Source organism: Esox lucius, chromosome 10 (assembly GCF_011004845.1).
Source record: "Esox lucius isolate fEsoLuc1 chromosome 10, fEsoLuc1.pri, whole genome shotgun sequence".
NCBI lineage: Eukaryota > Metazoa > Chordata > Actinopteri > Esociformes > Esocidae > Esox > Esox lucius.
In genome coordinates, this window is record NC_047578.1 from 837254 (window position 1) to 909342 (window position 72089).

The following is a 72089-nucleotide window of genomic DNA, read 5'->3' on the forward strand; positions in this document are numbered from 1 at the left end:
TCGCTGCTATAACCTGATAAATGTCCTCACTGGGGATTTTCATTGGAAAAGTTTTAGCCTAGTCAAATAGAAATGGGTCCAAGGTAAGCTGCATGTGTGTGTAATAAGGAACTGAAACAGACAAACAGTAATGATGACATAAAACCCTCCCATATTTACAGACAAACACACACACACTCTAGCTTTATTCAAAACTGTTCCTGTATGTTAAGTTGCACCTTATCAAAGTGAATAAATTAAAAGCCTTTTTATAGACATTCAGTAAAATTGCCTGGGAGACAGGATCCTGTCCCAACACTTCAGAGACACTTAAGAGATTGATGTTGCTAATAGCATAGCAACCTTGTTCACTGAGCCTATTCATAAATAAAGAAGCTGAAAATGCATTGCTACGTAATAACTGTAGGAAATCCACAGTATCACATTAATATTCTCCTGGTCTGCTGGCTATTGCTGCTGCTTTCATCTCCAGAGCTCAAACACACATGTACAAACTTAATGTCTTTTATGGGGTCATTCCTATAGTTTGGAACACAGCCTCTACATAGTTTGGAATGTACTGCCACTACATAAGAATGGGGATACTAGAGACTTTGATGGTTATCGTCCTGTATCTAAACTGTATTGAATAGCTCAAGCCTTAAGGTTGCACACTGTCTTATTAAAACTGCATTTTGAAAAGACATCAGACTGGTTTTAGATCGGGCACTTGTTACTGCAAATGCTACTGTAACTACATTACAAATTAATGGCATTACCAAAGGCTTGGATGACTATGTTGAAATCATACTGTGTATTTCATGGTGCTGAGGTAATTAACCCAGTTATGAATTATTGGGTCGTAATTCCTCCAAGTTTATTGCTGGCCAGATCCCCAGACTGTCTTGTTTCCTGATAAATGAAAAAGAGTCCATGTGTTCTGTTTTGGAGGATTTACTCCTCCTTACTTTACTTTGGCCTTGCCCAGTCAATTATTTTGTCGTGCTTTGAGTTGGGAAATAAAAACCCTTATCGTACTCCCTACAACACTGTGACAAGATGTTCGTACGAGAGCCTGTTCATTGTCTTCAGGTTTCCAAATGTAAGAGGATACTCCGGGTATTGACACATTTGCCATAATGCATTTACTGGAATTGTGATCAATCATATGAAATCTTTTTCCAGCTGAAAGTCACTCTGTACAAACCAATCATTGGTTTAGAACAGCCTTTTCTGAAACTTTCTTGTGCCAGGGACCCATGAAATTTCAAACTTTTCCTCTGGGGACCACTTGTGTTAGAAACGATGTGTTGGTTGGTGACTACTGACAGTATTACTAAACAAAACAAACCCTAGTCCATCACTAATATCAGTGTTTGTTGTTAGCTTGACTCATTCCTTTGGCAGCTAGAAGAGGGTCAGATAGATTGTCTTTGTGGCTTTTGAAAGTTTACTTTGCCTAAGTCATTTGCATTTTTTGCCATAATTTCTGTAATCACCTGCATCAATGTATCATGTCTAATGGGAAGTGTTTTGGATGCTTTGTGGATGTTAACCTGTTTCTAAAAACATATAAAACATTGTTTGTCTCCCACTGCAAATACAGATATGTCATTGGGTCATTACCATTAGGTTCCTCAGATTCTTCTTTTAAAATTCAGATTCCCAACATATGTTCCTGTCAGGTCGATACAGCAGGAGAGTGAGCTGAATGGCTAAAAGGTACTGTCATTTAAAAATGAAACAAACCCTCTTTATCATTTGGAAAGATCAAAAGACCAATCCAAGGCCCTCAGAAGAAATATTACTGATACCCTAGCCATCTCTGCACTGGACTGGGGGCCATATTCAGGACCTGACAGGGAATAGATCCCTCTAGCCATCTCTGCACTGGACTGGGGGCCATATTCAGGACCTGGCAAGGAATAGTTCCCTCTAGCCATCTGTGTTTAGTGTCAGGCGTCCCCTGCGTTGCCTCTGATTGGGGACCCTATTTAAATTGCCCTTGTTTTCCTTGTATTGTCGATTATTGTTTGTCCATAGCACGCTGTGTGTTTGTGCTTTTCCCTTTTTTGTTTTTTGACTGTTGGCTCAATAAATCTGCCCTTTTGGTTTTTTGAACCACAACCCTGCCTGCGTTTATTTCTGCCACCCACCAAACTGTGACACAAATTGCATGACTCAACTGTCACAAATAGACTGTGCAAACTTAGAAGGTCAGGAAGTAAGAAGCTTCTCCTCTAAAGAAAATTGACCAAATTCAAGGGTCATTTTCTAGGATTGAAAGAAACTTGGGGCTCAAGGTGAAGATGTTTGGCAGCAATTGCAGACGCCAAATTTTATGAAAACAAAATACTTCTTTTGAACAGAAGAAACTCATACCAAACGTAAAGTATGGAGGCGGTGCCATTATGGTTTGGGGCTGCTTTGCTGCAGTCCCCCAGCCTTAGTTTGGGCTTTCTGCTTTATCTAAATGTAATTATCTGTATAAGTCTATGGGACCTGGTGCATCAAGTTATTTACAACTGTGAACGGTTCTTTTTTAGAATTATGAATATGAATACAATTTCAAAACACAGATCTTCATTAAAATATTTTAGTCTACAGGGTGACAAGAAACACTTACCTTTAATGTCATCTAACTTTCAGTCAATTCTATAATTTATCAAACCTATAATCTATCATGTTTAAAATTTAAAAAATCTTCAAAAGATGGAAACATTACTGAGCTTTACGTGTAGTAGGCAAGAGAAATTGGAGACACCACGTGTAAAATAAACACGACAAGTTTTTCAGAATGCTTGTTTGCTTTTTCAGATCTTTAACTTTAACTACATCCTGCAGAACTTCTTTCCTCCAAATACACACCCCCCCCACACACACACGCGTAGAGAGTATTATGCAAATATTTCATTTGATGTCATACAATAATGATGATGACAACAACAGTAAAATTATATAAATGTGCAGCCTTGTCCTTGTGTTGTACCAGATCTAAGAGAGAACCGTGACTGTGTTCCATCACATCTGAGAGGAAACCGTGACTGTGTGAGTACTGGGAGAACATTAACAACATGCATTCAGATTTGAGGGTTTTCAGTCATCCAATTCTAACTTCACAGTCTCCTGTCAGTGACTGATAAAAGTTAATGTTTAACTCTTTGTTTCTATTATACTCTATTCTGTTGCATGTATTCTGTTTCATTCTATTTAGAATTTTATTCTGTCCAGTAATATTTGTACTGTTATATTCTGTTATTTTTTGTGTTAATCCTTCCTGTTCTGTTTGGTTTAATCTTTATATTATGTTTTATTGTTCTATCTAGCTTTATTCTGTGTTATTCTTCTTTATTTAGTCATTTTAATTGGTTTGTATTCAGTTTTATTAGAAGCTAGTCCCACCTGTTTTATTCATTTCTGTTCTGTTCTATTGGTTTCTATTCATCTTTAGTGTGCCTAGTTTTTTTCTATCCTGTTTTACTTTACTATGTTCTATTGTCACGTCCAGCAGGCCGGTCATGACAGTGGGCATCAACATCCTCTCACCCTTTTTTGGAGCACAGACACCTGTCTGTTTTTATGACCCTCACCTGTGTTCCTTATACATTTCCTTATTTATATTCCTCCTTCCTTGTTGTATGTTGTAAGTCATTATTTGTTTCTCATATAATTTTAGCATTGTTTCTGTTGTTTCTGTTTTCATGAATAATCATTTATTAAAGTCTTCTATTCTCCCTGCATCCTGACTCAACCCTGCAGCCTTACAGTTCTGTTCATTTTGTTATATTATTTTCTGTTATAATTTATTGTGTTATACTATGTTTTATTCTGTTATTATACTCTGCTTTTTATTAAATATTTTCTATTTGTTCCATCATATTCTCTTCTGTTATACTCTATTCTAATATTTTCAATTCTGCTCTATTCTGTTCTGTTCTGATCTAGTCTATCAGATTACATATTTTTTTATTCCACGAAATTCCATTCTGTTCTACTCTGTTACATGACATTATATTCTGTTCTACTCTGTAGTATTTTATTGAACATTTCTACTATTTTCTATTCTAGGCTTTTCTCCTGCCTCTGGTGTCAACATGAAGTCAATGGTTGTGGTGCTGTTTTTGCTGTCCTGTGGTGTTTGCGCACTGAGGGCCGCTGATGACAAACAGTCTCAGAAGCTGGTGCAGAATCCAAACCCAGTGATAATAAAGAATCCAAAAGATACGGAGAAGCCATCTCACCCCATAGTGCACAAACCAAAAGATACGGAGAAGCCATCTCACCCCATAGTGCACAAACCAAAAGATACGGAGAAGCCATCTCACCCCATAGTGCACAAACCAAAAGATACGGAGAAGCCTTTTCACCCCATAGTGCACAAACCAAAGGCTACGAGGAAGCCTTTTCACCCCATAGTGCACAAACCAAAGGCTACGAGGAAGCCTTTTCACTGCATAGTGCACAAACAAAAGGCTACAAGGAAGCCTTTTCACCCCATAGTGCACAAACCAAAGGCTAATTGGAAGCCTTTTCACCCCATAGTGCACAAACCAAAGGCTACAGTGAAGCCTTTGAAACCCATAGAGCACAAACCAAAGGCTACAGTGAAGCCTTTGAAACCCATAGAGCAGAAGACCACCAAGAAAATTAAGTAATGTCTGAAGACCAACAATAATGGTAAGAGAAGTTTGTTTTCCTTGATATCTATGTGTTATCCACACCCATGAACCCACACAGGTTTTTATTCTGAAAACCAGGAATATCATGACACAGCTCCATGTTCTGCACCCCTAACCTTTGACCTTTTTGTCCCTTCACCAGGCAGGATTTCAGCTACCTAGAGAGAGAAGCAAATGGATATTGGCCTTTCAGCTGTCATTTAAAATGTTGTGTGAAGTACATTGCCTTTCACATTGTACACTGTTCTGTTTTAACCAATCATATAGCGATATTCTAGCCATGGGAGGAAATTCTAAAGACCATACAGCTTATTATTATTAAAGAGTATGATTGCATTCTGGGGACTTTCCCATACGCATTTACATGTATTTGTATGACTAATAAAGAACTACAGAATAAAGTCTATATCCTTAGTCCTTTTTGAGTCATTTGCCAGTTTTTTTGTGTGCAGGAAACAATGCCTTGCTTACTACGTTTACAGTTTCACAAAATCAACACTCCATGGATTTATGACATGTCAGGTTTCTTGGGGTTCTTGTACCATTCACCATTTACAGATGCTTTACCATTTGGTATTGCTTTCCTTTTGTTATTTTAATTAGTGGACTGTTATGATATTGTTTGAATCAGACAGGGGCGAAAATCTGATGTCAACAATTACATAAAATGTTCTCAAGAGCAATTCTTGAGGGGGACACCAAAAGTGGTGCTGTAATACTTTCTTTTGGGCCATCGGTTTGCGCCCTACTATAGCTATCCAAATTCAGCTATTGTTGTATATAGTGGAGCAAAAAAGTATTAAGTCAGCCACCAACTGTGCAAGTTCTCCCACTTAAAAAGATGAGAGAGGCCTGTAATTCTCATCATTGGTACACTTCAACTATGAGAGACAAAATGAGAAAGAAAATGCCAGAAAATCACATTTTAGGATTTGTTTATGAATTTATTGGTAAATTCCTCTGTAAAACAAGTATTTCATCACCTACAAACAAGCAAGATTTTTGGCTCTCACAGACCTGTAACTTCTTCTTTAAGAGGCTCCTCTGTCCTCCACTCGTTACCTGTATTAATGGCACCTGTTTGAACTTGTTATCAGTATAAAAGACACCTGTCCACAACCTCAAACAGTCACACTCCAAACTCCACTATGGCCAAGACCAAAGAGCTGTCAAAGGACACCAGAAACAAATTTGTAGACCTGCACCAGGCTGGGAAGACTGAATCTGCAATAGGTAAGCAGGTTGGTGTGAAGAAATCAACTGTGGGAGCAATTATAAGAAAATGGAAGACATACAAGACCACTGATAATCACCCTCCATCCGGGAGGGATAAAGTGTGACCTGTTATTCAATGCAGCCAAAATTATGGCTGGTGACGGTTATAAATGTTTTATTGTACTTAGTGGTAGAAGAAATGTCAGTAACACTTTATTCAAAGGTGTTTTGGAAATTTTTAACTGATGTATTCTTGGTCCTATACATGTATGAATGAGTTACTAGTTAAAGATGCTAAAAGGGGTCTGGTGTTTGAATAGGAGACATCCTTGACCGGCACGGGTGGATTAGAGGGGTACTCGTAAATCTGTATAACCCTTTAGTGTCTATGTTGATTAACCAGACATTGTGTCTCCTCAAGAGTTGAGAAGGATAAGGTGGGGGGGACAGCCCGACCTTTGGGTCAATGTTACACAAGACAGATGGCAGCATCTTACCACACCCCTTCTAACATTTGAAATAAATACGGATTGTTCATGTATGGAGTCAGAGACTCCTCAGACGATTGTGTGTAAGCGGTTGACGCGTCTCTCTTATTTGCAAATAATAATAAAACTGTTAAATTGTGCCAAGAGTATTTCGTCTCTGTACTTCCTTATTAATGAGTTTGATGGAATTACCATCAAAACTATGGAGCTCATCCTCGGTTACTGATCCTGGGGTCTCGTCCTTAAATCATAGCGGGTTATCCGTGCACGGCCCAATTCCTCCCCCGCTCGTGGACTGGCTGCGAAAAGGCTGAGAGTCAGGGCGCCCAGCTTGAATGATTTTTGGGATTCCTCAGTACAGGTACCCAGGCTTAAATTTTGAACTCAGGAGGTACGTGCACATTTCAGTCTTAAGGTAAAACTGTTAACAGTACGGTGGTTGGACCTCTGTGTAAAACACTGGTGTGAGGTATATCTTGCGTAAGGGCTGACGAGCTTATCAACACATGCTGGGCACGTTGATTGAGGTACCAGGGTGAAAGCTGGCGGCTTGGTAGCCCCATTTGGGTTCGCCCTGGATCCGGCGTTTTCGCCTCGCTTTGGTTTGATGGGTCTGTGAAGCAATACGTCTGCAAATGTTTCTTTGAGTGTTAATAGATTTTCCAGTGGCTGGCGTTATCATTCGGTGACGGATGCGCGGCCTGCCGGGCTGATTGGAGGTAGATGGACGTGGTAACGTATGGAAGTAGCAGGAGGCGTGATGTGAAGTTGTTTGGAAGGCGTATGCTACGGTGTGTAGAAAGTGTTGACTGATGGAAGCTTTGGGAAAGTTTTGTGGGGTGTATTGATCTGTGTTGTAGCCCTTTTCGTTCAGGTTGTCCCCTCTGACCGCCCCCACCCCCCCCGCTAGGACTCCTTGGAGGTTTGCGTGGTCCCACCATTTCCCTACAATTGACGTAGCCAACCCCCGCTGGAGGCCGAACTGGCCACCGTTTGGTTTTGTTCTATGGACCTTTTCGTTGTGAACGTGGAAATGCTGTGGGCCGTCTGGAGGCCGTTTCTGCTCTGCTTGGGAGGTGTTGAGCGTGTCTACGCGAATCAAGAAAAGTTCTAGAAGTGGGGAGTTTGCAGCAATTGAGGCCAATGAAGAGTTGGGGTTGAGGAAGAGACTTTGACCACTCCGTTTGAATTAATGACGCTACCACTAGGCATTCGACTGGACATTGGAATTGGGAAGATGCCTGTGCGAATCAAGACAACGGCTGTACAGACGTATTGTTCCCGCAAGAATCGAGACAGTTTCGGCTTCTCTTTGACCTCGCCGTGAGTAATCCCACAGGAACACGCAGGAACGCTGAACCGCCTGGGGGAGGGTTGGTTTTTGCATGTCGGATTTGATGGTTTTGTGGAAGTTGATATATGGATTTGAAAATGTATGGTGGCTAGAAGTTATTTTTGGAGTATTGCAGTCATGGCGGCTGTAGTTAGAATATTGTCGTTTTGTTCCATGTCCTGACTACCATTCCCAGAGTGACTTTTTTTTCCCAGAGTTCAATTTGCGGCATCGGCAGCTCGCAGTGGCATTTCCAGTGGCAGTTTGAGATGCCACGGCATCTTCCTCGTAAGCAGTGGCATTTTTAGTGGCAGGTTGAGATGCCACGGCATCTTCCCCTTTAGCAGTGGCATTTTTAGTGGCATGTTGAGATGCCACGGCATCTTCCCCTTTAGCAGTGGCATTTTAGTGGCAGGTTGAGATGCCAACGATTTTTCCTGAGATGCCATGGCATCTTTCGTCGTTTATATGGTATTTCCGGTGGCAGCCTGAGATGCCACAAATTTACTAGACCGATTATGGGATAGAACAGTGGCAAACAAGGGCTGTGTCCGAAATCACCCATTACTCAACATATACAACCAAACCAGTAGCCTGTCGTACTGTAGAGGAAAGAGCATATCCGACTGCAACTGCTGGTGTTTGTAGCATTTACTAGTGAGATACCTTAGTTTATAAATGTTAACATTTGCCAATATTACACTTGGTAGCATTTTCATGACCCTATTTCTTCATTTTTTTTTCAACGTTTCTTTGATTATTTATAATATTTTATTTGTATTACAGTCTGTTATGTTGCAGTGCTAAGGAAAGAAATTGGTGGTAGCCTATTTTTTTTATTTTATTTAAAATGCAATGACAAAATACTTTTCTCACTCAAATAAAAGACTGCAGTTTAAAACATGATTACATTAGGGGAACAATATTTAGGCTATAGGCTTACACTTGGCAAAGCACCGGCCAATGTTTGTGGCAATTGCCACTGTCCCCCTGTGGCAGCTGTCCCTTTCTGATTGTAAATTAAACAAGATGTTGTAACAGATGACCTATCCAAAATCATTGACTTGAAACCCTCAACATTTACAGCTTACTATACTAGGTGATATTTATATGTATCAGTACATACATTAAAACCATGTACAAAGGTCTTGGTATGAATTACTAGGCTGTATTCAGGAACAAAACTCTTTAATATAACATAATATAAAAATATAAAAACAATCATTGCATTGCATTGCATCATCTTCCGCTTATCCGGGGCCGGGTCGCGGGGGCAGCAGTCTAAGCAGGGATGCCCAGACTTCCCTCTCCCCAGACACTTCCTCCAGCTCTTCCGGGGGGACACCGAGGCGTTCCCAGGCCAGCCGGGAGACATAGTCCCTCCAGCGTGTCCTAGGTCTTCCCCGGGGTCTCTTCCCGGTGGGACGGGACCGGAACACCTTCCCAGGAAGGCGTTCCGGAGGCATCCGAAACAGATGCCCAAGCCACCTCAGCTGACCCCTCTCGATGTGGAGGAGCAGCGGCTCTACTCTGAGCTCCTCCCGGGTGACCGAGCTTCTCACCCTATCTCTAAGGGATCGCCCAGCCACCCTGCGGAGAAAGCTCATTTCGGCCGCCTGTATCCGGGATCTTGTCCTTTCGGTCATGACCCAAAGCTCATGACCATAGGTGAGAGTAGGAACGTAGATTGACCGGTAAATCGAGAGCTTCGCCTTGCGGCTCAGCTCTTTCTTCACCATGACAGACCGATACATCGACCGCATTACTGCAGAAGCTGCACCGATCCGTCTGTCAATCTCCCGTTCCATCCTTCCCTCACTCGTGAACAGGACCCCTAGATACTTAAACTCCTCCACTTGAGGCAGGCACTCTCCACCAACCTGAAGTGGGCAAGCCACCCTTTTCCGACTGAGGACCATGGCCTCGGATTTGGAGGTACTGATTTTCATCCCCACCGCTTCACACTCGCTGCAAACCGTCCCAGTGCATGCTGAAGGTCCTGGTTAGAAGGGGCCAACATGACAACATCATCTGCAAAGAGCAGAGACGAAATCGTGTGGTCCCCAAACCTGACACCCTCCTAGAAATTCTGTCCATAAAAATTACGAACAGAACCGGTGACAAAGGGCAGCCCTGCCGGAGTCCAACATGCACTGGGAACAAGTCTGACTTACTGCCGGCAATGCAGACCAAGCTCCTGCTTCGGATGTACAGGGACCTGACAGCCCTTAGCAAAGGACCCAGGACCCCATATTCCCCAAGCACCCTCCACAAGATGCCACGAGGGACACAGTCGAATGCCTTCTCCAAATCCACAAAACACATGTGGATTGGTTGGGCAAACTCCCATGAACCCTCCAACACCCCGTAGAAGGTATAGAGCTGGTCCAGTGTTCCACGGCCCGGACGAAAACCACACTGTTCCTCCTGAATCCGAGGTTCTACTATCGGCCGTATTCTCCTCTCCAGAACCCTGGCATAGACTTTCCCGGGGAGGCTGAGAAGTGTGATCCCCCTATAGTTGGAACACACCCTCCAGTCCCCCTTCTTAAAAAGAGGGACCACCACCCCGGTCTGCCATCCCAGAGGCACTGTCCCCGACCGCCACGCGATGTTGCACAGGCGTGTCAACCAAGACAGCCCCACAACATCCAGAGACTTGAGGTGCTCAGGGCAGATCTCATCCACCCCCGGTGCCTTGCCACCGAGGAGTTTCTTGACCACCTCTGTGACTTCAGCCCGGGTGATGGACGAGTCCACCTCTGAGCCCTCATCCTCTGCTTCCTCAATGGAAGACATGTCAGCGGGATTGAGGAGATCCTCGAAGTACTCCTTCCACCGCCCGACGACATCCTCAGTTGAGGTCAACAGCTGCCCACCTCTACTGTAAACAGTGTTGGTAGGGCACTGTTTCCCTCTCCTGAGGCGCCGGACGGTTTGCCAGAATCTCTTCGAGGCCAGCCGATAGTCCTTCTCCATGGCCTCACCGAACTCCTCCCAGGCCCGAGTTTTTGCCTCCACAACCACCCGGGCTGCAGCCCGCTTGGCCTGTCGGTACCCGTCAGCTGCCTCAGGAGTCCCACAAGCCAACCAGGCCTGATAGGACTCCTTCTTCAGCTTGACGGCATCCCTTACTTCCGGTGTCCACCACCGGTTCCGGAGACCTTATGGCCACAGCTTTGAGCGGCCGCTTTGACAATGGAGGTGGAGAACATGGTCCACTCGGACTCAATATCTCCAACCTCCCTCAGGATCCAGTCGAAGCTCTGCCGGAGGTGGGAGTTAAAGATCTCTCTGACAGGAGACTCGGCCAGACGTTCCCAGCAGACCCTTACAGTACGCTTGGGCCTGCCGAGTCTGTCCAGCTTCCTCCCCCACCATCGGATCCAACTCACCACCAGGTGGTGATCAGTTGACAGCTCCGCCCCTCTCTTCACCCGAGTGTCCAAGACATACGGCCGCAGGTCAGATGAGACGACAACAAAGTCGATCATCGACCTGCGGCCTAGGGTGTCCTGGTGCCACGTGCACTGATGGACACCCTTATGCTTGAACATGTTGTTCGTTATGGACAAACTGTGACTAGCACAGAAGTCCAATAACTGAACACCACTCGGGTTCAGATCAGGGGGGCCGTTCCTCCCAATCACGCCCCTCCAGGTGTCACTGTCGTTGCCCACGTGGGCGTTGAAGTCCCCCAGTAGAACAATAGAGTCCCCAGTCGGAGCACTTTCCAGCACCCCTCCCAGAGACTCCAAGAAGGTTGGGTACTCTGCACTGCGGTTCGGCCCGTAGGCACAAACAACAGTGAGAGACCTATCCCCGACCCGTACGCGCAGGGAAACGACCCTCTCCTTCACCGGGGTAAACTCCAACACATGGCGGCAGAGCTGGGGAGCTATAAGCAAACCCACACCAGCCCGCCGCCTCTCACAATGGGCAACTCCAGAGTGGTGAAGAGTCCATCCTCTCTCAAGGAGTGTGGTTCCAGAGCCCAAGCCGTGCGTAGAGGTGATCCCGACTACCTCTAATCGGAACCTCTCAACCTCACGCACTAACTCAGGCTCCTTCCCCGCCAGCAAGGTGACATTCCACGTCCCTAGAGCCAGTTTCCGTGTCCAGAGATCGGGTTGTCTAGGCCCCTGCCTTCGACTGCCGCCCGATCCTCTTCGCACCGGCCCCTTATGGTCCCTCCTGTGGGTGGTGAGCCCACGGGAGGGCGGCCCCACGTCGCCTGTTCGGGCTGAGCCCGGCCGGGCCCCATGGGGGAAGGCCCGGCCACCAGGCGCTCGCATACGAGCCCCAACCCTGGGCCTGGCTCCAGGGTGGGGCCCCGGCTGCGCCATAACGGCGACGTCACGGTACTCAAAATGTTATTCTTCATTAAGGGGGTTTTGAACCGCTCTTAGTCTGACCCGTCGCCTAAGACCCGTTTGCCTTGGGAGACCATACCAGGGGCATATAGCCCCAGACAACATAGCTCCTAGGGTCACTCGGGTACTCAAACCCCTCCACCACGTTAAGGTGGCAGTTCCTGGAGGAAAAAAAAACTTGTATATTGTATTCATTCATTAAACACAGACTGATATTTTTCAAATGTATATTTCTTTTAATTGTGATTATTATAACTGACAACTAATGAAAATCCCAAATTCAGTATCTCTGAAAATTAGAAAATTGCGTAAGACCAATACAAAAAATTTATTTTTTTGAAATGTTGGCCAACTGAAAACTCAATACTTAGTTGGGGCTCTTTTTGCCTGAATTACTGCAGCAATGTGTCACGGTCGTGGTGGGAGAAGGACACAGGCGCAGAGTAAAGGTAACTTAAATAATCCATGTTTTAATAAGGAAGGATTCAAACAAACAAACCGCAGCAACCAGTGACCTGGGTCGTCTAAAACGGGACAAAAACCAAAATAAACACCCTGGCTGAAACAGGGAACTTAAATAGGGTCCCCAATTGGAGGCAACGACCGATACCTGCCTCTGATTGGGGAGACCAAAAGGATTGGAGGTGGCTAGATGCCACCTCCTGTCCTGTCCTGTCCTGGCTATGCCCCGAGCCCAGCGCAGAGATGGCTAGGGGCACAGCCAGGACGTGACACAATGCGGCGTGACATGGAGTCGATCAGTCTGTAGCGCTGCTCAGGTGTTATGAGAGCCCAGGTTGCTCTGATAGTGGCCTTCAGCTCTTCTGCATTGTTGGGTCTGGCGTATCGCATCTTCCTCTTCACAATACCCCATAGATTTTCTATAGGGTTAAGGTCAGGCATGTTTGCTGGCCAATTAAGAACAGGGATACCATGGTTCTTAAACCGGGTACTGGTAGCTTTGGCACTGTGTGCAGGTGCCAAGTCCTGTTGGAAAATGAAATCTGCATCTCCATAAAGTTGGTCAGCAGTAGGAAGCATGAAGTGCTCTAAAACTTCCTGGTAGACGGCTGCGTTGACCTTGGACCTAAGAAAACACAGTGGACCTACACCAGCAGATGACATGGCACCCCAAACCATCACTGACTGTGGAAAATTTACACTGGATTTCAAGCAACGTGGATTATGTGCTTCTCCTCTCTTCCTCCAGACTCTGGGATCTTGATTTCCAAAGGAAATACAAAATTTACAGAGAACATAACTCAGCAGTAGCCCAGTCCTTTTTGTCTTTAGCCGAGGCGAGACGGTTCTGACGCTGTGTTTTGTTCAAGAGTGGCTTGACACAAGAAATGCGATAGCTGAAACCCATGTCTTTCTTATGTCTGTGCGTGGTAGTTCTTGAAGCACTGACTCCAGCTGCAGTCCACTCTTTGTGAATCTCTCCCACATTTTTGAATGGGTTTTGTTTCACAATCCTCTCCAGGGTGCGGTTATCCCTATTGCTTGTACACTTTTTTTCTACCACATCTTTTCCTTCACTTCCCCTCTCTATTAATGTGCTTGGACATTTTTCTATTGAATTTAATTTAGCAAACTGTATTCAGATGATCCAACCTGTGGCCCTTTGCTGCATGTCTTCCCCTCTCTCACTGGGCCCCTTTCCTGTCTATCTTCGGCTGTCACTAGAAATAAAATAAAAATTCTATAGTTGATTCCCCCGCTAGCCGCAGCTACAGGCTTCATATTCGGCCTGAGCTCCACCGACGGTCCACATCTTTTATCTGGGAGATGGGCTACTGCCAGCATGGCAGTAGCCAGTTGGAGCTGGCCAGTCGGAGCTTCACACTCGCTCTTCAGAAAGCTATAGTCGTCCTGCTGATCTCTGCTGATCAGGGTCTGAAAAATAATTATGTCAAGTTAAAAAAAATAAAGGGGGCACCATCCTAAATATTGTTCCCCTAATGTAATCATGTTTTAAACTGCAGTCTTTTATTTGAGTAAAGTATTTTGTCATTGCATTTTAAATAAAAAAAAAAAAATTAGGCTACCACCAATTTCTTTCCTTAGCACTGCAACATAACAGACTGTAATACAAATAAAATATTATAAATAATCAAAGAAACGTTGAAAAAAAAATGAAGAAATAGGGTCATGAAAATGCTACCAAGTGTAATATTGGCAAATGTTAACATTTATAAACTATAAGGTATCTCACTAGCAAATGCTACTAACACCAGCAGTTGCAGTCGGATATGCTCTTTCCTCTACAGTACGACAGGCTACTGGTTTGGTTGTATATGTTGAGCAGTGGGTGATTTCGGACACAGCCCTTGTTTGCCACCGTTCTATCCCATAATCGGTCTAGTAAATTTGTGGCATCTCAGGCTGCCACCGGAAATACCATATAAACGACGAAAGATGCCATGGCATCTCAGGAAAAATTGTTGGCATCTCAACCTGCCACTAAAATGCCACTGCTAACGGGGAAGATGCCGTGGCATCTCAACCTGCCACCGGAAATGCCACTGCCGCAAATTGAGCTAGCCCCTGCTGCATTGGAAATTGGTATATGATGCTTCTCTGATTTGGTTAAATATGGTCTTGTGGTTTCGTATTGAGGGGTTGAAATTGTGTTTTCTCCTTGTATGGAGTAGAATACAGACCGTGGCGATCGACTTTAATATTAAAGTTAACACGCTGTTTTCCGTAAAGACTGGATTCGCAGCCAATATATTCATAGCCTGCAAAAGATGGTAAAATGACCACGGCCCGTTTATTCCCCGAATAAATAACCCATAGGATCCTATTTTAAATGTCCAGTTGGATCTGGTTAATTAATGTAGTTTCACTTTGTTTGTATTTACAATGATACCTGGGATAATACTCGTGTTCTCGGACCTACGCCTGATGCTCGTTACTGGCTGGTAAACTGACACATGGGGTTGATTGATGTGTCTGCGTTTAGCGTTCAGGCTTGGGCTATCACGGGTTCACTCACTGATTGTTCCTTGATTTTAGTGACTTCATGTATCTGTTTTCTGTTGATTTGCATTTATTTTGAGAGTTTTCCCCCCTACTCTTGCTGTTGATAAGATATGCGATTTTTTTTTTGCGAACAGCAACGATATTAGCTGGGTAGAGTTATGACTCTGAACTTTTAGTTAACGTAGGAGATCGGCTAGGTTGTAGGCATGACGTATTTTACTCCAGGCAGTCTGAAGCATAGACATATGGTCTGAAGACCATGTCACGTTTGGTAATTTCCCCTACATTAGTATGATTAGTTTTGGGACGGAACATTAAGTGAAAGCTACATACATTTTCCTCTCAATGGTTTTAATGTTTAACTTTATGATTTTGAAATCTACTTGTAGTAAGAGTGGAGACCTTAAGTCATCCAACATTGTTAATTTCTAGAACAATTTTGATGTCTTTGCATGGCATATGCGTGAAAGTAGCGATTTTGGCTGACTGCCCCTATTTTGATTGACATGGACATACATCTACAGTTGAGTAAATTCCCTAGACTTTAGGAGGTGAATTGAGTCATGATGTTTGTTTATCTCAACTTAGTTTGGCCGTTGCCCGTGGAAATACTAATTTTGATATGCTAATTTGGGAGTTATTTCAATATGCTTACTTCACACGAGCGACCGTTGTTTTTTATTTCCTTTTTGGATGTTTTTTTTTATTTGTGGGTGTATCATTTTCACGTTTGTTTTGGTTGCATATTCAGTTTGCGACGTTTTACTGGATAGATTCCTCCCAACTTTTTTTTTTTATGTCTGTCCTGTAATGGTTTTGCTTTCACTAAGTCATTTTCCGTTGACTCTGTCGTGAAAGCAGGGGGGGATTGTATGAAATGATTATTTATGTTGAAAAATAGTTGAACTTAGAGTTCAAAGCGTATTAAATAGGTATTTAGAGTTACATGAAGAATTTTTGTTTTTCTGTTTCCATAATTATAACATTGGAACATCCCTTAAAGTGTCCGTTCACAGTGGTTTTCTAATTGGGTTTTTGAAACGTTTGTTTTATACAAAATCTAACATGGTTGAGTGGAATACATCTTACCATTTTGAAATTGTTTAGCAAAAATAACTAATTTGATGGGAGTGTTACTATTATATATCAAACAAAATAAATGCCTGTGGTATAAGTGTCCATACCAATATTTATACCAAACAAAATAAATACTTTGTCCCCGCAAAGTCACTGACACTCGTGCACATTGTATTTTCGGATGTTGTGAATGAGACGGCCAAGACTGCTGTATCTGTGCTTTCTTCCAAGCCAGTATTCCCACTCAATTACTCTCAGGTGTTCTTTTAAGAGCTTTGTGGTACGATTACCTCGATGGCGCCATACATCCATCTTGAAGGTCTGCCATGCTCGCTCTAAATGCTGAGTATGGGCTCTGGTGGTGGGATCTACAATGTGCCTCTTGTGGCACACTGTGTGATGATCATACCCTTCGGTGCCAAGCTGGTCCAATTCTGCCATGGCTGTACTGAAGAAAATCCAGGTTCGCACCATTTTCTGTATACAATCAGCCTCACTAACTGAAGCTGAATTTCAAGATTCTGAATGTAGTTGTTGAAAGCATGCAGCCTTTAATGTAAACCTAAAACGTACGGTATAGAATGGACAGGGCATTATGTTTCTTTTGTGTGAACATTTGCTCTCATTCAGCAATACGAAGCAATGGGGACTGATGGCACTTCCATCGATTAGAACTCCTTCTAGGTAAGATTAAAATACTCCACGTTCTAAGTTTTGTAGTTTTGAGCAGGGGGACCTTGCGGGCACTGCAGGATTTCCATCCTTCACGGCGTAGTGTGTTACCAATTGTTTCCTCGGTGACTGTGGTCCCAGTTGCCTTGAGATCATTGACAAGATCCTCCCGTGTAGTTCTGGGCAGATTCCTCACTGTTCTCATGATCATTGGAACTCCACGAGGTGAGATCTTGCATGGAGCCCCAGACCGAGATTGACAGTTCTTTTGTGTTTTTCCCATTTGCGAATAATCGCACCAACTGTTGTCACCTTCTCACCAAGCTGATTGGCGATGGTCTTGTAGCCCAATCCAGCCTTGTGTAGGTCTACAATCTTTTCCCTGACATCCTTGGACAGCTCTTTGGTCTTGGCCATGGTGAAGAGTTTGGAATCTGATTGATTGATTGCTTCTGTGGACAGGTGTCTTTCATACAGGTAACATGCTGAGATTAGGACCACTCCCTTTAAGAGTGTGCTCCTAATCTCGGCTCATTACCTGTATAAAAGACACCTGGAAGCCAGAAATGTTTCTGATTGAGAGAGGATCAAATACTTATTTCAGCGCCAGATGTAATTAAGGGTTTAGGCCCCAGGAACAAGAGGGTGGAGAAGCTGTCCTCTTTTGTTGAATGGTGCCGTTCTGCCATGACCATATTGAAAATAAGATATCACAAATGAAAATAGACAGAGTGCTGTTGCCCATTGCTGGTCATAAGTAACTTTACTCAACGTCGCTGCTCCACCTTTTGGTCTTCTGTTGTGCATTTGTTCAAGCATAGTGCTAGAAACGCTAAAGTTGTGTGTCGATTCCCATTGGGCCCGTGTTAATATTTGGACACAAAATACCTTTGAAAGTTTTGGGATTACAGCTAAGTAACTAAATGAACTAAATAGCATAGGACTTACTTGTGGTCTTTGGTTATGAATTTGTTATGTTGTGTGGTAATGCTCTGTTATTCTATTTTGGTTTTTGTCACACAGGTCTTTGACATTTGTTGCCTTTACTTTTTGGACTATTTATGTTCAAATATTCTAAATGCCAAACTGCCAACTGTAGAATTTTGTAGCCATGCCTTTTATTATTCTCAAATTGTGGAATAAAGCAGGGAATGAAAGAGTTTTTGTTGTGTCATTATGATATGTGCTGAATGTTTCACTTTACTGAATACAGACAATGACCACTTTATAATGTTATAATAATGCCTTATGGTGTCTTATGTTTGTGTGATTAGACATTTCATCACTTTACTTGAAGCAATCAAAGATTACTTTATAGTGGATTATAAGTATGCTATAACACATAATGAAAAAGATTATGATGCACTCATAGTGATTTGCTGCTCATTACCCCCTTCATTTAGATGAATCACAGAGTAGATAAATGCTGTATGATCCTTGAGGTAAGATCTCCCAGTAATTGTGAAGCACTACGTGTCTGTACATTATAAGTAATTATTATTTTACATTTAATGCGTTATGAGTACTGGTATACAACATCACAAGCTTTCAGGACTCTTTACAAGTGTCTATAACTATGCTTATACTGCATTATTACTGTATTATATTGCATTACGAGTACATGTATATTGCTGCGGGGGTGTCCACAATATATTGTAAAGAGACATCTAACAATGGTGCTCTTCATCAAAATGTACATACAGGTGTTGTTGATGAAGACCAACAGGTTCTATGATTGAAAGGTCATGTGACAGGCCCTCCAGAGAGAACAGACTGTATCATGGAGGGTAATGAAAAGCAGGATGACCATCGTTTTTTGCAAAGAGTAACGGTTTGAGTTAAAGATCCTGTATCATTTTTGTGATGCAGGATGTGAAGCACAACCAAGTCCAAAGGGCAACTGGCAAAGAAATAAATACAACTAAATTGTCAAAGCTGGTAACGGAATTAGTTAAACCAGTTTAATGTTTGTTTATTGTAGAGTACTGCTACAGTCCACGTACACATGACTGACCATTCAACAACCAGACCCACGACATAGAAACCCTGAACTGAAACCCTGAATTAAAAGCCAGATGTTATGACACACTTTCTGTTCTGCAAGTCATCCCTCTTGATCAGCTCTGATACAACTAACAAGATTTAATAAATGACTAACTGCTAATGCAAACAATCTAAAGTCCAAAGTGTTGTGTCATTGCCTGTGAGTACTGATTATATAAGAGTCAGCAAGCTGAAGGGGTTCAGTTGTAGTACATTTTCAATATATGTCAAAGTAACAGTTTTACTATTATATATGTAACAGTTGTGGTTAGTTTCATGATCTTATATATGTAACAGTTGTGGTTAGATTCATTATAATAGGTACCAGTTTTAATTTGTTTTAATATATAATAGGTACCAGTAAAATGAAGCTTTATATAATATTCTGTCTCTTCGGGCTTTCACTCAGTCAAGGTAAGATCAGTGTGTTTACCTGCCTGTCTGTCTGTCTCTCTGTCCATCTGTCCATGTGAATTGTCTTTTATCTCATTGTGTGTGTCTCACTGTCTACAGTGTGTGTGGTTGATGTCCTGTAGTGGCAGGTCTGTCTTTTGAACAGCCCCATTGGTGACTGTTGGCAACCGAATCTCATCAGTGAAAGGAGCTTTTCTTTTGGCTCCATTTTCTGCATACTTAGTTTTTTGCTCAATAATTGTAGATGAGTTACAAGTATTTGCTACTAATGTATTGTATTTGCAATGCAGAAAACAAGTGGTGGGAGCATATGACTGAAATTCAGAATGCCCATCGCCAAGTCTTTGTTCTTGCAGACAGTCTCTCCCTGTTTAGGGTGCTTGGATATTAAACTGTGTTTAAGAGTAAATGTTTGGTCTGAACTGATGAGTGTAAATGGTTGAACAACGATCTGTATCTGTGGGGTTAAATAGACAGTAACAAACCGATACAGTATGACAAAATGAATGTGTATGACAGGCAGACTGAAGCAGGTCAGAACATCTCTCAGTAGGCAACCATTAAGAGCCCTCCCTGTATCCCAGTCCTTTTGGAGTTTGAATGGAACAGATTGGAAAATATACATGAGAGGTGGTCAATAAAACCATGGAATTTCACCTCTATGTATGTCTGTTTGCAGTGATGCAAGAAAGACATGTCAGGCAGTGAACAAGTATGACCACTGACCTTTAGAATGTATTTCCTAACTGAGAGTCTCTCCAGGATGTGTGGAACAGCTTCAACAGAGCGTGGAGGAGAACATTGACTTCCCGGGGTCAGATGTTCTCCAGATCCTGTCTCCTGATGTGAACCACTGCCAGTTAGCCTGTACACAGCACGCCCTGTGTCAGTTCTTCACCTTTGTCCGGCCAACCTGGACTGCAGATAAGAGGTCAGTACTGCAGAACGCTGTATACTGACTCACCACTGCAGACCAATGATCATTAGCAGGCAATACACTAGCATTAACCTAGGATTAACCTAGCATTAACCAGCATTACCCTAGGATTAACCCAGCATTACCCTAGGATTAACCTAGCATAACCCAGCATTTCCCTAGGATTATCCTAGCATTACCCAGCATTACCCTAGCATTACCCTAGGATTAACCTAGCATTACCCAGCATTACCCTAGGATTACCCAGCATTACTCTAGCATTACTCTAGCATTACTCAGCCATACTCATACACTTTTATAAGAAAAATAAATAATAATAAATAAAGTAATAATACATAATGATGTAATAAAGACTGTATACACATTCCAACAAAAGATAAACACTATTCACATAACCAAAAAACAGAAAGGCTGTATTCACATAACCAGAAAACATAGATGGTGTATTTACAAAAACAAAAAACATAAAGACTCTGTCTTTACATTACCAGAAAACACAAGAACCAAAGCTTCTTCACAAGAACCAAAGCTGTCTAGGGGTTGCAACAAGGCGAGGCAAGCATGGTACTAACCCTGCCTGTACTGGCAGGGTGCTGGACAAGTGCCTCACCATATTGTTCTCTTCATCAGGCAGTACTTCTGCTACCTAAAAAACACACCATCTGGGGAGCCAGACATAAAGAAGCCACTCAATCATGTGACTTCTGGCTTCTCTCTCAAAGGCTGTGTAACCAAACCTAGTAAGAAAGTACTTTTCTACACACACACACACACACACACACACACACACACACCACCACCACCCCTCACCCACCCCAAATACAAACTGTCTCTGTCTTGATTTCTACTGTCTCTGTCCTGACCCCTGTCTCTCTGTCTTGACTCTTAACTGCTTCTCTGTCTCTATGTGTCCTGACTCTTTCTCTCTGTCTCTGTGTCCTGACTCTTTCTCTCTGTCTCTGTGTCCTGACTCTTTCTCTCTGTCTCTATGTGTCCTGACTCTTTCTCTCTGTCTCTGTGTCCTGACTCTTTCTCTCTGTCTCTGTGTCCTGACTCTTTCTCTCTGTCTCTATGTGTCCTGACTCTTTCTCTCTGTCTCTGTGTCCTGACTCTTTCTCTCTGTTTCTATGTGTCCTGAATCAGTTAATCCGTTTCTTTGTCCTATCTCAGTGTTTCTGTTTCTGTTCTGACTGCCCTGTCGGTCTGTTTGTCCATTAGGTTTCTGTCTGTCCAAGGTATTTACAGATGTGGACTTCTTTGGGGAAGACTATCGCTCCCTGTTCACGCCAGACCCTGTAGAATGTCAGCGAGCCTGCACCAATGACCTCGGTTGTCAGTTCTTTACCTTTCTCACTGAAACCTTCCCCAATGAATCCATCAGGTATGTGTACCTTGGTCATTATCGTGTTAAAGCCACACTAGTTGAAATGCAAATATTTGTTGATTTGTCTATGGCTAGAGTAAGGTTCAGAATCATTGATAGGGTTAATTTAGAGGTTTCAGATTAGGGCTAGTAAATATGTGTTGCTTTGTCTATGGCTAGGGTATTTTTCTATTTAAAGCTTACTATATTGTAAATATTTGGAAGTTTATTGATTCAATAGGTTTAAATTCTACAATAATTCAATGCACCCTCTTCACTTATTTATATTGCTGTTTATCACCTTATACTAAATCTAATATTTATTGTGGGTAACTTTATTTAACAGAAAGAATAGTCATTAGGAACTTTTAAGTGGTCATCCATGACTTCCTTCTCTGGGGTATAAATATTAGGTGAAACGTTCCCTTTTTCATCGATCAACATGGGGGGTCAGAGAACACCAACATTCTTAAATACAGAAGCTTGTTGGCCTTCATCAACGGTTTTATTATTGCTAAAGCCAAAATATATTTTTTAGATTATCAAATTTGAACATGACTCAAGTATGAATTTCCATTTTATAACGATTTCAAGTAGGTACTGTAGCTCTAGGTACTGAAAAAAAGACATGGATCCTCAGATAATCTATCTTTCTGTAGATTTAAATGTCATCTGAAGTACAAGAAAGTACCATTGCCACCAGTGATTAAGGCACAGGAGGGGGTCATATCTGGCTTCTCCCAAAAACTGCTGCCAGCCAGGGGGGGAGATACCACAGGTACACACACACACAAACAAACCTACACATGCACAAACACACAGACAAAGTTACCCATGCAAACACAAACAAATGTATCCACACACACACACACACACACAAAAACAAACATGCACACAAACACCCGCCTGCATAACAATCATTGATCAACCCTCTGTCCAACTGGGTTCTCAGTGTGAAGATGTACAGTGTGTAGTGCTAACTGGGTTCTCAGTGTGAACATGTACAGTGTGTAGTGCTAACTGGGTTCTCAGTGTGAACATGTACAGTGTGTAGTGCTAACTGGGTTCTCAGTGTGAAGATGTACAGTGTGTAGTGCTAACTGGATTCTCAGTGTAAACATGTACAGTGTGTAGTGGTAACTGGGTTCTCAGTGTGAACATGTACAGTGTGTAGTGCTAACTGGGTTCTCAGTGTGAACATGTACAGTGTGTAGTGCTAACTGGGTTCTCAGTGTGAAGATGTACAGTGTGTAGTGCTAACTGGATTCTCAGTGTAAACATGTACAGTGTGTAGTGCTAACTGGGTTCTCAGTGTAAACATGTACAGTGTGTAGTGCTAACTGGCAATCAACCTAATCAGGCCTCTCCAGCTCCAGTAAGTCCTTTATGTGGTGTTTCTGTTATTTTGTTCACCCCCTGTGTCTGTGTGTGTGTGTCTGTGTGTCTGTGTGTCTGTGTGTGGATACCCTCCTCTTGTTCCAGGGTGTCAGACTAAGATCTTCCCCAGCACCAATATTGTGGGAGGTGACATAGAGCAGTCACCTGCAGTATCAGCTGAGCATTGCCTCTTCCTGTGCTCCACCCACCCTACCTGCACTTACTTCTCCTACACTACCGCCAAGTACAAGACTTCAAATCCAAAGTAATACTCCACTACTAATAATACTATGACTTCTACACAACCGCCAAGTACAAGACTTCAAATCCAAAGTAATACTCCACTACTAATAATACTATGACTTCTACACAACCGCCAAGTACAAGACTTCAAATCCAAAGTAATACTCCACTACTAATAATACTATGACTTCTACACAACCGCCAAGTACAAGACTTCAAATCCAAAGTAATACTCCACTACTAATAATACTATGACTTCTACAATACTGCCAACTACAACACTATATATCAACCGTAATACTCCACTACTAATAATATTATGACTTCTACAATACTGCCAACTACAACACCATATATCAACTGTAATACTCCACAACTAATAATACTATGACTTCTACAATACTGCCAACTACAACACTATATATCAACTGTAATACTCCACTACGAATAATACTATAACTTCTACAAAACTGCCAACTACAACACTATATATCAACCGTAATACTCCACTACTAATAATACTATGACTTCTACAATACTGCCAACTACAACACAATATATCAACTGTAATACTCCACAACTATTAATACTATGACTTCTACAATACTGCCAACTACAACACTATATATCAACCATAATACTCCACTACTAATAATACTATGACTTCTACAATACTGCCAACTACAACACAATATATCGACTGTAATACTCCACAACTAATAATACTATGACTTCTACAATACTGCCAACTACAACACTATATATCAACCATAATACTCCACTACTAATAATACTATGACTTCTACAATACTGCCAACTACAACACAATATATCGACTGTAATACTCCACAACTAATAATACTATGACTTCTACAATACTGCCAACTACAACACTATATATCAACCATAATACTCCACTACTAATAATACTATGACTTCTACAATACTGCCAACTACAACACAATATATCGACTGTAATACTCCACAACTAATAATACTATGACTTCTACAATACTGCCAACTACAACATTATATATCAACCGTAATACTCCACTACTAATAATACTATGACTTCTACAATACTGCCAACTACAACATTATATATCAACCGTAATACTCCACTACTAATAATACTATGACTTCTACAATACTGCCAACTACAACACTATATATCAACTGTAATACTCCACTACTAATAATACTATGACTTCTACAATACTGCCAACTACAACACAATATATCGACTGTAATACTCCACAACTAATAATACTATGACTTCTACAATACTGCCAACTACAACACTATATATCAACTGTAATACTCCACTACGAATAATACTATGACTTCTACAATACTGCCAACTACAACACAATATATCGACTGTAATACTCCACAACTAATAATACTATGACTTCTACAATACTGCCAACTACAACACTATATATCAACTGTAATACTCCACAACTAATAATACTATGACTTCTACAATACTGCCAACTACAACATTATATATCAACCGTAATACTCCACTACTAATAATACTATGACTTCTACAATACTGCCAACTACAACACTATATATCAACTGTAATACTCCACAACTAATAATACTATGACTTCTACAATACTGCCAACTACAACACTATATATCAACTGTAATACTCCACTACTAATAATACTAGGACTTCTACAATACTGCCAACTACAACACAATATATCAACTGTAATACTCCACTACGAATAATACTATGACTTCTACAATACTGCCAACTACAACACCATATATCAACTGTAATACTCCACAACTAATAATACTATGACTTCTACAATACTGCCAACTACAACACTATATATCAACTGTAATACTCCACTACGAATAATACTAGGACTTCTACAATACTGCCAACTACAACACTATATATCAACTGTAATACTCCACAACTAATAATACTATGACTTCTACAATACTGCCAACTACAACACTATATATCGACTGTAATACTCCACTAATTACTACCATTGCCAAGTCGTGACATTAGTGATACACGGTATTGAGACTTATTCTTACCACTGTGTGTCCTGCAGCGAACAGATGCGTTGCTTCCTCAAAAAAAACTCAGAAGAGATGAGGACTGTGGCAGCAGAAGAGGTGCATTCTGGGATGCCGGCGCGCTTCTGCCAGACCTCAGATGGTGAGAACCTGTTGTCACTAGCAATACTGTGACATCATGCAATTTTTATACTGTAATATCTTAGATGCCTGCAACTAGTAACACACTGAGGTTTTAACAATTTTGTTAATAGGACACCAGGCGCAGAGTTCACAAATGAAGAGTTTAATAACTAATAAAATAAAACAACAGAAAAAATGCAAGGAACACAGGAAAAAAGCAGGCATTGCAAGCTGGTCAGCCAATAGGCAGGCAGGCAGGCATGAACAAACATAACAGCAGGTAACACACACAATAACTCATCAAGGGCTGAAAAGAATTGGGCAGACTAAATAGGGAGCTAACGAGACACAGGTAAAAATGACAAAAGACTGGGTACGTTCAAGAAAAAAAGGGAAAAACCAAACAGAACAAAACAGAACCTAACAGAAGTACTGAAATTCTGAAACCTTCAACAACAATTTAAATAGGGTCATTTTGGAAAAGCAGGAAGGGATAATGTTATTGTTTCTTCTCAGCCTGGGTGAAAGCTGAGTATCAAGGGCTGGATTTTGTGGGAGAGGACAGCCGTCATTTCTTTCTGGCCAGCTCAAAGGCCTGCCAGCAGAGTTGTACCGAGGACCCCTACTGCCAGTACTACACCTATGCCACAGACACATTTCACCTTGAACTCTACAGGTATTGTGGTAGCAGTTATGCACGCACACACACACACACAAATACTCACACGCATACAAATACCCTGACACACACACACACACACACACACACATACTCACACACATACAAATACCCTGCCACACACACACACACACACACACACACATACTCACACACATACAAATACCCTGCCACACACACACACGCACACACATACTCACATACATACAAATACCCTGCCACAAACACACACACACACACACACACACACACATACTCACATACATACAAATACCCTGCCACACACACACGTTTAAAAAGCATGAAGGTACATAGGCAGAAGCAGACAGTTGATCACATCCAATATTACTGATTACTTTGTTTTTCCAGGAGTAACTGTTTCCTGAAGCAGAGCATCAACATTCCTCTTCCCCCAAAAATGGTGACAACGCCAAATTTGGTGTCTGGATTCTCCCTGAAGAACTGTTAATTAAGGCTACACGCATGCGCGCATACACACACACACACACACACACACACACACACATACACACACAGAGGAAGATGTATGTATTGTTTAAAGATTGGTGTATTACTTAATCCATAGACTGATGGTTGTAAAAAGCAATACAAGCTTCCCTATATAGACCCTGTATTCATGATCCTCCTCTTCCTTACTCCTCTTCCTCCCTTTCATCTTCCTCTTCCCTACTCCTCTTCCTCCCTTTCATCTTCCTCTTCCTTACTCCTCTACCTCCCTTTCATCTTCCTCTTCCTTACTCCTCTTCCTCCCTTTCATCTTCCTCTTCCCTACTCCTCTTCCTCCCTTTCATCTTCCTCTTCCTTACTCCTCTTCCTCCCTTTCATCTTCCTCTTCCCTACTCCTCTTCCTCCCTTTCATCTTCCTCTTCCTTACTAGTCTCTCTGTTCTTTCTCATTCAGAATAAAAAACATATTTCCTTAACTTACATCCTGCAGAACTGCATTACTATTTGCAAGTGATGCATTTGCTACAGTACATTGTTAAAGGTTTTGTTTGTTCCGCTTCAAACAGGAATAAAACACCCTGACATAGATTATACTTATGTCAAAGTTTTTTCTGTCCTCGCCACTCACTGTAGATCTGAAATATACTAATATCAATTAATAGTCTGTAACAGAGTACAGAAATATAATTTAAAAAATATTTATTTATTATATTTCAGTACACCGTAACCTTTTTTTTATTTTTTACATTTGTCCTTTTAGTCAATTGTGAGATTTCACATATTGGCTCGTCATACAGTATCTACTAAAGAAAATGTTTCACCCACATTTTAGATGCATACTTTTCTGTCATGTCAAACATCCATCCAAATATGTATTGTATTCATAAATCTTCACTCATGAGGCCCATAGCCTATTACTGAACTCCAGTTAACACTGCCTGGCAGACTGAAGACATTCAACATTTGTTACATTGATCAGGCTTTAGTTTCAACATTGATTGTTGAAAATAATTTTGTCTTTTCTGGAACTTTTTTCACTGATCAAATCCCATGTTCCATAAGCCTGATGCAATGGAGGACATGAATGTACTGGTGGGTTCAGAAGAGACACACAGAGACCAATTCACATACAGCTATTCATATCAGAATGGGACATTGGGAGGGAGACGGTCAACTTCTGATCAGTGCATATTTTTGTCAATATCCCCCAAATTTACTATATTAATTAACAGCATTAATTTATTATTTTGAATAATCAAACAACAGTCACTCAAGGGATTATAAATGCACAAAAACTACTGTGCTATAACTATTTGATTTTAGAGCTTAAGGCAGTGTCAGCATTGACTCAAGATAGCTTACAACAATACACTTAGTCACAATGACTCTACAAACAAGACATGGTAAAACCGGTATTAAACTGGCCGAAAGACAAACATTAGCTTTAAAATCAAATCAAACCTGCCCACAAATATAAGGCCTCGCAAACCAGGACCTACAGTATTTGTCAAGCTGCACAGTGTAAAACGCACAGTAATTGCACAGAAATGCTAGAAATAGTGAGATCATGGGCTTCACAAGAACACCTGCCAACACAAAAAACAGGAAGTCGATTGCTTTTCATAAACTATCCTAAATCGAACATTTTATTCAGCATTTTAGGATACATGAGAAGTATAAAACAGCAGTATGTTTTTGCAATCTAGAACCTCAATGGCAAATAGGAAAAGATAACTGTTTGTTCCTCAGTGGAGGTAAAAACTGTTCAACAGTGGTAGGTACAAACAAATAAAAAAGGGTGTCTTAAAAATATTCAAAACAAAAATTGTAACTTTTTTTATTTGTCTTTTATTTTCGGTCATAAATCATGGTATTATGACTTACATGTTACATTTATTTTTCAGTTCAGTGTAAAAGTTGGATCTGAGATGTTAACCATGGTCATCATCATTTTTGTGCATATGTGAGAAATGTATGTGTATGATTCTGCTTCTTACAAATTCCTGGTTTCTGTATAATCATGATGATTAAGTGACAGTTCTCCACCATCACTGGTCTGGCAGAATATCTTGTTCAGGTAAGGATTAGGTCAAGGGGGTTTTAACTATTTGAGTGAAGGTTTGGAGCATTGCTACTACGGTTGGTATCTTAACATAAAACACTTCCACACTATCTTGCGCATTCACCAACCAAAGCTAGTTTGGGAGCAAAAACATAACATTTGACATCTCTGACATATGATTGTCTGTTTGCTTCATATCTGCAAATTATTTAAAATACCATCAGTTCCATTTGAACCATTTTACAACTGGCAAGAGAATCTAAACCAAACTGAGGTCTTGCTGCTTTTTAACTGTGTCTAGAATTTGCTGAGAGAGATAACATGATTTCTGGTTTCATTCAGGAAGTCAAATTCAGTTGACTCCGCAGCATGAAGACGTCAGATCAATACTACCACAAATATTTAAATGTATCAATAACTGATTTGGAATACATATTTGATGTATCATTCAGATGGAGAACCTGTCTTGAGACGTGTTTTGAGAACAAAAGTGTTTCAACATCTCCAGACAATGTTACCACTATGCCTAGGACCAAGATATGTGTCTGTTTCTTTGGTGTGGCTCAACCAGACCTTTGTTTGAGGTGTGCATCATATGGGTCGGGTGGATTTGTTTTGTAATTCAGCCCGTCTGTACAAACACACTAAATACCATTGACTTCACACACATCATCATGACATCCACACTATGGTAACTGACATGTCTTTGGAGGGACGCATTGTTCTTTCTGTAAAAGAAAATCATTCTTATAGTCTCTCTTTCTTTGCAAGGTTAGACAGATTATATTAACACCTGGTCTGAGACAGAGACACAGACAGATTATATTAACACCTGGTCTGAGACAGAGACACAGACAGATTATATTAACACCTGGTCTGAGACAGAGACACAGACAGATTATATTAACACCTGGTCTGAGACAGAGACACAGACAGACTATATTAACACCTGGTCTGAGACAGAGACACAGACAGATTATATTAACACCTGGTCTGAGACAGAGACACAGACAGACTATATTAACACCTGGTCTGAGACAGAGACACAGACAGACTATATTAACACCTGGTCTGAGACAGAGACACAGACAGACTATATTAACACCTGGTCTGAGACAGAGACACAGACAGACTATATTAACACCTGGTCTGAGACAGAGACACAGACAGATTATATTAACACCTGGTCTGAGACAGAGACACAGACAGACTATATTAACACCTGGTCTGAGACAGAGACACAGACAGACTATATTAACACCTGGTCTGAGACAGAGACACAGACAGACTATATTAACACCTGGTCTGAGACAGAGACACAGACAGACTATATTAACACCTGGTCTGAGACAGAGACACAGACAGATTATATTAACACCTGGTCTGAGACAGAGACACAGACAGACTATATTAACACCTGGTCTGAGACAGAGACACAGACAGACCAGAGTGATTCAGACGGTTAATGAAGCAACACCAGTTGGGACAAATCACTGAAGGTAACCTTCATCAATACCACTGTTAATATCAGGGTTTGTTGTATATTTAATATAATATGTATGTCAGAAACAAAATTATCTGAGAATTCTATAACCACTAGGTATGAAAATGTAATTTGGGAAAGTTATTTATATAACATTTTAGTATTTTGTAATTTGTATTTTGCAGTTATGAACCACGGTCAAATAGATTTTGTAACAAGATACATTAGAGGGCTATATTTTAGAAATACTATTTAGTCAGCTTTTCAACAAGCAAGCAAGTTTATTTCTTGCAATTCAATGTTCTTAACAAACAAACAAAAAAAAAGTATATATATATTAATATATTAAAAAATACAATAGTATAGAAAGAAATACTCAAAAGAAAACATCAAAACAACATCATTATAATAAAACATTGAATAAGAAAACAATAAAAATGGGATAAAAACACAGGAAGCTATAAAAGCTGTAAGACTAAACAGTGTTTAAGTACTCAGTCATAGTGCGTGAACAGTAGTGTTCTCTGAAGGATCTGAAGAGGAGAGTTCCAAAGCTGGGAACAAGAACTTTGAAGGATCTGAAGAGTTTCTGCATGAATTAATGGAACCCTATGCTATGTATTCTCCCAGGGTAGCCTGCCAGGGTTTCAATAATTGTCCCGCGTGTCTTTGTAGTTCTTCATTAAAATTTTATATGCAACCCTGTTTAAAAAAAGGTGGGACGCTATGTAAAATGCTAATAAAAACAGAATGCAAGGATGTGCAAATTATTTAATCTCTATATTTAATTGAAAATAGTACAAAGACAACATATAAAATGCTGAACCAAAGAAATGTTACTGTTTTTGGAAAAAAAAAATTTGTATTTGATGCCAGCAACATTTCAAGAAAGTTGGGGCAGGGGCATGTTTACCACTTTGTTACATCTCCTCTTCTTTCAACAACACTCTGTAAGCGTTTTTGGAACTGAGGAGACCAACTGCTGTAGTTTTGAAAGTGAAATGTACATCGATCAGCCATACACATGACCACCTGCCTAATATTGTGTAAGTTCCCCTTTTGTCGCCAAACAGCCCTGACCCGTCAAGGCATGGACTCCACTAGACCTCTGAAGGTGTGCTGTGGTATCTGGCACCAAGATGTTAGCAGCAAATCCTTTAAGTCCTGTAAGTTGAGAGGTGGGGCCTCCATGGATCTGACCTGTTTGTCCAGCACATCTGGGGAATTTGGAGGCCAAGTCAACACCTTGAACTCATTGTGTTCCTCAAACCATTCCTGAATCATTTTTGCTTTGTGGCAGGGTGTATTATCCTGCTGAAAGAGGCCAATGCCATCAGTGAATACCGTTGCCATGAAAGAGTGCACATGGTCTGCAACAATGCTTAGGTAGGTGGTATGTGTCAAAGTAACATCCACATGAATGGCTGGACCCAAGGTTTCCCAGCAGAACATCGCCCAATGCATCACACTGCCTCCGCCAGCTTGTCTTCTTCCCATAGTGCATCTTGGTGCCATGTGTTCTCCAGGTAAGCGACACCCACACACCCAGCCATACACATGATGTAAAAGGAAACATGATTCGTCAGACCAGGACACATTCTTCCATTTCTCCGTGGTCCAGTTCTGATGCTCACATGCCCATTGTTGGCGCTTTCGGCAGGGGGCAGGAGTCAGCATGGGCACCCTGACTGGTCTGCAGCTACGCAGCCCCATACGCAACAAACTGTGATGCACTGTGTGTTCTGCCACCTTTCTAGCAGTACCAGCATTCACTTTTTCATCAATTTGAGCTATAGTAACTTGTCTGTTGGATCGGACCACATGGGCCAGCCTTCACTCCCCACGTGCATCATTGAGCCTTGGCCGCCCATGACCCAGTCGCCAGTTCACCACTTTTCCTTCCTTGGGCCACTTTTGATAGGTACTGACCACTGCAGACCGGGAACACCCCACAAGGTCTGCAGTTTTGGAGATGCTCTGACCCAGTTGTCTAGACATCACAATTTGGCCCTTGTCAAAGTCGCTCAGATTCTTACGCTTGCTCATTTTTCTTGCTTCTCACACAACTTTGAGGACAGAATGTTCACTTGATGCCTAATACATCACACCCTCTGGTGCCATGATAAGATTATCAGTGTTATTCACTTCACCTGTCAGTGGTCATAATGTTATGGCTGATGGGTGTATCAGTGTTATTCACTTCACCTGTCAGTGGTCATAATGTTATGGCTGATGGGTGTATCAGTGTTATTCACTTCACCTGTCAGTGGTCATAATGTTATGGCTGATGGGTGTATCAGTGTTATTCACTTCACCTGTCAGTGGTCATAATGTTATTGCTGATGGGTGTATCAGTGTTATTCACTTCACCTGTCAGTGGTCATAATGTTATGGCTGATGGGTGTATCAGTGTTATTCACTTCACCTGTCAGTGGTCATAATGTTATGGCTGATGGGTGTATCAGTGTTTTTCACTTCACCTGTCAGTGGTCATAATGTTATGGCTGATGGGTGTATCAGTGTTATTCACTTCACCTGTCAGTGGTCATAATGTTATGGCTGATCGTGTATCAGTGTTATTCACTTCACCTGTCAGTGGTCATAATGTTATGGCTGATGGGTGTATCAGTGTTATTCACTTCACCTGTCAGTGGTCATAATGTTATGGCTGATCGGTGTATTCCCATTCTTGCTTGATATAGGCATTATTATGCGCTGGGCACTGATTGTGCAGAATTATATTTTGGTGATTAAACACGTTAAGGGGATTTTTTTTTTTTTCGTATGTTTTTTTTTATGCCTTGTCATGTGGGTTTGTCTCACTTCGCTCTTTCCACTAGTGTACCTCCCTGTGAATCCCTCTCAGGTGTGCTGCGTCGGTGCTGATGGGCTGCGTCGGTGCTGATGGGCTGCGTCGGTGCTGATGGGCTGCGTCTGTGCTGATGGGCTGCGTCGGTGCTGATGGGCTGCGTCTGTGCTGATGGGCTGCATCTGTGCTGATGGGCTGCGTCGGTGCTGATGGGCTGCGTCTGTGCTGATGGGCTGCGTCTGTGCTGATGGGCTGCGTCTGTGGTGATGGGCTGCGTGTGTGCTGATGGGCTGCGTCTGTGCTGATGGGCTGCGTCGGTGCTGATGGGCTGCGTCTGTGCTGATGGGCTGCGTCTGTGCTGATGGGCTGCGTCTGTGCTGATAGGCTGCGTCGGTGCTGATGGGCTGCGTCGGTGCTGATGGGCTGCGTCTGTGCTGATGGGCTGCGTGTGATGATTTCCTTTGGGTGTGGAGGAGAGAGAACTGTTATGCTGTGTGTGCTTTGTTATATGTTACCATCGATTATTTTTGTACTGTCCTTGGAGGACGGCTAGGTCAGACACCCTAGGGTTTACACACTCCTGTAGATAACCTGTTGTTATATACACTAGGTTAGAAGCGAGTGGATGTTCCTATGTTTATTATAGCAGTCAGGTTAGTTCTACAGGGTTTAGCTTGTGACAGGCAGGGTAGAGGTGTCAGGAAGACCAGGGCCCTTCTTATCATTTATTTACTTTGGCAGCCTGGCCGTTCTCCTTACACTGAATGGTAAGCCTCTCTTTGTTGTGTTTTTCCCCTTGTTTTTGTTCATTTCTAAGTGTTACTGTAATAAAAACCCCATGGGTCATTGCTTTTACAACATGATCTGAGTTGTACTTGGGTGGTTGTTTGGTTGTTTTCATTGGTGCTAACTCCACCATACGTTTTCCTGCCCCAGTGTGTTTACATGCGGGCAGTTGTGTTTCTCTCCGCTAACGAGCCTTAGGAGGGACGTAACATATGGTGCTCAGCCGTTCAGGGTCTCCTTTGTCATATTTTTCATTTCATAATGCGCCAAATGTTTTCAACGGGTGACTGGAGGCAGGCCAGATTAATAATCAAGGCCTTCACTGAAAAGGGTGTCGTCTAGATGGAAGCATTTGTTGCTCCAAAACCTGCAAATATTGTTCAGCAATTATGGTGCCTTTGCAGATGTGCAAGTCACCCATGCCATGTGAACTAATGCATCCCCATACCATCATGGATGCTGGCTTATGAACTGTGCGCTGAAGTTTTTTGAAACTTGTTACTGGCATTTAATATAAAATCGGCATATATTTTTCCAAAAACAATAGCATTTCTCTGATTCAACATTTGATATGTTGTCCTTGTATTATTTTCTATTGAATATAGGGTTTAAAGATGTATTAATTTACTATGAACATCTGTTTATCATAGTGAACAGAGGGCCGATATGAAGGCATGCAGTGTGTTCCTGTTTATTCTGTCATCAGGTTAGTAAGAAAATACCAATGATTCTAAACTTTTAAATTACGTTTGATACATTTCTCATTCATTTCAGTAAATGAGCCTGTATATTCTTCACTTAAATAACAGCCCAGTGTTAATAAATTAAGGGGCCATTATTGTACAGTTCAAACATCTCATTGTTCTCATAGGGCTGTGCACGCTTTGTGTGTCCCCCTCTGGTCACTACCATTTTGTCGACATTCAGAAGTCCTGGTCTGAAGCTCAGAGTTACTGCAGAGAAAGGTACCTTGATCTGGTCACCATCCGCAACACAGAGGACATGTACTGGCTTAATAACTCGGTAAAAACTGGTTTTAATGGCAAAGCCTGGATAGGGCTGCATGATGAGAACAGCTGGAGGTGGAATCTGGAAGATCCAGCTTTCTATGGTCAAGGGGAGACTGAGTACAGGAACTGGAACCCTGTGGAACCAAATAACAATGGTGGAAATGAGCTCTGTGTGGAGATAAGAATGCCTGGAAACTGGAACGACATTCCATGTAACATTCAGCAACGCTTTGTTTGCTATGACGGTAAGTATCCTAGCAGGACACAGCTAGAAAGCAAGGAAGTGACTGCTGCAATCAGAATCCCTCTTATATATATTACTTCCAGCAGTGCACAAAGTCACCACCTTCAACAACATAACTAGCTAAAACATGGTCTTAAAATGATTATTTTCTATTGAATTTATTCTAAACAATATGAGCGCAGAAATTGCTAAATTGCAACAATGTATTGCTGAATCAATGAATAAAATATTGCACATTAACACTAGTTGTATATGAAATTACATCCAGTCCTGATTGGCAGGATTATCTCTTAGACATGTTTGACTTCCTATAACGTCCTCTCCAGAAGTAAGTCCAATAACATCTAGGATTGGGGCTTATGAGTGGTGTTGTCACGTGAGGCCGTGGAGTTGCAGCATGAACATCAGGGTGTGTGAGCTAATCTGGATTATGATCCCGAGTATCAGTGTATCATTTCATCTCTGGTCCTGGCCCTCCAGGAAGAAGAATGGCCAATCAGTCCCTTGTTCTGGTTAATGAATTAAAAAATCAAAGCTCTGCAAGGCAACATTGCATCGACCACCACACAGACTTGGCAAGTGTGAGGAACCGGGCCGACGACCTGCTTGTACGGAATGTGTCACGAGGTAACAAAGTCTACATTGGTTTGTACAGAACCTGGTCCTGGTCGGACGGGTCCAACTCTTCCTTCACATTCTGGACATCAGGAGTTCCTAGTAAGAGTGGGTTTAACTGCATGGCGTCTTGGTTTGGAGACTCAGGCAGATGGACCGATGAGATATGTACGTCCGCCTTACCGTTCTTCTGTTACAGTGGTGAGTTCATCTGGGCTTCAGCGGTATGATGTCCTCTTTGATATATTTTAACAGAACTGAACAACACATGTTTAAATGTTTCTTCCAGAAACAACAACAACAACCACAATGGCCCCAACAACTCCACAACTGACAACTGGACCAACAACTAAGCTACAAACTGCACCACCAACCAAACTAAAGACAACTGGACCAACAACTAAACTACAAACAACTGCACCACCAAGCAAACTAAATACAACTGGACCAACAACTAAACTACAAACAACTGGACTAACAACTGAACTACAGACAACTGAACCAACAACTCCATTACTGACAACTGACCCTACTACTTCACTACTGACAACTGAATCTAAAAGTCCACTACCAACAACTGAACCTTCAACTATACTACAGTCAACTGGACCAACAACAAAACTATTGACAACTGGACCAGCAACTCCACTACTGACAGCTGGACCAGCAACTAAATTACAGATAACTGAACCAACAACATTACAGACAACTGAACCAGCAACTAAACTACAGACAACAGGACCCATAACCCTGACAACTGAACCTACAACTCCACTCCTGACAACTGGACCAACAATAAAACTACTGACAACTGAACCTTCAATTAAAGTACAGACAACTGAACCAGCAACTAAACTACAGACAACAGGACGCCTAACCCTGACAACTGAACCTACAACTCCACTTTTGACATCTGGACCAACAACTAAACTACAGACTACTGACACAAAAACTCCACTACTGACAACTGAACGTACAACTCCACTACTGACAGCTGGACCAGCAACTAAATTACAGACAACTGGACCAACAACAATATTACAGACAACTGAACCAGCAACTAAACTACAGACAACTGACCCAGCCACTAAACTACAGACACCTGGACCAGCAACTAAATTACAGACAACTGGACCAACAATTGAATTACAGACAACTGAACCAACAACTCCACTATGGAAAACTGAACCTACTACTCCACTACTGACCACTGACCCTTCATTTCCACTCCTGACAACTGAACCTACAACTAAACTACAGACAACTGACCCAACAATTAAACTACAGACAACTGACCCAACAACTCTACTACCGACAACTGGACAAACAAGTCTACTATTGGCAATTAAATCTGCATCTCCACTACTAACAACGGAACCTACAATTCAGAAACAGACAACGAAATCTACAACTCCACTCCTGACAACTGGACCAAGAACTAAACTACAGACAACTGACACAACAACTCCACTACTGACAACTGAACCAACAACTCCACTCCTGACAACTGGACCAAGAACTATAGTACAGACAAATGACACAACAACTCCACTCCTTACAACTGGACCAAGAACTAAACTACAGACAACTGACACAACAACTCCACTACTGACACCTGGACCAGCAACTAAACTACAGACAACTGGACCTACAACTAAACTACAGACAACTGACCCAACAACTATACTACCGATAACTGGACAAACAATTGAACTACAAAAAACTGAACCAACAACTCCACTATGGAAAACTGAATCTACATCTCCACTACTGAAAAATGAACCTAAAACTAAACTACAGACAACTGACCCAACAATTCTACTACCGACAACTGGACAAACAACTCCACTATTGGCAATTAAATCTGCATCTCCACTACTAACAACTGAACCTTCAGTTCAGCAACTGATAACAAAATCTACATCTCCACTGCTGACAAATGAACCTAAAACTTCACTACTGAAAACGGAACTTACAACTCCACTACTGACAACTGAATTTACAACTCCACTACTGACAACTGAACTTACAACTCCACTACTGACAACTGAACTTACAACTCCACTACTGACAACTGAACTTACAACTCCACTACTGACAACTGAACTTACAACTCCACTACTGACAACTAAACTTACAACCACCCAAGATTGGACCACTGCACCTTCAATAACCACAGGTAAATATGTTATCATGACCTTGGATGTAATTGAATCTGCACTGTCATTGTAGTACAAAAATGTATTTGTTTGTTTTTATTAGACTGAAACTGCACAGTTGGTAAGTCCCACATTGAAATGATGCCTGTGATGGTACTGTGCTCTAGACACCACAGCAATGATGACCACATCTACGTTCCGAACGTCTGAACCTACGACTAACAAACTACAAACAATGGAACACCCTTCAACCAATGGATCTAGTGAGTACTCACACATTCGTTTCAGACATTTGACCACTCAGTAACATTTTTATAAAATGCTTTATGAAATCTGTACCGTTGTTCAGCTTATTTGTCTGCTAAAAGAAATTGGAAAATGGTAGTTTTATACTAATACAGTCATTCAGAGAGATTTGAAGATAGATGTTTAAACTGCTGCATCCCCAATTATCTAAACTCCCTTTGCAAGGAGGAGGAACCCTGTATTGTTACAGGTGATTGATCAACACATTTATAATAGATGATTACTGTCAGGAACCCCAGGTACCGAACCCAAACGCACACCCAGACAAGGTAGGTGGTGAGGGAAACAAGTGTTTATTGAGTGCAGTCCGGTGATGAAATGGGTTTTGGCAGGTGTGCAGACCGGTGAGGGTGGGAGGCTAGATGGAGTGGTAGCATGTTCCAGTGAGGGGGGGTGTAGACGGTTCCAGTAGCCTGGCAGGTGTGGAGGGAAGTCAAGGGCGTAAATCCTAGAAGCAAAGGGAGACGGGAGTCAGACGAGCAGGCAGAGAAAGAAACACCAAGCAAACAGGCATGAAAGGAGTACGGTCAGAAGAGCGAGCACCACATACGAGTGTGGACTAACGATCCAACAGGGTCTGGCTGTCAGGTCTCAGCTTAAATGGTGGTGTAGGGCTGATCAGGACCAGGCGCGCTGATTCCTGATGAGGAACAGGTGAACAATATTATCTATTAGACACCACTTAGTCCTATTTAAAATAATAATAATATATATATATATATATATATATAAATATATATAAAATGTTATTTTTGCTATGCAATTCAACTCAGTATTTTCATACTTTTTTGCTCATCTTTGTCAGTGGTGCCAATCATGTTGGACTTCACTGTACATTCCTTATTTTGTGTGTGTGTGTGTGTGTGACACTACCCCCTAAAGATCAGAAGGTGGCAGTCTTGGGATTTCCTGGTTAGAGGCTCTGTCTTATTTCTCTCATAATCCTCATAATAATTTTCATGGCCAAAAACATTTGTGAATCGAACCTGAAATAGACTCAAACAATCACAATAAGATAAAAATCTGTTTATTGCCTATCTCATCTTCCAATACCAATAGAACCATAAAAGGCAATACTGTGAAACTTAGTTCCCAAACCACTTGACAGAGAATAACGTTGACCTTTACTATGACAGAACCGAGGATGAGTATCTGTTATTAAACCTTTACTACGACAAAACCAAGGATGAGTATATGTTATTAAACCTTTACTATGACAGAACCGAGGATGATTATCTGTTATTAAACCTTTACTATGACAGAACCAAGGATGAGTATCTGTTATTAAACCTTTACTATGACAGAACCGAGGATGATTATCTGTTATTAAACCTTTACTATGACAGAACAGAGGATGAGTATCTGTTATTAAACCTTTCACCATAGAAATTCTATACACGGGATGATTATGACCATGTGTGTATGTGTTGGTGTGTGTATGTGTTGGTGTGTGTGTGTGTATTGGTGTGTGTGTTGGTGTGTGTGTGTGTGTGTGTTGGTGTGTGTGTATGTGTATTGGTATGTGTGTGTGTTGGTGTGTGTGTGGTCATACAACAGTGATTGACAATGTTTTTACAGAACATGTCATTGGACTGAGGGTTAAAATCATCTCAGAAAACCCACTCACAGATGATGACATCAGAGACCTGGTCTTGCAGAAGGTCAGTGCCACTCAGCTTGTTACTGAGGTAACAGCACATTTTATACAGAGAACAATCAAAACAGGTAGTGATCTGTACATGTATTATATTATAGTAAAACAGTGTGTCCTGAGTTGGTCCAGGGCTCTAAGTGTGTCTCCAGTGCTCACGTTCTGCAGTAGCCTGGGGTTGATTCCAACACAAACCATCCTCTCTTTCAATAAAGCATGAATATGCCTACAAATATACAGTGTATTTGATGAAAAGAAAACTTTGATGAAGGTATTTGTCTACATATTGGGTTCACTATTGAGGAATACAACTCTTTATACATAGTTCTTCTGGATAAGGGCACCACATACATTGGGACTGATTGATAGGATGTCCAAATGAACTAATGTTTAGTATTTTGTTTCATGATATTTGCATGATTAATTGAGGCCTTGACAGTAGTTTTAGGCCTTTTTGCCTTCAGTTGTCTACAGCAAATGAAAGGCAATTTCAGTTAGATCTGAATTTAAATTGAGAGTTCAACTTGATCTATCAACCTACTTTTTGTTACGTGTTGTCATTTGCAAACATTTGGGGCTGGTTTTGTAGACATCAAGACCGATCAAGCCTTGTGTACTTGTCTGCACAAAGTGACGTTTGTCAACACGTTTGGGTTCATTTTCTCCACACATTTCAATAATTTGACTAAATATTGTATAGGTTGTATATAACTTTTCCTAGATATATTTACACATTTATGAAAACGCAGAGGCAGTGTAAGCATAAACAAGTTATTACCAGATTCTGTTATAAGCATGACATTACACCCTGGCTCATAACCAAACTCAGTTATCAGCATGACATTACACCCTGGCTCATAACCAAACTCAGTTATCAGCATGACATTACACCCTGGCTCATAACCAAATGCAGTTATCAGCATGACATTACATCCTAGCCAACCAGAGGGCCGGATGTGTGCAGCATTCCCTGTCTTCGGATGCAATGTGTGTGCAGCAGTCTTGCAACGTGTGTAAATAACCAACATGTTTACGATTCTGTTCTCATCCCAGATTCACAAAGAGCTGATCAGACAAGGCATACCAAGTGACATCCCAATAGGCCTGAGACCCAATCAAACGCTGAAGATGAACCCATGAGAGAGGAAGAGGATATGTTGGAGAAACCATCATAGAGATGGATAGAGGTCTCTATGCCCCCAAAGGCTATTCCAACCACAGTTATACAATACGTTTAACAGGCTTGGATTTCTAATTTCACTAAAAACACTTAGGTTCACTATGATACACAATAGATGCAGTTTAGATGTCAATGGAAAGTAGGCCGCTGGGGATTGAAGAAGGATGCTGTCATTACCACACGGTCAAAACACTTGGATCTAACGAAGTGGATATTTGTCAAATGTAATATAGACACTAAAAAAGACACTAGTGTACAGATGGAAATGTTTGAAAATGAATAAATAAATTCATGAAACCAGTTTTGTGTGAATTGGGTTAATATCGGGTTATATATTCATTTAGAACTGCATGACTTGTGTGCCAGCCCTGTGCGTGCTTGTGTGTTTTACTTGTGTGTATGTGTGTTTGTGTTTTTGAGTGTGTGTTTGTTTTTGTGTGTGTCTGTGTATGTTTGCATGCATCAACACGTGTGTGTGGTTGCGTGCTTGTGTACACTGTCATGCCATAGTGTGTTTTTGTGAGTGTGTGTGTTTTTGAGTGTATGTGTGTGTGTGTTTTTTAGTGTGTGTTTTTGAGTGTGTGTGGGTTCTACAAACATTCCTCGGCTGAACTGTCCGACCGCCAGCCAGCCTCACGACCGTGGTCGACCACGACGCCAGCCCTGAGAACGTGATTCACACACACACACACACACACACGCTGCATGGCACGCAATACGAATCACACAAACACATACACACACACACATTCCCTGGCACTCAATACGGCACAGTCACAGACACACTTTTTCTCTGATCCTGAAGTCTTGCTGGTGCAGTGAAGTGTAATTATCATGATTTCAGTAGCATCAGGCTCTTCTGTCTTCATCAGGCTGCCTCGTCTGTTACTAGTTTAGAACTGAGTAACTGACAAGGATTCACACCCACATGTTTTACCCCCCCACCTCTCCCTTCTCCCCCCGACCCCTCCCTCTTTTCCACCCACACGACCCCTCCCTCTTTTCCACCACCCCCCCAAACACACCCACATCTTTTACCCCCCACCTCCCCTCTGACCCCTCCCTCTTTCCCACCCCCCCAACCCCCTCCCATTCTCCACCACCCAGAACATTTCCTGCCATTGCAGTATTTCTCACTCCTGCATCCCATGGTGTCTGTCTTACTTCCACACTGCTGGAGAGACAGTGGCTCACACAGGCAGGCAAACAGAGAGAAAATATATCCGCTGGTAAACCACAGAGAATGACTGGCAGAAAGAATGAGACAGAGGGGAAGATAGACGGAGAGAGGAGAGAGAGAGGATGAGTGACAGAGAGAGGGGATGAGTGACTGAGAGAGTGGAGAGAGAGAGGATGAGTGACAGAGAGAGGGGATGAGTGACAAAGAGAGGGGATGAGTGACAGAGAGAGGGGAGCGAGAGGATGAGTGACAGAGAGAGGGGATGAGTGACAGAGAGAGGAGAGAGAGGGGATGAGTGACAGAGAGAGGGGAGAGAGAGGATGAGTGACAAAGAGAGGGGATGAGTGACAGAGAGAGGAGAGAGAGAGAATGAGTGACAGAGAGAGGGGAGAGAGAGGATGAGTGACAGAGAGAGGGGATGAGTGACAGAGAGAGGAGAGAGAGGGGATGAGTGACAAAGAGAGGGGATGAGTGACAGAGAGAGGAGAGAGAGAGAATGAGTGACAGAGAGAGGGGAGAGAGAGGATGAGTGACAGAGAGAGGAGAGAGAGGGGATGAGTGACAGAGAGAGGGGAGCAAGAGGATGAGTGACAGAGAGAGGGGATGAGTGACAGAGAGAGGGGAGAGAGAGGATGAGTGACAGAGAGAGGGGATGAGTGACAGAGAGAGGAGAGAGAGGGGATGAGTGACAAAGAGAGGGGATGAGTGACAGAGAGAGGAGAGAGAGAATGAGTGACAGAGAGAGGGGAGAGAGAGGATGAGTGACAGAGAGAGGGGATGAGTGACAGAGAGAGGAGAGAGAGGGGATGAGTGACAGAGAGAGGGGCGCGAGAGGATGAGTGACAGAGAGAGGGGATGAGTGACAGAGAGAGGGGAGAGAGAGGATGAGTGACAGAGAGAGGGGATGAGTGACAGAGAGAGGAGAGAGAGAGAATGAGTGACAGAGAGAAGGGATGAGTGACAGAGAGAGGAGAGAGAGGGGATGAGTGACAGAGAGAGGGGATGAGTGACAGAGAGAGGAGAGAGAGAGAATGAGTGACAGAGAGAGGGGAGAGAGAGGATGAGTGACAGAGAGAGGGGATGAGTGACAGAGAGAGGAGAGAGAGGGGATGAGTGACAGAGAGAGGAGAGAGAGGGGATGAGTGACAGAGAGAGGGGCGCGAGAGGATGAGTGACAGAGAGAGGGGATGAGTGACAGAGAGAGGGGAGAGAGAGGATGAGTGACAAAGAGAGGGGATGAGTGACAGAGAGAGGAGAGAGAGAGAATGAGTGACAGAGAGAAGGGATGAGTGACAGAGAGAGGAGAGAGAGGGGATGAGTGACAAAGAGAGGGGATGAGTGACAGAGAGAGGAGAGAGAGAGAATGAGTGACAGAGAGAGGGGAGAGAGAGGATGAGGGACAGAGAGAGGGGATGAGTGGCAGAGAGAGGAGAGAGAGGGGATGAGTGACAGAGAGAGGAGAGAGAGGGGATGAGTGACAGAGAGAGGGGAGCGAGAGGATGAGTGACAGAGAGAAGGGATGAGTGACAGAGAGAGGAGAGAGAGGGGATGAGTGACAAAGAGAGGAGATGAGTGACAGAGAGAGGGGAGAGAGGGGATGAGTGACAAAGAGAGGGGATGAGTGACAGAGAGAGGAGAAAGAGAGAATGAGTGACAGAGAGAGGGGATGAGTGACAGAGAGAGGAGAGAGAGAGAATGAGTGACAGAGAGAGGGGAGAGAGAGGGGAGAGAGAGGATGAGTGACAGAGAGAGGGGATGAGTGACAGAGAGAGGAGAGAGAGGGGATGAGTGACAGAGAGAGGAGAGAGAGGGGATGAGTGACAGAGAGAGGGGAGCGAGAGGATGAGTGACAGAGAGAAGGGATGAGTGACAGAGAGAGGAGAGAGAGGGGATGAGTGACAAAGAGAGGAGATGAGTGACAGAGAGAGGGGAGAGAGGGGATGAGTGACAAAGAGAGGGGATGAGTGACAGAGAGAGGAGAAAGAGAGAATGAGTGACAGAGAGAGGGGAGAGAGAGGATGAGTGACAGAGAGAGGGGATGAGTGACAGAGAGAGGAGAGAGAGGGGATGAGTGACAGAGAGAGGGGAGCGAGAGGATGAGTGACAGAGAGAGGGGATGAGTGACAGAGAGAGGGGAGAGAGAGGATGAGTGACAGAGAGAGGGGATGAGTGACAGAGAGAGGGGAGAGAGGGGATGAGTGACAGAGATAGGGGATGAGTGACAGAGAGAGGGGATGAGTGACAGAGAGGGGGAGAGAGAGGATGAGTGACAGAGAGAGGGGATGAGTGACAGAGAGAGGGGAGAGAGGGGATGAGTGACAGAGAGAGGGGATAGAGAGGATGAGTGACAGAGAGAGGGGATGAGTGACAGAGAGAGGGGAGAGGTAAAGGGGCTGAGGGATGGAAGGATGGAAATAGAGCGGAAAAAAAGACTGAGACAGACGGACAGCCTAGTGACAGATTTTGTTTTGCTTTACTGCTGCCCCAAAACCAAGCCAACTTCAACCATGTTTATCACTTAGGGAGATGAATGGACCAAACACACACAGGAAAAATACTGTTCATCCGTCACTGGAATGAAATGTCCTGAAACAGCCACAATGAAGTGTTGCATCAACATAAAGGAGTCCCCTTTCAGGAGATTCCCTCGTTCAGCACATCCTATCTACATCCTATATACATCCTATATACATCCTATATTCTGCAGACTCAAATAACCATTTCCCTCCATTGGTCCCTGAAGTTCTAGAGGTACCATGTTGTTACAGGACAGGACACTTGAGGAGGGAAATGTTACAAGTTGTTACAGGACAGGACACTTGAGGAGGGAAATGTTACATGTTGTTACAGGACAGGACACTTGAGGAGGGAAATGTTACATGTTGTTACAGGACAGGACACTTGAGGAGAGAAATGTTACATGTTGTTACAGGACAGGACACTTGAGGAGGGAAATGTTACATGTTGTTACAGGACAGGACACTTGAGGAGGGAAATGTTACATGTTGTTACAGGACAGGACACTTGAGGAGGGAAATGTTACAAGTTGTTACAGGACAGGACACTTGAGGAGGGAAATGTTACATGTTGTTACAGGACAGGACACTTGAGGAGGGAAATGTTACATGTTGTTACAGGACAGGACACTTGAGGAGGGAAATGTTACATGTTGTTACAGGACAGGACACTTGAGGAGGGAAATGTTACAAGTTGTTACAGGACAGGACACTTGAGGGAGTTTATATTGTAATTGTCTTTCTACTAACATTTTTGGTTGTTCATCATAGTTGTTTGTATATTCATATTGCAGTACAGACACATGAACATTTGATCAGACAAGTGCTCCGTTTATTGTTTTCCAGGCTGCCCAAACTCCCAGTTCCAGCCAAACACTTAAACCCCCCCTCCATGTACACAAAAACAGTGAACCGTGGAAATGGTACTAGAAACACACGTTCTACAAACCAGCTGGGCCATTAGCATGTTAGTCATTAATAATTGCCTTTGTCTGATTGGTTAGAAATTATCCAATCACTGATAGCTTTTGTATTGTATTTTGACTTCATCTAAATAACTGCTCTTGGAGGATTCTCTGTTGGAATATGTTGTGAACAATTCAATTCAGTGAAAGACATCAGCTGGAGTCGCTGGGCAAATGTTTTCACCATGAACAAGAGGACACCACAATGACAAATGCTGTTTGTTTAGTCTGCACAGAACATATCTGACTCCCAGTCCATATGAGTGTAAACAGAGCACTGCTCAGTTACTCTGAATGTAACATTCATTTGAGCGAAACGGTGCTGTTCTAGACCACCTGATGAAAAACAAAAGAGTTCAGTTGGTTTCAAGTAAACTGAACGGATCTCAAGAAGCCAGTTGTTATTTTACCTTCCTTTCATCGTTTATCTACAGCCATACAAATAATGCAACAAATTATTTATTTAGAGTGTTTTCAAAATGATATTAATATCACTATATATTACATGAATTGGTTCAAATCCAGAATGCTGATTGACTGAAAGACATGTTAAATGGGACTGTATAGGAGACTTGCCTAGGGGTTTGACATCACAGCGCTTTTACTGTTCTAAATACATGTTAAATGTTTTTCAAATATAGCAAAAACACATCTGTGGGGTTTCTGGGTTATTGACAATATACCACAGCTAAGTCCTGTGTAGAAGAACACTTTTAATCGTGGTATGTAAGCCATATGCCACACCCTTGTATGCTTTATTGCTTGACCTTTTCAGCTGTGAGGTTTTGTTTGTGACATCCAACTTCCTGAGACATATTACTGTCATTCCAAGTATTTAGTTTGTTTCTAGAGTACATGACCAGACTTCTTACTTTGTCTTGTTTGGACAACCTCTCTTCGCCCAACCCTGCTTGAACTTTGGCCTTCGCTGATTCTGACTTACTGTAACATTCTGTGCCTGACCCTCGAGATTTTTGAATTCTGAATTCAGTAAATCTTGGAGTGCTCTGTGTTTGGATCCTTAAGCTGTTGCTGTGTAGTTGTGACATAAACAGCAGTCTGTGCCCTCTGTTGGGCAGAAGGACCAATTTTTTTAAATGCAAGGAATTCGGCGTACATTCCAGGCTTACATTTGCAAAGGAACTGATTAGTTCTTCATTTCATTGGTAGGATTGGCTCACCAGCCATAGCTGCACTCGGGAACCATGTTCACAGGTTTCCCTTAGCAACAATGACCTTCTGAACCACATTAGGACGGTTTCAGATGTCAGCTTGGCTAAAGCCCTCGACTCTGTGGACCATCTCTTGTTAATTAACAGACACAGAACCTTGGGTTCTGAAGGAGAACATGATTTTTCAGTTACCACTCTTACATCCACTTTGTCAGCAGCGCCCCTGTCACCACTCGCTGCTCAACACCGTCGATTCCACAAATTAACTGACATTATAGATAAGTATTGGTTCTTAATTGACTTACCTGGCTAAACAAACTAACAAATCAATCAAACATAATATAAACAATCAAGTTTTATCTGTCTCCTTTTCTCTCGTTGTCACCATTTCTGTCATTTTCTCTCTTTCCTTCTCTCTTTCCTTCTCTCTCCCCCTTTTCTCTCTCCCTTTTCTCGTCTCTCAGAAGAACAATGTATGATCAGAAAATAAAGGACACAACAAGAACCCTACATTAACATCACATAGGTTAGGCACTTAATCTTTATATTTATTTTTTCCAGACATTCCATGCCAATTAAGTCAGAATCGATTAAAATAGTAAAATGTACACTCATTGGCCACTTCATTAGGTACACCTGCTCCTTAACGCAAGCAGCCCAATAGCCAATCATGTGCCTGCAACTACATTAAGCAAGCAGACATGTTGAAGAGGTTCAGTTGTCAAGTGATCTAAGAGACTTTGACTGCGGCATAAATGTTGGTGACAGAAGTGGTGGTTTAAGCCTTTAATCAGCTGACATCTAGGATTTTCACGCATTATGGCCTCTGGAGTCAACAGAGAATGGGGCAATGAGCAGAGAACGTCCAGTGGGTGGCATTTCTGTTGGTGAAAATATCTGGTCAGTGAGGAGAATGGCCGGACTCATGCTAGGTGACAGAAAGGCAATGAATACTGAAATAACCGTTCTTTACAGTAATGGTGTGCAGAGGTGAGTCAAACCTGGAAGTGTGTGAACACAAAAGCTGATGCTGGATAGTACTTAATAAAGTGGCAGGTGAGTGTTTGTAAATTATTATTATTAAAAGATAGAAATTCAAACAACACAGCTAAACAATAAATGAAAAAGCAAAATTCATTTTATAGAAACAGTTTAGTCAGGGATCTTATTCTGTATAGCTAGGGTTGCAAAATGTAGGTAACGTTCCCCAAATTATATATATATATATATATACACACATACATATATATATATATATATATATATATATGGCTCTGTGGTATCATAGGGGTCATTTATGATTAAAAAAAAAGTTTTGTTGTCGTTTCAAGTGGACAATGGCAAAGTAATCCACATACAAACTGACACTCAGAGCTTCTATATAAGTAGGAAGGTTAGCACGTATCAGTGCTGAGTATGGCTTCCAGTATGGCTTTTATTATCCGTCTGTCATGTCATATGGCTTTAGTGTCTGTCAGCTGTGATGTCATCAGAGAGAGACAGTCTGGGAAGAGGTTCCTGACTCCTGTTGACAGTCAGGGGTATATTGTGGAGGTAATTAGGGAAGGCCATTCCATCTAAGAGCTGTGCTTGAAGAAGACATTCACTATTTTATAACAATGTTTGACAATTCCTCACCCTGAAAATAGTCTTTTGGCCAGGAGTGATATAAACCTGTGATTTTGTTTGTTCCCACTAAAAACGTAAGCTAACTTTAGCCACCACTAGCAAAACATTTAGGAAAGAAATGCAGGCAACATAAACATGTTGGTTTTAAAATGGCCAAATCACCTTTAAGCAACGTCAGACTGAATCAGCTAGTGTATGTTGGATGTCTTACAGAAAACCCAAACACCTGGCCCGCAGATCAGCTTCAGGATGAGGAAACCGCTCATGGTGGAACAGGGAACTGGTCCGTTAAGAGCAGCGTGGAGAATCAAAAGGCTCCTATTTCAGTCGCCCAGGCCTTTGGAGCCTTGGCAGAACCTCCCACGACCCTGCGCTGGCCCGTAGAAGACCCCAGAGGGGCGAATGGTCTGAAGGAGACTTGTGGAGGAGCTGATGAGGAGGAGGTGGCGGGGTGGTGGTGGGGGGAACCCCTTGGGGACTGCTGGGTAAGTCTGTTAGCGGGTGAGGAAGGTGAGGAGGGCTGGGGAAGAGAGGGCACCCTGCGAACCCCAGACACCAAGGCAGGGGCACGTATGTTCTGGCCCCCCAGAGGGGCGACACGCAGGGCAGGATGGGGCGTATAACCCCCAGGGCCGCTCCCCAGGATCTCCAGCTCTCTGCTCCCCATGGAGAAGGAGTGAGGAGACGTGCCAGGTGGCGTCACATGGTGATAGGAGGACACCCATGGCCAGGGAGGAAAGGGGAGAACAGTGGAGGTGGGTGGTGTCTGGAGGAGAAGGGGGTCCAGTTCACTGGCACAGTGGGAGAGGTGTGAGACCAGACGGGCTCCAATGGGATCCGGAGAGTCAACACCCCCATCCAGGGAGCTGAGATACCGGACTACCTCCCCCACACACTCCCGAAACCCCAGTGTCCTGTAGTCCACGGCAAGAGCACGAGCATCAAAATAACCTGAGACACACAGACAGAGAGGAGGGAGAGAAGAGAGGGAAAGACTTGGTTTTAGGGAGGGACTAGTAGGTGAAATGGGCCCCTTCTAAATCCAGTGGAATAAGGCCCAGGCATTACTAGAGGGACCTGGTTTAAATGATGTATTCAAGGAGGTAGTAGGTCAGCGCTCATTGATGAGAAAACTGCAGGCAACAGTAAGGGGACATTCTGCCTCACCTTTCCCCCCCATGGCGTGCAGCAGTTTCAGATGGTCCACAGTCATCTGTAAAATCTCAGCCTTCTCCAACTTAGATGAGCCCTGATCCGGAGGGCAGAAGAGAAGACCCATTGAACAACAGCTATTTCACTTCTAGCCTACTCTTAACGAGGCATGTGAAAAATACACTTGAGTCGTTTGATATGAAATGTTGGCTCAATCGTTTCTAAATATTGCAATGCAATGTCCCTTTGAACTGATTAATTCCTGGCCCAGATAATGAGTGGCATGTTTCTGTTTGTAGATGTGGGTGTTTACCTGTTTCTCAAAGGCACTGGGCACCAGTCTCCTGAGTTCTGATAGGCTGTGGTTGATGCGGTCTCTGCGTCTCTTCTCAATGATCTGAGAACAACCCACAGACATTTGAAACCACCAGTTAGAACCCAGGACAGATTCAAAACTTAAGATGTTTATAATTAGATCAGAATCAGAGCTGGAATAGGATGTTTAGAATTAGAACTGAAATAGAATTTAAATAAAATGGAAAAATGTAACTAATCTAGAGAAGAACATTGGAGAGAAGAAGAAAGAGGAGGAGAGGAGGAGAGGAGGGGAGAGTGAGGAGAGTGTGGTAAAAGGAACAAGAGGAAAGTGTGGAAGAGAAGAAGATACAGGACAGAGGAAAAAGAGAATAGAGAAAAAACTGAGAATAAGAGATGAGATTGGATGAAAGAGAGAGGGCAGGAGGAGAAGAGATGGGAGAGAGAAGGCAGGAGAAGGTGAGATGGGAGAGAGAGGGCAGGAGGAGGTGAGATGAGAGGGAGAGGGCAGGAGGAGGTGAAATGGGAGATAGAAGGCAGGAGGAGGTGATATGGGAGAGAGAGGGCAGAAAGGGGTGAGATGGGAGGGAGAGGGCAGGAGGAGGTGAGATGGGAGATAGAGGGCAGGAGGAGGTGAGATGGGAGGGAGAGGGCAGGAGGAGGTGAGATGGCAGAGAGAGGGCAGGAGGAGGTGAGATGGGAGGGAGTGTTAGAGGGACATGGACAACTCACCCCTCGTCTTTTCTTGCGGGCCAGAACCTGTGATGTGTTACCTGGGGACATGGATCCTGTATCTGGACTGCAAGAGACGGGCACAGAAAGAGAAGGAGAGATGCAGAGACAGGAAGAGGGAGAGAAACAGAGAGGGAAGTTAGCTTTGATGTCATATTTTTGTCATTACTCTCTCTCTTTAATATAATGCAGAGACATTATGGGACATCCTCTCTTTAAATCTAATTAGTCATGTTGGGTACAGACACCACGCAGAGGGAGAGAAAGAGAGAGACAGAGAGACAAAAGATATCCAAGAGAGAGAGTGAAGACAGGACAATGTTGTATTGGTTGAATGTGTGTCTGGACGTTGGCTACAGTTGGTTGACAGGCTCCTCTGCTGATCTCAGCGCCTTTAAACACAGATCCCCTCAGGACATCGTCTCAGTACAGCAGGGACTCTCTCTTTTCCTTCTGAATATTGACTTTGTAGTTCTGCAGCACTACCGAAACGAACAAGTCCCAACAGGCGCCCTAGTTCCTGTTTAGTACACTACTTTCCCTTCTCTCTCCTGTCCAAAGACGTTTGCTACAAAGGGAATAGGGTACATTGTGATACTCATTTAAGTCAATATGGATCATGTTTGTTGGAGCAGATCTCATTTCAAATCTTAAAAGAGCTTGACAGCTTTTAATCCTTAAAACTGAGTTCCCCTCACTGAAAAACACTTCACCAAAAACTTGTGATGGATATTATATTAGATTATCACACAGCAGCTGCCAGGATTTCTGCTCTTGTTTAAATTCATTTGGTTCTGTCCTTGAAGTTGTCTCCTTACATGTCATGTTTCAGAACAATAAAGAGGTATGTTTTTAGAATATTGATGTTTAGCAGTCCCTATGAACTAATTTGGATATTAAAGGAGAAAGTGCAGTTTTGTGGGAGGCTTTTCTCAATGTCAATGAAACAAATAAAAAAAGACTGAACTTGTAATAAAGATTTAATAACAAACGTTTAGGGTTATTTTTGTTTTAAAGTAATTGCATTTTGTAATGTCTCCTGCTCCACTTAAACACACTTAAAGCCCCCATGCATTTTTTTAAAGTTAACAAACATCACATTGAATTATTTATTTACCTGAGACAGCTTTTTGGTCCATAAAATTATGCAAACTAATAATAATAATATACACAGCCCTGACTGGCTGAATGGTCTAGAGCCCACCCCTCACCTTGATGAACAGTGATTGGTCTATTCCGTAAGACATGACACATGTCAAAGCTGTAGCTAAGTCTTGAGACAAAGTCAGTCAGAGAATATTTTACTAACGTTTCTGTGTTTAGCTAAGGAGACACCTTTGTGTTTTGCCAGTAGCCTGGCTTGCTTGGGTCACTTCTCGTGCATGTATACGATATGATTGTTTGTTACAACCAGTAGCACCTTTGTTTCAAAGTTCCACTGCGTAGTTGTAAAGACGTAACATCATCTCAGTCAAAATGCTTCGTTGTTAGTCAGCTGTTGTACAATGCATTGCTCTCGTCTGGCAGCCTGTCAACTTGTGTGTTTGAAACCATTAAGATGGTCAGAAGTTACATTGCACCTGAGCGGTCTGATTTGCTAGGCCTTTAATTCCAACAGCTATAAAAAATTAAATAATGAAATAAATCATAATAAGAGTGAAAAATGCTTTCCATAAAAACTATTTCACTGGCAGATGTGATTTTAGATTTTAAAGGCACAGTTTGTAAAAACTCTGCTTGTGGCTATTTTAGTCCTACAAAACAGTTTCCCTTTTCTCTGGCAAGATGGGGGGAAAAAGAAAATCAAAGGCTTGACATGAATAGAAGACAGAAATGGAAACCAGAAGAGAGCAGGCATTAATGGGATGTTTAAAAGGCCCTGAGTAGACAATTAATCAAGACCAAACACTGAAATTAGAACACCTAAATTCCTCAGATTATGTTTGGTGAAAACGATCCGTTCAGCTGATCACTCCATGTCGCAGGTACACATCATGGGCAGTGAACCACTGTATGTTAATGACCTGATTGACCTGATCGATGTTAATTAAAATATGATTCATTATTACGTAATTACCTATAATTTAACTTCATTTGTCAGTGGGATTATGTGAAGAATACAAAGTTCAAGATGTTAAGATTCACATGAACTGGATATAGAAATGTGTATTTTCTACATGTGTGTCAGGGAGGACAGGTGTAAGAGGTCAAGCTTTAAGGACGTGTGACCTTTTGCATTCCGACACTGGGAACACAACATTCCAGTTCTAAAAACTCAGGTATTTCTATTTGGAATTTGACAAATCAAACCGTTATTTTTTTAAGTTCATCACTTTCCTGAGTTTTTACGATTTTGAGATCTTTAGATTTCATAAGTAATTTCAGTCATTCTACATACTGTTATAATTGATCGCCAGTCTACAAGCTCAGGTGTGATTTTTAGACATCCTACAAGCCCAGTCACAATAGGTCGGAATCCTACACACTCAGGTGTGATTGGTGGATAAGTCTGTGCTCACCAGAAGCCGTCTTCCTGTCCCACGTCAATCAGCTCGTCCATGTCATCAGAGTCTGGAGAGCTGTAGTCATCATGAGGCCTCTTCATCTCTCTTCTTCCTCACCCGTTGGATGGATAAATAGATGGAGGAAGGAGAAATGTGTGGAGGAGCAGGCGGAGAGGAGCAGGCGGAGAGGAGCAGGCGGAGAGGAGCAGGCGGAGAGGAGCAGGCGGAGAGGAGCTGGCGGAGAGGAGCAGGCGGAGAGGAGCGGACGCTGTCAGTGTGGGTTTGGTTGGAGTCCTTCTCTGTTCTGGTCGACCAAGACAGTGGAGACAGGGCACCCTGTGGATTAGATGCCCACCCTCTGGTTCTCTCTCTCCCTCTGTTTCACCCTCTGGTTCTCTCTCTCCCTCTGTTTCACCCTCTGGTTCTCTCTCTCCCTCTGTTTCACCCTCTGGTTCTCTCTCTCGCTCTGGTTCACCCTCTGGTTCTCTCTCTCCCTCTGTTTCACCCTCTGGTTCTCTCTCTCGCTCTGGTTCACCCTCTGGTTCTCTCTCTCGCTCTGGTTCTCTCTCTCCCTCTGGTTCTCTCTCTCCCTCTGGTTCTTTCTCTCCCTCTGGTTCTCTCTCTCCCTCTGGTTCTCTCTCTCCCTCTGGTTCCCTCTTTTTCTGTTTCTTGTTCCCTCTGTCTCTTCAACCTTTTGGAACGGCAGTTCTTTCTGCTGTTTGTATTGTAAGGGTTTGTAGACCGCTGTCATTTGTCGAATCAATTTGCTCACATGTTCTTTTTTCTATATCATCCTTCCCTGGGGTCTTCTCTAGAGGCGACCTTTGGCTGTGTGATCTCCAAGGACCTCCAGTTCCTAGATGTGCCAACCAACTGCTCAGCTCCTTTCTTCAGCCAATCTCTGGAATCCGACCAGACTCCTTCAGATAACTCTGGGTGTCTCCTTTCACCTCAGGCTGCTCTCTCCTTGGCACAATCATGCAATGACATCACAACTCAGTGGCACTAAGTTGCCAGGTTTTGGCTCCCCCCCCTTCCTCCCTCTTCCTCTCCCTCTCTTTCAACTATCCTTCCCCAATTCCCTGCCCTCCTTCATCAGCCCTCCCATCTGTCACCCATTCAGTTAGCATCGTCTTTCTCCTCCATCTCTCATCACGCTCCCTCTCTCCCTCTCTCCCTCCCTCCCTCTCTCCCTCTATCACTCTATCACTCTGTCTCTCTCCTCCCTCTCTCCCTCTATCACTCTATCACTCTATCACTCTGTCTCTCTCCTCCCTCTGTCACTCTGTCTCTGTTCCTTAAATGTCTTTCTCTCTCATGTTCAAAACAATGGAAAAGAGAATAGAAAAAAACAGATCCTGTTGCCTTTTTTATGTGTGAAGACCTGCAGTCTGCGTTATTTCTGTGTGTGTCGCATCTTATGAAGTGTTGGGACTGATGTGTGTGAAGTCTGAGCGCACAAACTTTGTCTGGCTAAGCTTCCTGTCTGTCACTTTGTGATTGTGGATATGGGGGAGAGGGGGGAGAGGGGACTGGAGTGGTGAGGAGAAGAGGAGAGGAGAAGGGGAGGTCAAGAGAGGAGTCAGCTAGTGAGTGTCTAAACAGAGGGGCTCTTCATTGGGTAAGATAGTAGTGTCTATAGTACTAACACACATACAGCCACACACACACACACACACACACACACCAACACATACACACACACACACCCACACACACCAACACACACATCCACACACACACCCACACACACACACCAACACACACCAACACACACACACACACCCACACACACACACACACACACCCACACACACCAACACACACACACACACACTGAGCTTGGTTCCGTGGCCACCGTGGGAAGATCCCCAACAAGGATTTCCATTTCCATAGCAACAGGAGTCAGAGGCGCCTGCTGTCAGAAGCGATGCCTTCATGACCCAGCAGTCAGTCTGTCTGTGTCTCTGTCTGTCTGTCTGCCTGTCTGACTGCCTGTCTGTTTCGGTGTCTGTCTGTGCTGTGTCTGTGCCTGTCTGTCTGTCTGTATCTGTCTGTTTCTGTCTGTCTGCCTGTCTGACTGCCTGTGTCTGTGTCTGTGTCTGTCTGTCTGTGTCTGTCTGTCTGTCTGCCTGTCTGACTGCCTGTCTGTGTCGGTGTCTGTGCCTGTCTGTCTGTCTGTGTCTGTCTGTGTCTGTGCCTGTCTGTCTGCCTGTCTGACTGCCTGTCTGTGTCGGTGTCTGTCTGTGTCTGTCTGTGTCTGTGCCTGTCTGTCTGCCTGTCTGACTGCCTGTCTGTGTCGGTGTCTGTCTGTGTCTGTCTGTCTGTCTGTCTGTCTGCCTGCCTGTCTGTGTCTGTCTGTCTGTCTGTCTGTCTGCCTGCCTGTCTGTGTCTGTCTGTCTGTATCTGTCTGTGTCTGTACCTGTCTGTCTGTATCTGTCTGTCTGCCTGTCTGTGTCTGTCTGTCTGTGTCTGTGTCTGTGTCTGTGTCTGCATCTGTCTGTGTCTGTGCCTGTCTGTCTGTCTGCCTGTCTGACTGTCTGTCTGTGTCGGTGTCTGTCTGTCTGTCTGTGTCGGTGTCTGTCTGTCTGTGTCTGTCTGTGTCTGTCTGTGTCTGTCTGTCTGTGTCTGTTTGTGTCTGTCTGTCTGTCTGCCTGTCTGACTGCCTGTCTGTGTCGGTGTCTGTGCCTGTCTGCCTGTCTGTGTCTGTTTGTCTGTGTCTGTCTGTCTGTCTGACTGCCTGTCTGAGTCGGTGTCTGTGCCTGTCTGTCTGTCTGTGTCTGTCTGTGTCTGTGCCTGTCTGTCTGCCTGTCTGACTGCCTGTCTGTGTCGGTGTCTGTCTGTGTCTGTCTGTATCTGTCTGTGTCTGTCTGTCTGCCTGTCTGACTGCCTGTCTGTGTCGGTGTCTGTCTGTCTGTGTCTGTCTGTGTCTGTCTGTCTGTCTGTCTGTCTGCCTGCCTGCCTGCCTGCCTGTGTCTGTGTCTGTGTCTGTCTGTCTGTATCTGTCTGTGTCTGTACCTGTCTGTCTGTATCTGTCTGTCTGTCTGTCTGTGTCTGTCTGTCTGTGTCTGTGTCTGTGTCTGTGTCTGTGTCTGCATCTGTCTGTGTCTGTGCCTGTCTGTCTGTCTGCCTGTCTGACTGTCTGTCTGTGTCGGTGTCTGTCTGTCTGTGTCGGTGTCTGTCTGTCTGTCTGTGTCGGTGTCTGTCTGTCTGTATCTGTTGGTGTCTGTCTGTCTGTGTCTGTCTGTCTGCCTGTCTGTGTCATTGTCTGTCTGTCTATGTCTGTCTGTCTGCCTGTCTGTGTCTGTCTGTGAGTGCCTGTGTTTGTTTGTGTGTCTGTGTGTGTTGATGTCCTAGAGAAATAGGTCCCCACTAAGGAAATGGGTTAGGTTAGGTTTAGGTTAAAAAGTGTAATTGGTCTTGCTTTCAGAACTGTGGTTACTTTTAGGTCTAGTCCACATTTTGATTAGTTTAAGGGTTTGTTGTTAGGGCTAGGTTAGGTTTTGGCATAAAATAAATGGTTTAGGGCTAAACGGTTAGGTTAAGGAATTAGAATGAAATTGTTGACAGATAATAAAAACCAGGAACAAAATGTAATACTGATTATTTTCACCATTCATTATACATTTTTCCCATTAGATATTTTTGAATTTCTTCAAAAATCTTTCAGTGTTTTGTTTAAGCTTACCCTTGATCTGCATTTTGACAACTGTGTATATCTTGTCAGGATAAGATGACGTTTGTCAATATATTTGCTTAAACTGGTCTGCAAAAACTATATATTTGCTTAAATGTAACCAATTTTGAGATTAGTGATCTTGTCATATGGCTATTTACACAACATTTTAAATGGTGAGGTAAGTGTTAGCCTACACGAAAAACACAGACCTTTGAAGTGGATCTCAAAATCCCCAGTGGAAGAAATGAATGGTGTAAGAACACATTGGGATCATGATTCACACTATTTCAGTCAATAGGGAGTTTGGTCTCAGGTCCCCACAAGTATAGAAAGACAAATTGTCCATGTGATTTGTTAGGTGTGTGTGTGTGTGTGTGACTAAAGTGTGTGTTTGTGTGTGGTGTGTATGTGGCGTGTGTGTGTGTGTGGGTGTGGGTGTGGGTGTGTGTGTTGGTGAGTATAATTCAGGACACATGTCATCAGTGTGTCATTGTCACAGTCGCCAGGGAATCATGAGCCAAATAAATTTTGATTTATCTCTCCTCCTTCACAGTTCGCTATTTTTCTTTCACACAGATTGTACTTGTAGCCTAATAAGGAAAATGTTTTTTATTAATTTTTTGAATTTCCAAGAATAGCTTTGGAATGAAAAAATCGTGGGAGAGAGAACGAGAGGGGGCGAGTGATGAAGCGAGAAAAAAAGAGAGAAAGGGAGAGAATGGAGAGGGAGAGAGCTGCCTGGCGCTAGATGGTGGGGAATTCAGGGATTGTTGACGATCTTTGCCTGGCCACTTCAGTCCTCTCACCACCCCCCTCCACCCCTCTCGTTTTCCTCCCCACACCACAACAAGGCTGTCCTCTATTGAAATTAACAAGCTCATACTTTTACAGCACACACTCCCTTGGTCCCCATGCACGAACACACACTCAAAACATGCCCTACCATACAAATAAATACAAAGTCAAAACATGTCTTATCTTACAAATGAAAACACACTCAAAACATGTCCTACAACACAAATGAGTACACACACTCAAAACACGTCTTACAATACAAATGAGTACACACACTCAAAACACGTCTTACAACACAAATGAGTACACACACTATAAACATGTCTTACAACACATATGAATACACACACTCTAAACACGTCTTACAATACAAATGAGTACACACACTCAAAACACGTCTTACAATACAAATGAGTACATACACTCAAAACACATCTTACAACACAAATGAGTACACACACTCTAAACACTTCTTACAACACAACTGAATACACACACTCTAAACATGTTTTACAATACAAATGAATACACACACTCAAAACACAAGTCTTACAATACAAATGAGTACACACACTCAAAACATGTCTTACAATACAAATGAGTACATACACTCAAAACATGTCTTACAACACAAATGAGTACATACACTCAAAACATGTCTTACAACACAAATGAATACACACACTCAAAACACGTCTTACAACACAAATGAATACACACACTCAAAACACGTCTTACAATACAAATGAGTACACACACTCAAAACACGTCTTACAATACAAATGAGTACCCATAAAAAGAAATATATTTGGGAATGCTGTGTGCATAGAGAATCCTCTCTCCCTCAGACGTAATCACCAGTGCCAAAGACACTCAGCTATGGTGGTGTATAATTACATGTGTTCCTGCAGGGTAGAAGATAAAGGAACGCAATGATGGAGATGGTCATATGATGTAGATGGTCATACAATGGAGATGGTCATATGATGTAGATGGTCATATAATGTAGATGGTCTTACAATGGAGATGGTCATATGATGTAGATGGTCATACAATGGAGATGGTCATATAATGGAGATGATCATATGATGGAGATGGTCATACAATGGAGATGGTCATATGATGGAGATGATTATATGATGGAGATGGTCATATGATGTAGATGGTCATACAATGGAGATGGTCATACAATGGAGATGGTCATATGATGGAGATGATTATATGATGGAGATGGTCATATGATGTAGATGGTCATATGATGGAGATGGCCATATGATGTAGATGGTCATACAATGGCGATGGTCATATGATGTAGATAGTCATATGATGTAGATGGTCATATAATGGAGATGGTCATACGATGTAGATGGTCATATGATGGAGATGGTCATACAATGGAGATGGTCATATGATGTAGATGGTCATATGATGTAGATGGTCATATGATGGAGATGGTCATATGATGTAGATGGTCATATGATGTAGATGGTCATATAATGGAGATGGTCATATAATAGAGATGGTCATATGATGCAGATGGTCATACGATGGAGATGGTCATATGATGCAGATGGTCATATGATGCAGATGGTCATACGATGGAGATGGTCATATGATGCAGATGGTCATACGATGGAGATGGTCATATGATGTGCATAAAAACAGGAAGATGCTGTTTCTTTTCTCCAGGAATAGCTCATGTTAATGAGGGAGAAAAGGAGAAAGCGAAAGGGACAGAAAGAGAGAGAGAAAGGGAGGTTATGAGTCCACCCACCTCATCCAGCTCCCCAGAGATAAATAGAGGCTAAAAGCTCAGGAGAGGAAGTAGAAAGGGCCCTTTGTGGTCCTGCCGTGGGGTCCTTTCATAACAGTTCCCACAGCGCTGGGCCTCTGATGACACTCTTACACACGCACACGCACACGCACACACACACACACGCACACACACATACACACACACACACACTCGCTCTGTGACTGCGGTGACTTTCGCTGGTGCCGGGTCCCAGACTGACGGCAAGGCCCCTGAGAGCCACAGGCAGCCATTGTGCTGTCGCCGCGGAAACCAGCCTCTTCATGTCAGACATGTTTTTCTGTTTGTTTTCGTTTTTATTTCTTTAATGTGGGCTAAGGGGAATGTTTCCCCCTCTCTTCCCTTGTTCCCCCTCCCCTATTCTCTTCTCTTCTCTCTCTCTCTCCATCTCGGTCTCCATTCCCTCACCTCTTCTCTCTCACTCTCTCCCTCTCCCTGGAGATCGTCATTTGTAAAGCTATTTTGTTGTAGACAGGGCCTATCTTTGTCACAGTGTTGCGGCTTCACTCTCCCTCTGTTTTTTTTATCTTTATGAGGTTTTGGCACAACACTGGTTTTCTTTTTCTTCCTGGACTTGAAAAAAGAGAAAAGAAACGCACGCAACTCTAAAACAACAAAAAGTATCCCCCAAGAGTCCCCCCTGTTCCCACGCTCAACACATTTTCTTCTCAAGATTAAACATGTACCAACAACAGAGGAAATAAAACGAACCAGAAAGAAGAAAGAAAGAGAAAGAAAAAAGACAGAAGAAGAAAAAATAAAACAAAAAAAGATCTGGTTATAATTCCAGACTCCAAAAGCCAGTAGAGGATGCCCCACAGTCATACCAAAGAGAAAAACAAATGAAAAAAGGCTGAAAAATGTTTGTTCAGTGCCATGTTGTGCAGTTCTCTTCTGTCTCTTCACTCTCTCTCCCATAATCACTTCATTCTGACCATAGTCTTCTACCACATCACTAACTCTTTTATGGGCTGTAGAGAGACAGAGAGGGAAAATGAACGTGAAGTCTAATTCATTTAGTTCTCTTAGGTCCAGTACCATGAAGAGGCTTCAGATCTGGTCTAATATTAGCCACTGTTTAAAACACTAAAACCGATACAGAGATTATTTATTGAGAAGATGATTATCATTCATGACAACGCCTTAGTCACTGCTGCAGGCACAGCCAAACACATATGAACAAACAAATCAACAAAGCAATCCTCTGTCTGCTTTGTGTTTTCTATCAAGAAAGACATCATAAAAGACCAGAGGCTCTGTTGACACAGTGGCGGTCAGTGTTGCATAAATCATTCATTGATGTCTATGGGTGATTTGCATAAACATTTGAGTTATGATGGTAGATTGTAAATAAAGATTTCTATGTGTTTGTGTGTGTGTGTGAGAGATCTAAGTCTATGTGTACATGTGGGAACTCGAAGTCCCCTCAAATCTGACAAATTAGTTCTCAGAAGGCTTTTTCTCCGGTCCGCAATAAAGAAAATGCCATTTCTGTCTTCGTGGTTAGGTTTAGGGAAAAACTTACAGTTGGACATAATGTAAAAGGCAGAGTTACTTTTAGGGTTAGAAATAACAGATCAGGTTTCGGATTCGGTATTAGGGCAAGGTGAAAGTATTTTGAGGATAGGGTGAAATGTCGTGGCACATGGCAGCTATTGTAGACATTGGGACTCACCTCATGCTGTGTTTGGCTTCCCACCCAGGGCTAGCGACTTACGCTTAGCATTTCATTTCATCGATAGTTGCTAGACACCAGCTCTGAAGCAATTCCAAAACGGGAGAAGAAATTGCTGGTAAAAGTCAACAAAAGGAAGAAGAGAAGGGTATGACTTATGACTGTGTATACTGCGGTCCCCCTTGAAAAGTACGAAAAAAAGTATGAGTATGAACGTGATCATCGGGACAAGGTGTTAAGTGATGTTGTGTCAATAATATTTCACCAATAAATCAGCACTATGTAACTAATATATCCCTAATATATGGCTAATATATAGCAATTCTTAACGCTAACAACCTAAATTGACATAAATGAATTTAAATGAATAAAAAATATATATTTCGCGAAATATCATTAAACTTAGTAAATAACTGCTGTGTAAATAATGGATATTAATTGTTTCTGAATCTAGAAAAGAAAGGCTAAAATGTTAATGAAATTGGTCCTAGTAGATTATGTAATGCTATTCCAATTAAACAAAAAATAAATACACTTGGAGGTTTGTATTGCATAAACTATTTGTTGGATAATAAATGTTAAAATGAAATGCGTTTTATAGTGTCTGATAGAATTGACATTAAATCTTGTATGTTGCATCTTATTTTATAATGAAAGATGATGATTGTCTCTTATTGAGTTAGCTGGCCTATAATCATTTTCAATCACTACTGTGCTATTGGAGTGCAATAAAAAGCTTTAGGGTAGAGAAATAGGTTTTTGAATGGAAATACTTTCTAGTCCCACAGATGGATAGCAAGGTTTGTGTGGCCGTATTTTTTAATTTAAACACTGTTTTATCAATGACAAGGCTGGATCTTGTCACTATGAAATAGCGCAAAAATGTTTCCCTGATATGGTTCTATGTCTCTTTTCAAGTTATGATTCTTCCAGGTGTAGATGGATTAAAGACACATTGTGATCTGATTGTAATTCAGTCTTAATAGTGTGAACGATCAGGAAAGTTCTGGACACAGGATACGTTGGGATATGAAATTATGTTCAGGCACCTTCTGAGACAGTTTGAGCCAACCTTTCACTTTCCTAAATCCTTGGTTAACGTTACACCTCTGATCTGGGTGTTATCACAGAGACGTCCAGAGAACACTCCGCTTTGACGGCAGCTGGAGATGAAATAAGCCCCTAAAACCAATCTTGAAAACCTGGCGCCTGCTTTGCAGTCAAACAGAAGATAATTTTAGAGTTCTTCCTAGAAGAGGATTACTGTGAGTGTTCAGGAGGAGAGGCAAAGAGGAGATTAGAGAGGAAGAGGAGAGGGAAAAGAGGAAGAGGTATAGAGGAGAGAGAGAGAAGAGAGGAGGAAGAGAAGGGAGGAGGAAGAGAAGGGAGGAGATCATTTACTGTTAATAGCTGTTTGAAAGTCCATATGTAGAAAACCATGTAGTGTAGGAAGTAATGGAACAGACGCACCCACACACACACAAACACACACACACACACACACACACACTCAAGCCCATGTCCATACACTAAAAACACCACTCACACAGCCAAACACACACATTCACACACTCACATACAAACCCATGTACATACAGCACTGGAAAAAATTAAGAGACCAGTGAACCTTTTTCTTTCCTTTCCAAAAAAGGTTTTGTGTGAGGAACAGAAGTGCTCAATTTTGCAGTGGTCTCTTAATTTTAGCCCTTCTGTTCCTCACTCAAAACCTTCCTTTTCAACTTTTTTGGAAAGGAAAGAAAAAGGTGCATACCATACCATCTTTTTCCGCTTATCCGAGGCCGGGTCGCGGGGGCAGCAGTCTAAGCAGGGATGCCCAGACTTCCCTCTCCCCAGACACTTCCTCTAGCTCTTCCGGGGGGACACCGAGGCGTTCCCAGGCCAGCCGGGAGACATAGTCCCTCCAGCGTGAAAAAGGTGCAGTGGTCTCTTAATGTACATTGACAAACCCACACATGCACACATTCTATGGCAGATGAAAGAGGAGTTTAGAAGAGAGATAAACTAAGGGAAGATTTTTCATGTTTTACCATCCCTGTGAGAACTTCTGGTCCTAATTTGATTTGTGATATGTAAAAACACAGACCTACACACACACAGACACATGTATACAGACATAGAGATAAAAAACAAACCCACAGGCAAATATACCATTCATTATCATACTTACTAGCCCTTTCTTTTTTAGTTACTATTATGGGAATTGTTCAAAACATTTTGTGGATGATAAATTGGCTGGTGGGTTAGATTGATTGGATATTTAACAGGAACGTAGGTCATAGGTCAATCTACGTTCCTACTCTCACCTATGGTCATGAGCTTTGGGTCATGACCGAAAGGACAAGATCCCGGATACAGGCGGCCGAAATGAACTTTCTCCGCAGGGTGGCTGGGCGATCCCTTAGAGATAGGGTGAGAAGCTCGGTTACCCGGGAGGAGTTCAGAGTAGAGCCGCTGCTCCTCCACATCGAGAGGGGTCAGCTGAGGTGGCTTGGGCATCTTTTTCGGATGCCTCCGGAACGCCTTCCTGGGAAGGTGTTCCGGTCCCGTCCCACCGGGAGGAGACCCCGGGGAAGACCTAGGACACGCTGGAGGGACTATGTCTCCCGGCTGGCCTGGGAACGCCTCGGTGTCCCCCCGGAAGAGCTGGAGGAAGTGTCTGGGGAGAGGGAAGTCTGGGCATCTCTGCTTAGACTGCTCCCCCGCGACCCGGGTAAGCGGAAGAAGATGGTATGGTATGCTATGGGATATTTAACAGGGTATTTTCAGGATTCTGTCTGCTTAGAGATTTTTTGAACCGTGTTGTCATCGGTGTTGAAAACAGAACCTAGCAGTCTTACTTCCAATGAGGTCAACCAGCATTCCTTAAATCTGTTAACTTTTCAGATTGGAAAATTTGATTGAGGAAATTCGGCTATCGAGGTGGAAGTTCCAAAACTGTTCTCATGTTAGTGTAGAACAAGAAAGATCAAACGATAACACAAGTGGAAAGTGAATGAAATGATAATGTATGTAATTGAGGTGTAATGAAGTGACAATGTATGTTGTTCTCATGGAGGTGTAATTGACCGATAATGTATGTCAAAATCAATCAATCAAAATTTATTTATAAAGCGCTTTTTACAACAGCAGTTGTCACAAAGTGCTTTACAGAGACACCCGGCCTTAAACCCCAAGGAGCAAACAACAGTAGTGTTGAATTTCATGTTAGTCTAATGGAAGTGTAATGAAATTATAGTGTATATCAGTCTAATGGAGGTGTAATAGAATGATAATATATCAGTATAATGGAAGTGTAATGAAATGATAATGTATATCAGTCTACTGGAGGTGTAGTGGAATGATAATATATCAGTCTAATGGAAGTGTAAAGAAATTATCATGTATATCAGTCTAATGGAGTTGTAATTACATGATTATGCATATCAATCTTATGGATGTGCAATGAAAGGATTAAGTACATTGGTCTAATTTAATTGTGGGGGCTGTGGTGAATTATTAGTCAACAGACTAACCAGGGGGCGTGTGTGTGTTGGGACTCCCAGACCTAGCAGCCAGCCTGAGGTGTGTGTACGTGTGTGTTGGGACTCCCAGACCTAGCAGCCAGCCTGAGGTGTGTGTACGTGTGTGTTGGGACTCCCAGACCTAGCAGCCAGCCTGAGGTGTGTGTACGTGTGTGTTGGGACTCCCAGACCTAGCAGCCAGCCTGAGGTGTGTGTACGTGTGTGTTGGGACTCCCAGACCTAGCAGCCAGCCTGAGGTGTGTGTACATGTGTTTTGGGACAGTCTGTCTAATATGTGTGTGTCTGTATGTGTGTTGTAACTACAGCCTGTGGAGTGTGTGTGTGTGTGTGCCTGAGTACTAATGATGCACAGCCTTTCTATGTGTCTGTGGCTCAGTTATCATAGGTTCCATCCCAGTACTACAAACGTTATTAAATCTTTTCAGTATTAACGCTAAGCCCAAACATAGGAACCACCCTAACCTGAATGTTAGTGTGTTCTGGCCTGACCAAACACTAAAGTGAGGCAGTGAGATTCTGTAAAGCTAACAGACTTACACACAAACATCTATTAATGCACAAAACACTCTTGCTTTAACATGCACATACACACTTGGACACACCGCTGGCTTCCCAGGGCCTAAAGTGACACTGTGCCCCTCTTCGTCTTCCTCATCATCTTCTTCTTTGTCTGTCTGAAAACCATGGCTGTCGGAAGCTTGTGGTGCTGAAAACCACACCAACTTCTCTACTCCAGTGCTAAATATATGATAGTAAAACGGCTGGCAGATTTATTTCTGGCAGTGATACATTTCCTTCTTTGTGGACAAAGAGAAAGACAGACGTCTGTACAGGGCCAAACTGCATTAAGTGGTAATTACAGAGAGAAAGAATGAAAGATGAGATCCCCCCCTTCCTTCTCCTTTGGTCACAACCACCGAGGAGAGTGGCGTCTCGGCTTTAGAGAAGAGCAGGGCGCCCGGCGCATTTGACTCTACATTATTGAATCGTATTATCTGATCCCCCACACAAGCTCTCAGACTACACTCACACACATATTCACAAACACACACAAACAGTTCCATTTTCATCTCAGAACACAGTCTGTAATGCTGAAACAAAGCGTGTTCCCAAAACAGCTGAAGGACAAAAAGATAAAAATACTTGTACACTTACAACACTGTCCATACACAAATCACACATACACGTCTCCCCCCTCCTCCAACCCCCCCTCCCCCCTTCTCCGGCCGCACGCACCAACCAACACACACACGCTACCACATCAACGTGCACTCCTCCTTCCTCTTTGATCCCTGGTTGAGTCTCTTCTCCATGGTGCCTCGGTCTGAATTCCTGACATTCTGGGATAATTCAGACGTTTCACGGCACATACTCAGTCTGGTCTCCCCATGAGACAGCGGCTAACGCCACCACGGTCCCTGGCGTGCCCCTCACACACACACAAACACACACACACTGAAGACTAACTGGACCCCCCCCCCCCCCTCTTCCTCTATTGTCCCGGCCTTTAATCTGAGCCTCTCTGTGGTTCTGTCTGCCACCAGGATACGTTGCCTGGGCCTGGGAAAATGCCTGGGCTTGGCCCTAACCACCTCTTAGGAGATGCACCCCAGACCACAGGGACGCAGTGTGTGTGTGTGTGTGTGTGTGTGTGTGTGTGTGTGTGCGACTGGTGCCAGCTCTCTGTAGAGAAGTCTTTAGTGTAACAATGGTAACTTCCAGATTTCCCGTCATACAGTCTGGATGTGGAGGTCAGCCTGACGTGTCCATGTTCGGCCCGGTCCGGAGCGGGTTTGAGCCAGGAGTGTGTTGAATCCGGTGAAAGTGGTTCTCACTAAGGAGCCATGTGACGGGCCATGTGACTTGCTGATGGGACGACCTCAGCGTGGTGTGTCAGGGAGCATGGGCCTGGTGGTTCAAACTGTTCAACTGTACACGAATAAACAAAACATCAACCAGTTAATCAGTTTCTATACATTTGTCACAGTTCTTATTAACAACATGACAGTAGATTTCTTATGGAAGCAGTGGTCTTGTATGGGCAGTTGTGTAAAACTCAGTGCTTGGCTAGAGTGAAGCCTGGTAACTACTCTGTCATGAGCTGGAAAAGCTTATTTTGGTCAGCAAACAGCTGACAATAACAAACAGGGTAACCCAGATGGTCAGACGGCAGTCATGTGACCTCCCTTGATCCCATAAGGTCAGACGGCAGTCAACAGGCCTGTATTTGGCAGGGTACTGAGCCCTACAGGATAGATCTTGGATGTGTCCAGGCAGGACTCTGAGCCCTACAGGATAGATCTAGGATGTGTCCAGGCAGGACTCTGAGCCATACAGGATAGATCTAGGATGTGTCCAGGAAGGACTCTGAGCCATACAGGATAGATCTAGGATGTGTCCAGGCAGGACTCTGAGCCCTACAGGATAGATCTAGGATGTGTCCAGGCAGGACTCTAAACCCTACAGATGGATCTAGGATGTGTCCAGGCAGGACTCTGAGCCCTACAGGACAGATCTAGGATGTGTCCAGGCAGGACTCTGAGCCCTACAGGACAGATCTAGGATGTGTCCAGGCAGGACTCTGAGCCCTACAGGATAGATCTAGGATGTGTCCAGGCAGGACTCTGAGCCCTACAGGACAGATCTAGGATGTTTCCAGGCAGGACTCTGAGCCCTACAGGATGGATCTAGGATGTTTCCAGGCAGGACTCTGAGCCCTACAGGACAGATCTAGGATGTTTCCAGGCAGGACTCTGAGCCCTACAGGATGGATCTAGGATGTTTCCAGGCAGGACTCTGAGCCCTACAGGATGGATCTAGGATGTTTCCAGGCAGGACTCTGAACCCTACAGGATAGATCTAGGATGTGTCCAGGCAGGACTCTGAGCCATACAGGACAGATCTAGGATGTGTTCTGGCAGGACTCTGAGCTCCACAGGACAGATCTTGGATATTTCCAGGGATGGGGGACAAATCATAGTAGTAGTTTCCTCTTGGTTATTTCAGGGTTATGAGTGTGAAGGGACTTATTTTGGGGCGCAGTAAATGTCAATTTCCAAAGGGGTTGAGTATAGAACGCTGACTCTGTGGTATCCCAAACCTTGTTGTGTGTGTGTGTGCGCCTTTTGTTCTATCCAGTTTACCATGGGAACATCTCTACAACAAATAAGAAGTCCACCACCTGGTCAGTACTGGCGACCCCTTGGCAAAACAATCCAGGCTTCAGAGGGCTTTTCACTGGATTGTACTGAAAGGGTGTGGTCTGTCTGTTCACCCTCAAAGGATCTACTTTAAATACGTTTATGTTTGCTCTGTCCGAAAATAAAAAAGGGAACTATTTTTGCTCCAGAAAGAAAAGGCAAATAAACAGGAATTCCTCTGGGGACAATGTGGGCAACCGCAAGGAAGCGAGGGAACAAGGGAGCGAGGGAACAAGGGAGCGAGGGAACAAGGGAGCGAGGGCACACGGGAGTAAGGGCACTAGGGAGGCAAAGGTGTGGGGCCGAGAACAAGGACAAAGGTCGGCATGGGCAGGGTGCGAGAGAATCAGAACACATTGAAATGAGTGTTTGATGGAGAGGGAAAGCTGGCTGTAGTAGGAACTGTCCTAAACCAATCCTTAGCCTTTGTCCTCACCTGCCACTTTGGTCTGGCTAAAACGAGTTAATACATTCCAGCTTCCTGGCCACGTTATTCTTTTATATTGAACTGAATACATTATTAAGTATTCTTTTACCTACATATCCCCTGGATCAATAATGAAGTGCACTGGGAGTGGAGACATTTTTTAATTGTAATAACTTGAGATAATAGTAAGTAACGGATGTTATCCCTGATCAAAAAAAAAAAAGAAAAAGGCAAACACTGTAGAAATGGATTTTGAAAAAAACTTTCTCAAAGCACTACAATGATTTAGAATTATTTTCTGCCCTCTTGTGATAATAAAGATAACTGCAAGATAAAAGCGTGCCCAGTTACCCATGATATGATTGCGCTAAACCAGCCCCTTTTCTTTTTTACTCGCCAGTCATTGGTCGAATCTTCAGACTGTGACAGAGTGAAGGAATGAGGAAGTGGGCAGCGGTTGTTGTGGTTAGCTAGCTTCTGTAGCTACGGAAGTCTAAAAAAATTACCTATGCTCTTTGTACCGTCATCTTTCATCCTGTATTTAGGTAACATTTTACATTATATGTTTGTCATTTCTTATTTATTCGTACGGTATGATTGATAAATGTAAGCTAGCCAGCTCTCATTGCAGACAATTTGGCTTAGCATGATAGCCTGACATTTAGCTAGCTGACTAAGAAAACCAGAGAAAATGGCTAGCTTAAAGGATAAATATTTTTCTTTTACCATCTGTTAGGGCTTTTTATTAGAAACATTTATATTCCTAATCGTGTGATTATGTTATTGAAGGCATGAAAATTGTCGGGGTCATTTCGTTTATTAGTAGGGTCATAAGTCACAGAGGTTCAGGGATGAAAGGTTGTGAAACGGGGGAAGGGAATGAGGTGAACTAGCTGAGTGGTTCGGTTAAATATAGGCCTATCTGACGTTACTGGCACGCTGACATTCAATGTTTGTATCCCTCTTCAACTTCTCTCCATCCCATAAACCATTACATCCTTTTCTTTTCCACTGCTATTTCTTTCTTTCTCTCTCTTTCTTTTTTTTTTTAATTTAACGGTTCCTTCCTCAGTTTCCTTTTTATGTAGTTTCTCGTTTTCACTGCCTTTCTGGATTCCCATCTAAGTCATTCCGTGGACCCTCCCATCCAGGGTGACTAACTGTGGTGGGTGGCTCAGGGTGCAATCATCTGTCACCACAGCAGTGTTGAGGACATGGAGGTGTCAGGCTACCAGTCCAAGCTCCTCTGTGAGCTCAATGAACAGCGAAAGAGGGACTTCTTCTGTGACTGCAGCATAGTGGTCGAGGGGAGGGTTTTCAAGGCCCATCGCAATGTCCTATTCGCCGGCAGTGGCTACTTCCGCGCCCTGTTGGTTCACTATCTGCAGGTAAGACATCTATATGGTAGTGGGTGAAAGCTTTGCTGAAGAAGGGTGTTAGTTGATGGTATGCAAGAGCTGCCTGTTCAGTTGAAATCACAGATCACACCAGTGTCATGGTGTACTCCAGCAAGCTCATACTGTCAGGTCTAACGGCCATGTCACCCTGAACTGTGCCTATGTAGGCCGACAAATCAAAGCCGGTCGGTTCATTTAAACCTGTTTTTGACCAAACTAAATAGAAGTTTGTAGCAAATGTTTCATTGGGTCGTAAGACAGCTACGAACACATTATTCACTAACGTATGGCACTGTTGAGTCTTCAACATACAGACTTTGTTCATTAGGTTTAGTGTACTTAAAGATATATCCTGGGAACATTATTCACAAATGTTCCATTCACAAACACTCTACTAGTTTTATGTGCATACTCTGTAAGTAGAATCCCTATCACTGATCAATTAGCTCCCAAAGTGAGTAGTTTTGACAGTATGGGGCAAATATCAGCAAATGCACTGCTCAAAAACATGTAACCATCACAGTATAACACCAAGTCAATTAAACTTCAGGGATGTCAATCTGTCCAATTAGGAATCATAAGCTATTGTGAATCAATATCGCCTGTTCTGGTGCATTGGAGAGGCAACAGAAAGACAACCCCAAAAAAGGAAATTAATTTGCAGGTGGTGGCCACAGACAATTGCTCTCTCCTTATCCTTCCTGATTGATTCTTTTCTAGTTTTGCATTTTCCTAGTGTCCTTGTCACTACTGGTAGCATGAGGCGGTACCTGCCGCCCATTCAGGTTGCACAGGCAATCCAGCTCCTCCAGGATGGCACATCGATACATGCTGTCGCACAAAGGTTTGCTGTGTCTCCCAGTACAGTCTCAAGAGCATGCAGGAGATACCAGGAGACAGGCCATTACACAAGGAGAGCTGGATAGGGCCATAGAAAGGGCATGATGAAATTCACTCACGTTGGAACAGCCTGTGATTTCAGTTGTTTACTTTGATTTCTGGTGGGAGTTTGAATCCAGCCCTCAACCGGCTGGTGATTTTGGTTTCCACTGAGCGTTGTTACTTCATTTTGTTCTCAACTAATTACAGTCATTTTGATCTTTAATTTATTTATGCTCATTGAGCCCTGATGTGTGATTTAAGTGTTTCCTTCATGTTTTTTAATGATTGTCCCATCACTATTTTCCTCCTCATCAGGACAGTGGTCAGCGCCACAGCACGGCTTCTCTGGACATCGTGACGTCCGAGGCCTTCTCCGCCATCCTGGACTTCCTGTATTCTGGCCGCCTGGACCTGCGCAGTGACAATGTCATCGAGGTGATGTCAGCGGCCAGCTACCTCCAGATGACCGACGTGGTGGCCTTTTGTAAAGGCTACATTCGCTCCTCTCTGGAGATCTGCAATAGAGAGAAAGAGAGGGAGAGAGACAAGGAGAGAGACCGTGAGCGGGATAGTGAGGGGCCGGCTGATAGCGTGACCCCTGCCTTGCCCCCCCCCTCCTCCAGTGACTGTGTCGTGGTGTCCGTTCCATCGCTGTCCCTAGAGCGAGACCGGGCTTCAAACGGAGCTTCAAACGGAGCTTCAGACGTTCCCCCTTCTGGTGTGGCAGACCCTCTGTCTTTGGCCACCCCCATCCCCAGACTCCCCACGCCCCCAGGACTCCCCACGCCCCCCGGGCCCAGCAGAGACTCTGAGAGTGACTGCAGCTCTCGCGGGGAGTTCCCATCTCATAGTGGGGGCCAGACCCCCCACGGACACGGTAACCAATCAAACCCCTCCTCCTCCTCGACCTCCGGGTTGACCATGGAGCTGGTGCACCCCAAGATCGAGTATGACCCTGATGATGAGCCAGAAGAGGGGTCCCCCGATACCAAAGACCTGGCGTTGTTCATGGGACCCCCCCTTCACCACCACCACCACCACCCAGACCACCACAACCACCACGACAGGCTTCCATCCTCCAGCCCTTCGCCCAGCAGCGAGCGTTCCTCTTTGGGCTTCGGGGGATGCCATGCCAGGCAGTTCATGGATGTGTTGTTACGAGCCAGCTCCAGTCCCCACAGGGACAGAGGGGAGCACAGCCAGATGTTTGCCCAGGGATTGGGCCTGGGAGTTGGGGGAGGCAGGGTGGACGAGGGTCTGGGGATGGGAGGATCCTCCATTATGGAGATTCAGAGTGACTGGTATGGAGAGGACACAGGTAATGGTCTTGTTTTATCACTGTCTCTGCTGGTTTCTTTCTGCTTAGTTAACATGTTTTTCATTTAGTAACACAATTCTCAAACAGCCACTTGTGCTCCTAATTATTAAACCGTTGAATAGATAATTCAGGTTAGTTAGTTCAGTGCTTTGTGTTTTCTGTACCTTTTATTAATGTTCTATGTAAGACAAGCACCATATGAACAACTTTTAAAAAGTGATGGGAACACCTTTGCATTGACTGAAAGAACAACTGTGTGGTGCTGCCCCCTGCAGGACACAGTCCAGCAGTGACAGTTTACGATTAGCATCGGTTGCTTTCTGATTTATACAGATGAATTCATTGTTTGACCAATGTCTCCCTGTAGATGATCACTTCATGTGCACTGATGTGTT

The 72089-nt window shown here is 43.1% G+C and overlaps 4 protein-coding genes and 1 long non-coding RNA gene across 5 annotated transcripts in view; 4 read left to right on the forward strand and 1 right to left on the reverse strand.

The window, feature by feature from the left end:
- The first annotated feature begins 2973 nt into the window (after positions 1-2973).
- Positions 2974-5048, forward strand: LOC114840000. The gene is made up of 3 exons (XR_003782332.1): positions 2974-3027; positions 4048-4656; positions 4801-5048. It is a non-coding gene; the product is annotated as an uncharacterized LOC114840000 (long non-coding RNA).
- Positions 5049-19058: 14010 nt separating this feature from the next.
- Positions 19059-26568, forward strand: LOC105027740 (coagulation factor XI). Its single transcript, XM_034294601.1, has 9 exons — positions 19059-19258; positions 20021-20189; positions 20826-20935; positions 21414-21576; positions 22218-22336; positions 23041-23200; positions 25263-25369; positions 25867-26026; positions 26399-26568. The coding sequence occupies exons 1-9, from the start codon at positions 19210-19212 to the stop codon at positions 26496-26498; spliced, it is 1137 nt and encodes a 378-aa protein (XP_034150492.1). The 5' UTR covers positions 19059-19209; the 3' UTR covers positions 26499-26568.
- Positions 26569-34291: 7723 nt separating this feature from the next.
- Positions 34292-37820, forward strand: LOC105027741 (mucin-2-like). The gene is made up of 5 exons (XM_034294822.1): positions 34292-34342; positions 34508-34891; positions 35371-35729; positions 36766-37684; positions 37768-37820. The coding sequence occupies exons 1-5, from the start codon at positions 34303-34305 to the stop codon at positions 37770-37772; spliced, it is 1707 nt and encodes a 568-aa protein (XP_034150713.1). The 5' UTR covers positions 34292-34302; the 3' UTR covers positions 37773-37820.
- Positions 37821-47053: 9233 nt separating this feature from the next.
- On the reverse strand, positions 47054-53387 carry heyl (hes related family bHLH transcription factor with YRPW motif like). The gene is made up of 5 exons (XM_010899959.5): positions 52982-53387; positions 50463-50529; positions 49729-49812; positions 49431-49512; positions 47054-49214 (listed from the first exon to the last, which is right to left on the reverse strand). The coding sequence occupies exons 1-5, from the start codon at positions 53065-53067 to the stop codon at positions 48571-48573; spliced, it is 963 nt and encodes a 320-aa protein (XP_010898261.4). The 5' UTR covers positions 53068-53387; the 3' UTR covers positions 47054-48570.
- Positions 53388-68505: 15118 nt separating this feature from the next.
- zbtb8b (zinc finger and BTB domain containing 8B) overlaps positions 68506-72089 on the forward strand; it is a 4965-nt gene continuing 1381 nt past the window's right edge. The window contains exons 1-3 of the mRNA XM_010899960.5: positions 68506-68642; positions 69170-69485; positions 70692-71694. Coding sequence (XP_010898262.4) covers positions 69312-69485; positions 70692-71694 — 1177 coding nt within the window. The 5' untranslated portion in view covers positions 68506-68642; positions 69170-69311. The remainder of the gene's footprint in view (positions 68643-69169; positions 69486-70691; positions 71695-72089) is intronic.

What these genes read in the sequence shown, in the direction of transcription:
- LOC105027740 (XM_034294601.1), top strand. Translation starts at nt 19,210, where the DNA reads ATGAAGCTTTATATAATATTCTGTCTCTTCGGGCTTTCACTCAGTCAA. An exon ending in CGGGCTTTCACTCAGTCAAG is followed by an intron (nt 19,259 to 20,020) that starts GTAAGATCAGTG and finishes GAGTCTCTCCAG; the next exon opens with GATGTGTGGAACAGCTTCAA. An exon ending in AGGCTGTGTAACCAAACCTA is followed by an intron (nt 20,936 to 21,413) that starts GTAAGAAAGTAC and finishes TTTGTCCATTAG; the next exon opens with GTTTCTGTCTGTCCAAGGTA.
- LOC105027741 (XM_034294822.1), top strand. Translation starts at nt 34,303, where the DNA reads ATGAAGGCATGCAGTGTGTTCCTGTTTATTCTGTCATCAG. An exon ending in CCTGTTTATTCTGTCATCAG is followed by an intron (nt 34,343 to 34,507) that starts GTTAGTAAGAAA and finishes TTGTTCTCATAG; the next exon opens with GGCTGTGCACGCTTTGTGTG. An exon ending in AGTTCATCTGGGCTTCAGCG is followed by an intron (nt 35,730 to 36,765) that starts GTATGATGTCCT and finishes ACTAAACTACAG; the next exon opens with ACAACTGACCCAACAATTAA.
- heyl (XM_010899959.5), bottom strand. Translation starts at nt 53,067, where the DNA reads ATGAAGAGGCCTCATGATGACTACAGCTCTCCAGACTCTGATGACATG. An exon ending in GGACAGGAAGACGGCTTCTG is followed by an intron (nt 50,530 to 52,981) that starts GTGAGCACAGAC and finishes CGTCTCTTGCAG; the next exon opens with TCCAGATACAGGATCCATGT. An exon ending in GCACGCCATGGGGGGGAAAG is followed by an intron (nt 49,215 to 49,430) that starts GTGAGGCAGAAT and finishes TGTGTGTCTCAG; the next exon opens with GTTATTTTGATGCTCGTGCT.